The sequence below is a fragment of the Megalops cyprinoides genome, chromosome 2 (assembly GCF_013368585.1).
Source record: "Megalops cyprinoides isolate fMegCyp1 chromosome 2, fMegCyp1.pri, whole genome shotgun sequence".
Lineage (NCBI taxonomy): Eukaryota > Metazoa > Chordata > Actinopteri > Elopiformes > Megalopidae > Megalops > Megalops cyprinoides.
In genome coordinates this window covers 38,733,078-38,804,107 of record NC_050584.1, presented here as the reverse complement: position 1 = coordinate 38,804,107, position 71,030 = coordinate 38,733,078, and the positions used below count along the sequence as shown (strand labels likewise).

The 71,030-nt window shown below is 44.9% G+C and overlaps 4 protein-coding genes and 2 non-coding genes across 10 annotated transcripts in view; 1 reads left to right on the top strand and 5 right to left on the bottom strand.

Moving 5' to 3' along the window:
- The window catches only part of rfx2 (regulatory factor X, 2 (influences HLA class II expression)), a 33,669-nt gene extending 27,238 nt beyond the window's left edge, over positions 1-6,431 (bottom strand). Inside the window, exon 1 of the mRNA XM_036521330.1 lies at positions 6,291-6,431. The gene's annotated coding sequence lies outside the window, so the exon portion shown is untranslated. The remainder of the gene's footprint in view (positions 1-6,290) is intronic.
- Positions 6,432-10,454: 4,023 nt separating this feature from the next.
- acsbg2 (acyl-CoA synthetase bubblegum family member 2) lies at positions 10,455-34,156 on the top strand. 2 transcript variants are annotated; one of them, XM_036521464.1, is made up of 16 exons: positions 10,455-10,748; positions 15,767-15,941; positions 20,000-20,135; positions 20,738-20,835; positions 22,682-22,950; positions 23,968-24,056; positions 24,444-24,564; positions 24,964-25,044; positions 25,381-25,530; positions 25,936-26,112; positions 27,087-27,268; positions 27,414-27,656; positions 28,181-28,398; positions 28,504-28,643; positions 30,393-30,639; positions 31,242-34,156. In XM_036521464.1, the coding sequence occupies exons 2-16, from the start codon at positions 15,935-15,937 to the stop codon at positions 31,358-31,360; spliced, it is 2,277 nt and encodes a 758-aa protein (XP_036377357.1). In that variant the 5' UTR covers positions 10,455-10,748; positions 15,767-15,934; the 3' UTR covers positions 31,361-34,156. The 2 variants fall into 2 exon arrangements, with proteins under 2 accessions (XP_036377357.1, XP_036377355.1); XM_036521462.1 differs by lacking the exon at positions 10,455-10,748 and having other exon boundaries at positions 15,701-15,941.
- Positions 30,207-30,278, bottom strand: trnaq-uug. The gene has a single exon. It is a non-coding gene; the product is annotated as a tRNA-Gln (tRNA).
- Positions 34,157-38,403: 4,247 nt separating the features above from the next.
- mllt1a (MLLT1 super elongation complex subunit a) lies at positions 38,404-52,408 on the bottom strand. Of its 4 annotated transcripts, none has more exons than XM_036522157.1 (12): positions 52,334-52,408; positions 47,833-48,013; positions 47,281-47,363; positions 45,136-45,279; positions 44,573-44,698; positions 42,004-42,639; positions 41,526-41,616; positions 40,972-41,083; positions 40,475-40,574; positions 39,696-39,773; positions 39,307-39,378; positions 38,404-38,899 (listed from the first exon to the last, which is right to left on the bottom strand). In XM_036522157.1, the coding sequence occupies exons 1-12, from the start codon at positions 52,343-52,345 to the stop codon at positions 38,771-38,773; spliced, it is 1,764 nt and encodes a 587-aa protein (XP_036378050.1). In that variant the 5' UTR covers positions 52,346-52,408; the 3' UTR covers positions 38,404-38,770. The 4 variants fall into 4 exon arrangements, with proteins under 4 accessions (XP_036378050.1, XP_036378052.1, XP_036378051.1 ...); XM_036522159.1 differs by having other exon boundaries at positions 39,705-39,773; XM_036522158.1 differs by having other exon boundaries at positions 41,526-41,613.
- Positions 52,409-62,254: 9,846 nt separating this feature from the next.
- Positions 62,255-62,336, bottom strand: trnal-uag. The gene has a single exon. It is a non-coding gene; the product is annotated as a tRNA-Leu (tRNA).
- A 3,630-nt stretch (positions 62,337-65,966) lies between these two features.
- acer1 (alkaline ceramidase 1) lies at positions 65,967-70,820 on the bottom strand. Its single transcript, XM_036522730.1, has 7 exons — positions 70,807-70,820; positions 69,851-69,965; positions 68,352-68,466; positions 67,817-67,955; positions 67,344-67,481; positions 66,853-66,990; positions 65,967-66,736 (listed from the first exon to the last, which is right to left on the bottom strand). The coding sequence occupies exons 2-7, from the start codon at positions 69,941-69,943 to the stop codon at positions 66,559-66,561; spliced, it is 801 nt and encodes a 266-aa protein (XP_036378623.1). The 5' UTR covers positions 69,944-69,965; positions 70,807-70,820; the 3' UTR covers positions 65,967-66,558.
- Positions 70,821-71,030: the final 210 nt, after the last annotated feature.

Sequence of the window (71,030 nt, the reverse complement as noted above, 5' to 3'; positions counted from 1 at the left end):
TTCCCATCAACGCTGTGCACATACATTACGGGAGAACCGTACAGTCTGACCCAAGTAGTATAATATGGCTACAGTGTTCATTTTAACTACCTACATCAATCTGGACACCAAAAGTGGTTATGAACCAGGACTTGGAGCCATGAGACTAAAGGCGCAAATCCCCAATGGGGCAGACATGAACTACTTCAGAAAACAACACGGCAAGACAACGGTCGTTACGTTATCTATTTAAGTCACTCGGGATAAGGGATAAAGGAGTAATACCTAACACTAAAGCCGCTGACTAGATCCACAGACATTAAGTGCTGCCGCCCTGGCTCACTTGGGTTTTTAAAATAAGAATGGCTTCCAGAATAGCTAACCAAAGCTACAAAGAGTGTGCCGAGCCTGGAACAGAAATAGCAGCAGGCCTAAAACCAGCGATGGCCAAATGGGGTCATCCGCTCTACACACGGATTGATTGACTGGTCTGGTGAACGCACTGCCGATTCATATGACATATTGTGCAACGAACTGTGTGGGGAAGCTGTGGTCACAGTACTTGAGCTAACCTGCGCTGATATTCCCCTTCAGGAAAAAAGGGGCTACTGTTCAGTGCAGAGGTCTGGTGTTGGTGTATGGTGGAACTGTATGATCACACATATATCATAAATAAAGACTATTATCAGACAGAGAATATGTTTTGTGATGGTCCAATCGGCAGCACAGCGGGTGCACGTCTACCCAAACAGGCGGCCGTGGCCTGTGACCCCCCCCCAGACACCCTGCAGCTGTACCCGAGACAGGTCGGGGGGAAAACCCGCCACAGACTGCAGGCGCGGTGTAGGATTACCGTGGGCAGCACTAAAAGCAACGCCGGGGGCCGAGCGGGAAGCGAGTGGGCGAGCGCTGACCCCGGGCCGAGGGAGGAGGTGAATCACAGTTCACCGCGGCGTCCGTCGCCACAGAGCGCCGGAGCATGCGCGCGATCGCATGCATCAGGCTGCCTCAGCGCAGACGCCATCGCATGGCCGCCTCCCGCCGCGCCTGCGTAACGCCGAGAGCTAGAACGATGGAGGAGAGGTGGCTGTCTATTATCAGCAACCTCAAATTTCGGAGGATCACGGATTAAAGGCCGTGTCCTGCCAGGGGTATAATCGTCTGTAGTCTCTTGAGTTTGTGATGACACATCCACGTGGAACCTGAAGAACAACCGCCCCGCGCTTCCACGGAAGCCCAGAGAAGTTACTCTGAAGTGCAAGCTGGTGCTGCCGTTTCTTGACCCCTCAAAGCGGCCGCAACCGTCAGGACCCCAGCGCAGCACCAGGAAGGATGGTGCTCCTGTGTTACCCCGACCCCCCCGCCCCCCAGCACCCATGCGTGACCGCCTCGACCGGAGCGCGAAACCCAAAACGCTTCCCAACAGCCCGACGAGCGATGGCGGCGCACGAAACCGGTCCGTGCCGGTCACGTCCTCGCCGCCTCTTACGCTGCACCTTCTCCCTGTGACCTGCCTGTGCAGGCTCGAAGAATGCACACCCGCCGCATTCAGGGAGATGAAAATAACCTGATTAAAAACACTAACTTTTAAAGAATAACACATCACACCCCCCCCAGACCTTTCCATTAACATGGGTGTATTTGTGTATCGAGTTGCCATGCAAACGTAACAGCTGCACGCTCCGATTTTGGAGCTCGGAGTTTCATTGCTTTATTTTCTTTGTAGTGGGTGTGTGACCAAATTAAAAAGTTGCATTCTTGTGGGAATTTACAGCAGGGCCTTGTCAAAACATGTGCGGGAATACGTTTTAAAAAATTGTTTTCGGTCATAATTCACGACGCAGATCTTACTGAGGCCTTTAACTTGGAGGATACCGCAACCATGGTGACCCTCTGTGCCAAACTGTACGTGTCAAACACAACAATATAGAGTTGAGAGCAACTGCTCATCTCCTTTCGAGTGCATACCAGTGGGGTTAGTGAACGCTAAAACCACTGAGATCCCGGACCTGTTGATCTGTGATGCCTCAGCTCTGCAACTATCATGCCAAGCGATGAGTCAGTGGCGCCGTATTCAGCATGCAGGGGTTCAGTTCAAGTAAAGAGCAACCATATCAATAATGATGACACATATGCTCAGACCACTGAGCACCACTGCATATTTCCATAAAGTACTCGAGTACACTAGCTGCAGAAGACCACTCGGGTATGACACCCTTGGTAACTATTCAAAACATCAACAGGACCACAGCATCACAACACAATTGTTTGAGCGGTGGTGGTCATCCGAGCCCCGTTCCAGTGCCGGTGTGAGTGCGCGCTGACCCGAATGCTCGCTCACACGTGCGCGCGCGCACACACACACACACAGGATCCCACAGGCTCTGTGAGCTGCAGTGGCCAGGTGACATGCACCTGGCCTCTCCAAACACACAAAGGAAACAAACAGAGGCACAGTATTCCATGAGACCTGGGAAGAACTGCTATGGGGAATTGCTCAAATATTACAAGCAAAAATCCACCGTTCACACTTGACAAAAATGCTACAAGCATTGTTTGTAAACAACACATTGCATGTGCTCCCTTTAATCAACTGCAAGCAAATGGCACATTCACAGTGCAATATTAGCTATTTGACTCAATCAGTTTCCCTCTACTATGATAACCATTCATTTATCTGCTAAGAGGATGAATCTTGTGTGGATGGGTATCCGGGGTAGCACGCTGCATTACCTGAAGCCACACAGTCAGGCTTGTAACGAAAACGACAGCAGCGTTTTCATGCCACACGGACTTTTAACAACAGCTGACACTCTAGGGAGCAAGTTTCACGTTGGAGCATCTGACAGCCACTTTAGATGTGCATTCATTAGATCAAGTGCAGCATGGGAAGACAGGGGTGGTGAGCAGCGCAAACTCACGAGGAGGGACCTGGCGCACTGACAAAACGCCTGGCGAAACCAGCGCAAGACTACGGATGTAATAACCGTGGCTTATCTGCATCACTTCAACAGGAAGTCCTGTTAATGTCACTTGGATCATAGGGAACTGAGAGACCACCCCCCCACCCCCAGGATCTCCGACGAGGAAAGGCGAAAAGAAGAACCATCACGTGCCCCCCTGCTCCCTGGTGTTGCCCATTATCCTCATTATCACCATGGCTTTCGCTGGTATGGCCACTCAGCTCTAAAGAGAAATCAATAGCACAGCAAACCAAATTAGCACTGACACCTGGACGATGCTCCATTGTCGTGAATGGGACTCGTTAATGGGCTCCGGCTGCAAGCAGCCCTGCTGAACAGGTGTGACCTGTCTGCGGCAGAGAGCCGCTCCTGACACGCACAGGGAGATCTGGCAACCGGAGTCAAGCCCTTAAGACTACCTCCCCTGCAACCCTTTGGGAACAGTGTTCTACACCATTATAGCTCATGCTAATGAATGCATCCATTAATCACAGTTACGCAACCAGAGCCATAAATCTGTATAAACCCAAACAATGACAGTATCTGAGGCCTTGCTCAAAAGTCGTCTCGCATCGGCCTACGCCAAACTCCTCATGAGGCGATCTTATACTCTTGACAGTCATTACATCTGACAAGCCCCAAGTGTTACACATGGACATTTAAAACATAATACACTGGAGAAAAAGAAAAAAACACTGTGCAGAAAAATTTGCATAGCACCACCTAGCTGTAACATTTAAAAAAAGACATTTTTCACTAAGACCTAGAGAAAGTAAGAGAAGAGCTGATGTGAGGGGTAAAAGGTGTCCGCGGAACACTGAATGTTTGAGGTAAACGCAGCTTGTGTGAGCTGAGATACGATAGGAGACGTTCTGCCGCTCTGTCACAAGATCCTCCGCTCTCCAATAAACTGCCTCATCACCAGAGCGTGAGCTTGCTGCCCAAAGCGTAGCCCCAACAGGGGTCGGTGTTGTTTATAAGAGCAACAACAGATCAAATGGCCTCCCTTTCAACTTCATTTCACAACCACTGACGCACTCTTCCCACAAGGGTAATTACTTACCCCTCTCATTACCATGAGGAATATAGTTCAAGTCAGTGATGTAAGGGCTAGGCCTACACAGAGACAAAAGGGTATTCGAAATCATTCTTTTTGGGTGTGAACTGATTTTTTTTTTTGCAAGAAAGGTTATTTATGCATTTCTTTACAATGCATAAAACAGTATACAAAGAAAGTGGATGCAAAATACATTTTACCGGTATGCACTTGAACGCATTAAGTCCAGTATGCCTATATTTAATCTCTGCCCACCTACACCAAAAACGTAGCCACGGTGCTAAATAAAGAAGTCCTCTAGGTAGAGCAAAATACTTTAACAATGCAAAATGGAACAGTGATACACGTGATAGTCTCTGGTGTTAACAATAAAATGACAGACGACAGGTACGCCAACGTAAAGCGGAGTTAAACACAACAGATCATATTTCTGGCATAGAAATCAATACAACTTTTACTCTCGCAACGCAGGTATTTGAAATCATCGCACCTCTATCGCAATTTTCAGTCTAGATCAAATGATAAATCAAACGCAGATAAAAAATGAAAACGTTTCAAATGGGGCAAGCATTACATTATGTTAAGTAAGGGGAGGAGTACACAATAATTTCCTCGAACTAATCCAGCGAAAAAGACAGAGGAGAAAGGAAGGCGCACTCAATAGTATATCTCTGACTCAATCCTACTTTTCAACGGCAAGATGACAAATGGACAGGACAATTCGCAAAGGTAATGCACCAGCATTTTGCTAGTAGTCTAACTAGTAAAATGCACTCAGAAATTATTGTTACTGACAGCAAACAGGACGTTCCAATCTTTGGTCTAAAAGAGTCTGATCAATGTCAAATGACACCAAAATAATCAACCAAAATAACTACGGAAACTGATTTTTTTCCCTTCAAAAACCGCGTGTGCAGGTGTGTATGCTGGATCACGGATGAAACTACCACTCCACACACTTTCACTGCCTAAAGCACAGTAACAAAACACGAAAGGACGTGAGAGTTTTACATAATCAGGGCACGTGAAAGAGTAGAAGTTACTCATTTCCTTTTTGTAATCAATAGAAATGGCATGGCAATTGCTTGGCGATTTAACATTTAAATGCCTTCGCAACCTAGTCGAGTTTGCTATCTTACGTTACCGAGTAATTAAACTTGCTAGAAAGCGACTATTTCGCGAGACGATGAGAGCGCAAAAGCAGGCACATTGGCTACAGCTATCTAGCTAACTAGCACAATAGCCAGCTAGCTGATTAGCTTGAGTTTGCAGTGTCAGTTCAACCCCGACCACAGCGCAGTGCAACATCAGTCGTCCTCGCATTAAGCCGACCGATAAACCTCAAGTTAAAAACTGGACCACGCACAAATCCATTCAGATTTTATTCAAGCTGGATATCTCTCAATTGATATTCGACATTCGTAAAAAATGTAAAATCGTAAAAGTCAATGAACCTACAAAGTGGAACCGTCGATCTCCCCCAGCTTTAACTAACTAGCAAGGAAGCTAAAGTGTTCGAGAGATAGCGTGTTAACGTTACTTAGTTGATACATGTAGCCACTTTATCAAAATCCAAGACACTAACGAATGTCAAGACCGATCGTGTCTGAAAGTTTGACAGTAGTTTTCGAGCACTTGCTTCTTAGTTGGCTAGGTACCTTGCTAGTCCAGTTCTTTTCTTTCTTGTTTGACTGAGTTCAACATAACTTGGCTAACTAGCAAGCTTGACAAAGTGTTGAGCCCACGGTGTATGCGACACTAATACGTCGCAGCTAACGACAGTAACGGTAATTCATACAAACAACACAAGTTTAGTTAACGTTACTTCATTTCGTCTGATTATACACGTTTGCCAATAACACGAAACTCCGATGTTGAACTGAACTGGCTCACAACCTAGAAATTCCGGAAAATGGCTCGTGATGTTCACTAGTTTGCTTGCTTGCGAGCGTTAGCTAATATCCTATTAGTTTACGCACTATGGTTACCCAGCAAGCTATCGGACACAAAAACATACCATTCAAAACTATCTTGCCAGCTAGTTAGCTTGCTAGCTAAGAACCCAAATTTGATCGTCAAACACCTTGATTTTCCCGTAGTTAGCCACTTGGTTGCTGGCTAACCACAGCTAAATATAACTACTGTAGCTAGCTAGCTAAATTTTCCTGGTGAGTATAGCTAACAAGACGTGAAAAGGGGTTGTGAAAGAAAACACATACGTCCATTTTCGTATTATCTTGTCAAGTTAAATTCATTGTAACTATCTAGCTTCTCAGTAAAGATATAGTCACCTTTGCCTTGTGTTAAGTTCTGCCCTGGCTGCTCTCTCTTACTCGCTTTCCGTTGCTGTTGCTGCTGCTGCTGTTGCTGCGTGTTGCTCCCGTTGGTAAGTAACTGTCTCCACGACTACAGTCACTATGGCGCGCGGGGGTCTCGAGGCAACTGTTGCTACCCTCTTGTGCATACGTCATCGTCAGAAAAAACACGAGGGGAGGAAGGCCAAGCCAGGCCCCGCCCCACCCCTTCATCCCTATCTCCAACTCCCGCCGAACAGTAGAACTGGCGCGGTGTCTGTCCGGTTCCCGTGCTCCGCGGCGGGAAGCGTAAATAATGCCTCCAAGCAATAACACAGGACAAGTTTTTAGCTTTTTTTGCAAAAAAAGTAGACCATGATGGAATAAAATAAAATTATAATTGCGTGGGGCATCGTCTACAGGGTCCTACAGGCAGGATGTGAAGGTAATACTGACATGGTCACAATTTTTAACTTAGTACTAAGACGTATTTTGCTTCCAAAATTTAACAGCTGATTTCTTCCTCACCGGAGGAGAAATACTGACGGACCAAGTAGGCCTGCTTAAAAATGTTGTGGTAGTTAGTTGACTGGGATATTTGATTATGGTTCTCCCCTTTGTCCAAAGGACTCCTCTCTGACCCTTTAATAAATTATACTCATCTACACTTTGTGTCACGTGTTTCAAGTACATACATAGCTATATCAGTTCAAGGGGGATTGCTGTGACTGAACAGATCAACCTTACCCCTCTAACAATAATGCAGCAAGGCTAAAGTTATTTGTCTATCCCATTTCCACATATTCAATGACAGTTAAAACAGTTTTAAATTATTTTATGTCATTCAGTCTTAATACAGGAGAGTGTCTTTAATCAAGACTTCCTGAAATCAGTTCTGGTGATTTGTAGGTTTGTCTCATTACATTTCTATCTTTTGAAAACCCTTTTTTATCCATTAGATGGTTGTCAAATTCTGTTTGTTAGTGTCCACATCTTCAGCATTTTGGATTCTAGTGTGGCTTCTGTTGCTACATAAATTAAGCAAATTATGTAATCAATTAATAAATACTTGAAATATTTTTTTCATGGAAGGCATATGTTTCTGTTACAATGTTATATAATAGTTAATATAATAGTTCAGTCAGCCCATTTGGACCAATTCAACACTGCAGAACACTCTGGGAACTGCAGCGTTTTAGATTACCTCTAAATATTAGCCAACAGTGGCTCAACTCAGGCACTTGTTGCACATCATCTACGGCCATTTTAATAGATTTAAAGGACGTGTCTTCACAACTTCATACCCACCAAGCAAAGAGGTATCAGTTGAGCAGTCATGGGTTACTTTATTAATTGAAACTACCGTTGACTGCGCACTCACTTTGGTTCCAAGTGTCAGTCAGCTTCTGGTTATCTCTCCAACAGTCAAGACCATGAATCTCTGGGACCAAAGGCCTTTTATAACTCCCACTGCATATTAACAGAAAGAATGAACATTCCACTTCACAAATCCTCATGAAGTCACAACCATTAAACTTATGGTCACCCAAGAAAAGAAACTGGTACCACAGAGATGGTTGAAGGATTGGAATAAAATATACAGGAGGAAAGTCTGGTCTGACACAAGTCAGGAAAGAAGAGGGGGAGGGGGTAGTTCATTATATCAGTATTGATTTACACTTAGCATTACACACCCCAATCAAGTGTGAACCGTGGTCTACAATGGCTTTTAAATAAAAACAGATCACTGTCTTCAAGAAGGCAACCAACCCCAATGATTAAAGGAACATTTGGTTGTTCTATTTCTAATGTTCATAAGCAACTTTACATTGCTTATGGGTAAGATGTAAATTATGTTTTAACATGAGCACACTCTGGTATGAGAAGTCAAACATTTAAAATGAATTATGGCTGTTGTACACCTAGGCAAGGTGTCCTTGTATGCCTGTATGAGATGGCAGAGGTGATGCGTGAAGTTCGCCACTCTACTGCTAGGTGCTCAGTTTTGGACACTGCACAGGCTCCTGCAAGATTCAGCAAAGGACAATAGTACCTATTTGTATAGATACTGCAAAGCATACATACTTGCAATACATACAATAAATGTTATCCAAAGTAAACTCAAACACAGATAGATTTTAGTCACAATGCAAAGTATCATGGAAATCACATCCAATATAAATGTCCTTTCTTACCATCGACTTTCAAGTTGAACTGACACCAAAAATCGGTCCAAGACAAAACATGCTGGTTTGAATTTGTTTAAAAACACAGTTGCAGTGTAAACATGCATGGCTAGTTTGTCAAAAGAAATAACTTACTGCTGATGGACATCAGCGCTGCACTGTTGCGTTTTACCTGTTGCTAGGATACGCAATGTAACGGGAGTAAAGGCTAAATGTATTTCCAATGATGATCTTATGACATTTCTTACAAAGTCAGTAATCAACACCCAAAATTAATAGTACATTTTCAGTACCTCTACATTGTTGTACAACTCTTGTACAATTTATTTCCCAAATGACATGGGCTTCTACCTTTGATCTGCTATCACAGCGACCTTCTGGTAACTCCAAACCTGTCGGGAGAGCTCACAAAGACTCTTGAATAGTCAAGTCAACAAGTCAAGAGTACTTCTAAGGCTAAAGGCAATTTAGCACTGGATTTTATTCTTACTCTTAAGACAAATTTACCACGTTTCAAAATGTTTTTGAAGTCACTGAAGTCCAATTTTTCACTTTCAGCAGGTGTATGCATTTGCACAGGAGTGGGCGCCAGTACATTCTGAAATCATGGCTGGGTAATTCTAGTCCTGGAAGAGCGCAGGGTATGATTTTTGTTCTGCCTCATGCAGCCTTTTAATAATTGAAGTCATTACTTGCATAGTGGGTCAGCTTACCTGGTGTTCCAAATGCCACTTGAAAAGTCATTTTAAAATATTAAGAATTCACTACTGAGTTGGAACAATGGGTCAATGGATCAATGACTGCTGCTTTAAGATAATTGTAAGATCGGGATGATGCATACGTATCGCACATTCTTGTGCATTCATTTGTTCATTTGCAAGTTAATCCCACTCACCAGGTATAGATTGCACAATGCGAATACAGTGTGACTGAAGAGCATCAAAAGAAAGAAAATGATGATTTTATTAAGGCTAAAGGAAGATGTATGGCAAAACAAACAAGTATGCCGTATGATGTAATTAAACCTAGTCATCGATAATTCATAATTTAATATTAACAAATCAGACCGTCCTCGGAAATACTTACAATACCGAGGAACATTATTAGATACTGAATAAAATAATCGTAAAGGTGTCTGGCATTAGCACGATCATAAGCAATGCGGAAGCCACACAAGTAAAATCTCGACCACTTGATGGCGGTACATCTCCATGATACAAGTCAAGTCAAGTTGCTCCTCGGGTGTGACAGCCAAAACAGTAGCCAAAATACAAACAGTGGGCTATAAAAGTGGAATTTATAATGAGCCACTAAAACAACGAAATACAACTAAATCATAATAATATTTTTTAAAAGAAGGTAAGATTTCGTACATTAGACTACTGAATTGGTTGATAAACGGAATGACATGTAAACAGGTAAAATGAAAACAACGAAGTGCAGTGCTGGGACTGTAGATATAATTATTTGAACACTATAACTAATAAGAGTAGCAAAAATCAATGTATCAATGTATATAATGTAATATATTTGAACTGTTTAGATTGGATCATTTGACAAGCGTGGGCAATCGAACAGGCATCAATGAAATCATAAATCAGGTGATTTAGCGGTCTCACCACCAGTAGGCCTACGCCTATTGGAGGTCAATAAGAACATCCTAACAAACTGAAAAGCCACATTGAGCCAAATGACAACACAAATATGAAACACGACCTTCTAAAGTTGCGTTCATCGCTCAAAAACAGTACAACCTCTCGCTCTCCCCCAGTTTGAACTTGCTGACTACCAGATCCGTCAACGTCGCCCTGCACTTGGGGTCAATGACCGAGAATATCTGTGTGTCTTAGAGACCGCCCTTGAGAATGGTGTGTTTCATGAAAGGCTTTTTCATTGGCTGCAGTCGAGGCTGCACACACGCGTAGTCTGTTTAGCTACAAACTTATATGCATCTTTCCTTTTTCACATATGAAAATGAGTGTCGGGGCTTGTTGCTCTTTATAATACGCCTTTATTTTTAGTTCCTCCTCCCCGGGCAGTAGTTAGCGAAGCCCACTCACAACACCAGAAACTGACAACCAGCACGTGAGATCCAAACCACTTTAAACTCAACAGTCACTACACAGACCCGGCGGAAAGAGAGCTCGCTCGCTAACGTTAGTTAGCTGCCTAATTTAACAAGACAGATCTCCAGGTTCACGAAAAACATCACTAGCCAGCAACATAGCTAGCATTTTTTTTTTCAGATTAAGAAAATTTCTCGCTTCAGGTAAGGACGACGTATGATTTGTTTTCTAAAAACAAATATTCAGCTAACAATCTTACTAGCTGGCTGGTTAGATTGCCGGTCCCTACAAAAAAAATAAATTCAGTTTCTGTATCTTTTTGGGCCAACGTTAACAAAATCAGGTAGTTTGTGGATTCATTGTAATTAACGTTACGATGTGTTCAGATAGCGGGCTAGATGGGTAGATTGTGATTCCTTTCAATGTTTTATACATTTGTGTTTAAATGGTTCAGTTAGATAAATTATCAAAACTTGGATAATTTTCATGAAGTTATCTGACTTTACATTTTCCGTCAATACAAGCTATACTAGCCAGCCATCTTGTTAATTAGCTATATAATTTCAGCAGGTGGCTAACATTTCAGTGGGTCCGCTAGTTTGCAATAGTCCAATCATTTTAGCACCAAGACTAATTAGGTTGCTAACTTTAGTTTTCACATGCCCAGCATTAGCTAGCAAGCTAACTGATAGATGAGGTTAATCGAAGTACATGTGTTGACCAGTTAAATTATTTTTAAGGGTCCTTGTATGTATTTTCATATATCTGTTGTAGGATTTGCTTCATACAAAACGTTATGTAGTAATTCCTCATTAAAGAAAGTTTGTGCTTGTTAAAATAACTTGCTAGCTGTACATTACGAAAATGGTTTGTATTCGCGCTTTCTGGATGCCGCGCTTTTTGCGCCTATTTGGAGCAATTGTTAGGTAGCTAATTTGGTTACCTGTGTGTGTGGGGGGGGGGGGGGGGGGGGGGGTAGATTTGACTAAGAATAACGTACATTTTCCCAGCAACATAAGTATTTTAGTATTGTTTATAGCTATTTTACTTGTCTAGCTACACAGTAAGTTTAACCTTAAAACACGTGTACTGCAGCTGACCCGAAAGCTTAACGCGCGGTACTCTGATTCTTTCAATAGTGCTGGAACTCGTCATGGGTTGTGTGAACACCAAAGTCATGTGGCTGAATTAACACAGTTGTAAATCAAGTTACGTCTTCGTAGGTACGTGCGTTTAGGCTACACGCAGAACTACTTTATAATCGACCAGTTAGCCAACTTATGAACTGATAAGGGTTACTTCGCTTGCTAAGGTAAAGACGAAATGTGATTACCTACTTATGTTCCTATCAGTCATAAGTAGCCAGAGGTAGGACGTACAGTACATTATTTTGTTCGTACATTTTGTACACTCGCGTAAAAATGCACAGGAAAGAGCTGATTCGTTTATTTGTGTCATGCATCATCCAGCTGAGGTGATTCAGGCTCATCTGACTATGAGGACAGAAGCGAAGTCGCAGGAAGTAGCCATCATACCTGGGCTCGTGTGTTCCCCGTAGCCGTAGATTCTGAAAATTGTATTTATATGAAACACTCAACAAGCAAGACCTTTATTGACATGACATAGTGTGTTGTTCGACCATGAAGGCCACTGAAAGTTAACATGTGGATCTAACATCTTGGGAATAAGAATATGTATTTAAGTGATGCTGGTCTCTTTTCCACTGAATGTCCTTGCACGATATTCAGCCTTAAAGTTGCATTTGCATGTAAGAGTATAATGTCCACTGCTTGCAGCAAAAAGCACTACTTAATGTGTGATGAATAGGATTATTGTACTTCTTTGTCTGACATTTTTCATTATTGTATTCGTTTATTACAAGTTCCCTTTCATTCCCTTATGTTTGCACAGCCCGTCGGGAACAAAAACGAGTCTGTGGCGTCATTGTAAATATATCCTGATGTAAAATTCAATTTCGTGTTACGGAGAGCAGTATTATATTAAATGATAACGTAGCACTTGACCATCACATACAGCACAGCTGCCATATACAACAAGGAGTCGAGCCATAATTCGGTACCATTAGCCAGATAAAATATATAGTATACGTTGCTAGAAGGGATTGTCTTTAACATATACGTTTTCATACCTGCAGTGTACATTGAAAGTAAGCATTTGCCATAAAAAAATCCCGTTTCGTTGAAAAGCGAATGAGAAGAGGCAGCATAGACGTCGGGTGATGCCGGTGACCGATAGTTACCCCGAGTAGCAGTGGAGCCACGAGAGTATGGCGCATCAATTGTGATGAGGAGATCGTCCTAGCGGTCATGTGGTGGGGTGGGTGACGTCGTTTCAGCTTTTCATAGGGCGATTGGCTTAAGAAATCGTGGTGTGGGGAATCGGCAAGTGTGATTTCCCTGACCATCTTCAGTAGTATCAGGGTCATGCAGATTTTCGCAATCTTTAATCCTTTTGTACAGCCTTTCACTACCGACGATATTTGTCAATGAACGACTGCACTGTAATTTTCAGTGACTGTGGCTATTCTTGGTTATACCTTGTCCTCCTCCTTTTAGATATAAATGTGTAAATAGCCCAGAGCAGTTGCAGTCACACCTGAAGATTTGCATCTGACCCTGTATTCTAGTGCAGAGGTGGAAGGAGCAAGCCGCCAACTCCCTCTTTCCACCTTCAGTTTTTCCAGCATTGACCATCTATGATGGCTATGAACGTAATTGTTCAGCACCAGCCTGTTGCTTATGCTACCTCCTGATAGTTGAAGTACTGGGGGTATAAAACTCACAGGGCAGGTGGAGCTGTGTATACTATGAATTTTGCAAGAGGATATGATTTGGTGAATAGGTGAGACTCATGTTTGTTGCATTCTTTTTGTATTTCTTCATCTGTCTATTGCACAGTACTTTTCATTCAAGGTTAGGGAAGAGAGAGAGCACCAAAATTATGTTGTAATCTTCTTTCACTGAACTGAACATTGGTAAAACTGTTGCTGTAATTTCAAAAACTACTGTTGCATGTAATATGGGAGTATAAATAGATGTCCAGTATTTCATCCCTGTTGCACAACATGAAACATATTTATGTAAAAAGAAATTATGATCATAGAGTCTTTAAATTCTAGTTTCACAGATGGATCAGAAATCCAACAGCCAACCTTGCATATTTGATGACATCTTGGTGGACTGAAGTCAGAAATGAAGTGCTCTAATCAGAAGAAATTAAATGAAAGACCACGAATGGTCACCGCCTGTAAAACCTAGGAAAAATAAAAGCCAAAAAACGGAACAAATTGCTGTTTCTCCCAATATCTGTGTATTCTTAACGTGCAGTTGAAAGCATGCCCATTTTGTTACTGGTCTTATCTAGCTGGCCAGTAAACTCTGTATATCAGTTTTACAACTGCTCCAGTTATGGCCCACTGGAATATAAACAGTAATTACTGTTATACCAGCTTGCCAAAATAAACAGACATAGGATACCAGGAATATGAAACATAACCTTCAGTACAGAGGTGATCGCAATTAGTTCGGAAGTCTCGGTAGCCATCTGGTAGATGGTTAGGAGGATGTTTTCTGTTTTTATTCTGGAACTGAGGGGGGTTAGAAGTCGTAAAGCATACGACGCCTCATGTAATTTAAAACTAACACGTGGATACGAGATCTTACGTTGCCTTCTTGTCGCTGGAGCTCAGGTTTTGACTGCAGCTGTTCGCCCGGAGAGGAAACGGTGGGGCTTTCCTGTTACTGTTAGCTTTGTCAGAGTTTCCACCAGTTGCAGGGCAGCTCGGTGCAGAGGCCAGGGGAAAGAGGGGGGAATTCCCCGCATCTAATCGAGCTTTCTGTCTCTGGATTTGGGATTTTCTTTGATTCCCACCAGCATGCCACTGTCACCATCCAGCTTGTCATAGCTCTGAAGTACTCTGGCCCTCGTTTGTAAACCACTAGCCTGCCTTATGTGTACTTTGGAGTTGAAGCAGGAGACATTGGCGTGTGTCTCAGCAGTGACTTACAGGTGGAAAAAACATTGCCTCACTTGTTTATTTTTTTAAAGAACTTATGCCCAGAAATCTGTGATTAATAAGCACAGGATTGGAGTTTCCTGACAGCAGCAGGCCCATCTGAACAACAGAACTAATGAATGAGATCATTTCTCCTGTTCTTTCCCTTTCATTCTCAAAATGAGACACACTCTCTTCATCATCGGCATCAGCATAAAGTGTCACTGTATCAAGTTCGCAAACGTGATGTGGGATGTAATATACTTGCCAAGCGAAGATAATTCCCCTCTGAGTCATTTAAATTTGGGTCGAGAAGTAAAAGTGGCTTCAGTATAGACAAGATTTGCGTCAAGAACTTGATGGCAAGTATGCCATCCACACATGGCTTTTAAAAATCCATTGTTTATAGCTAGAATGTGCTTTTGATGATTTGTTTTCGTTCCATTGTTGCAGTGCATTACAGATAGAGGCAGTATTACTAGTGTTTGGTGAGGCAGTATTACTAATGTTTGGTTGAGTCTGTTTTGAGCTAGCACTCAGTGGCTGATTGTTCATCTGCAAAGTCCTTTTTGTGTTATTCCACTGTGAAAACCTGTTTGAAAGTAAGTTTGAAATGTACACAACAACAAAATGTAGATATTATCCCGTGAATCTAGTTCCTTTATGGGTTCCTTGGTGACTGTTAGAAAACAAACATCCAAGTGTCTCTATATGTACAATTCAATAGGATCTGGATGTGCTCACTTCCTTGGTCTAGTTTTTATGGGCTTTTTGAGATGTCATAGACAGTACATGTGTTCTTTCTGTTCATTTCTGGCTTCATGTACAGATGAGCAGCCCAGCTTTGTCCTGTAGTAACCCTTGAATATCTGCATCGGCTGTTGTGCTGACGTGGGAGAGCGTGTGTGATTAAGCAAAAGCTTCGGCATCCTCTTGGGGAGGAGAGCAAAGAGCTGTTCCACCAAATGGAGGCCCCGCCCATCCCGCCCCTTTGCTCATTTTCAATTGGTTTAGGGGTATGACCATATATGGGGGGGCATAGCTTTGTGGTGTGAGGAGTCCTGGCCAATGAGGGCAGCCTTTCAGTGCGCAACATCAGTGGAATCCTGATGGGGGGAAGTGTTGAAGGGGAAGGGGGGAGGGGGGGGTGGGCTGTGGAGGAGGGGGAGAGCTGAGGTTTGAAAATGAATGATGTTATACACACAGTTGTAAAGCGAGCAGGAGAGCTGGACGTATCTGTGTCTGCCACTTGCCTGAAAACACCGCACACGCCAAGGAAAGCGGGTCTCTGAAAACCTTGAAACCCGGCATTTGACACACAGACAGCGGAGCAACAGAGAATTCAGAAAACGTCAGATCGCTTCATCTCAAAGGATGCACTGTAAGTGTACACCTCAGCCTGCCATATGTTCAGAGTTTTAACTAAAATGTACATTGTTTCTACTAATCATCTTATGAGGACGTGTTCTCTTGTGAGAATGTGATGAACATTCTGATCTTTAAGTGATGTACTCACAGCTTGTGCTTGAATATTGCGATACGCAGTGATCCTGAAACGTTTAAAGGTGTGGAGCAGTCTCGTATGGGGCGAGACTGGATGGTGTGTTTCTCAATGCTTTTGAGCTGCTCTTGCTTAAACTGGCCTTAACATCAGGGCTTACATTACGCTTGGATAGTGTAGGATCTAGTATTTTATTGATGAGTGAACCGCTGATTGGGGATTCTCAACCCAGCTCCGCTCCTTTGCAAAACGACCGCGCCTTAGCCTCACTGAGATGGGGAGTCTGAGAGGAGGAGGTAGCTCGGGGCTAACTGCATTATAGTGCCCCTGACAGTGTGAGGGTGCTGCTGGCTAACATTCGTGACAGAGACCAGCTGGTGGAACGCATAACAGAAAAACCGGTCTGGTGGCCCTGGGAAGAGGTCCAGGCAGACGGGCGAGGTGACCACTGATTGGTAAAGAGGGGGAGGGGGTGTGTGTGTGTGCTTGCACACATGCCTGTGTGTGTTTAAATGCTGGGGTGTGGCTCTAAGGAAAGTAGCAGCTGCTGTACTTGCAAATATCCAGTTTGGCACTGCAGTTACTACCAACTTTGTCATATATACATACATAAAATGCACACACACACACATTGGGGAGAAACCATATAATGTGCTTTGAACTGAAAAACCATATATTATAGTTTATAAAAATCATATTTAAATTGATATATCATTTTGTACAACCCCTTACATTGGCTCATAGCGTATGTAAGGCATAAACCCTTGTTTGTGGTGTGATCTTCCATTTACTGTGTAACAAGTGAAATCTCAAGGAACGGTAATCTCACAAAGTAATAGCTGAATCCGTGGTGCATCCTCTGGGTATGTCCCTGGCAGGCCACCAGCAACACACCCGAAATGAGCTGCAGACACATAATGAGGTACTCCATAGGGACCAGTTAAGATGAGGACGATACCATTCTTTCTCTGAAAGGGGGAGGTGGAATCCAGCATCACCCGTATCAACTGCACGAGATTAAAATTAGGAGTTGAGCCAAGGCCATTGAGGGTACCGTGACACAAATGGGAGGGGCTGGGGTGAGAGGCTGCAGGTAAATTTGTGAGGGGTAAGTGAAAGAGGACTGTAAATCTTATGGAAGGTCCGATCACCATCCGCCACAGTGCAAATGAGCTGAGGCAGGACTCACATTTGGAGCTGGGCCACTAATAAAATGCACCAAATGTTCAACCTTAAAGGGTTACAAGGGGGCAGATGTGGTCAGGGGTATAAGACTTTGTCAGTCATTCCAGGCTGTGACAGAAAATGTATCCCCAGCCACGATCAGGTGACAGTGATGCTGTCAGAGAGAGAGAGAGAGAGTGGGGGGAGACAGAAAGAAGAGGAGGTGTCAGAAATGCCAGGCATGCGAGCCGCTCTCTGCGTGGCTCCAAAGCAGATTTCTCTCCCCCCCCATCCCCGGTTGTTTTGCCCCCCGGTTTGTGAGGCGTGTCGTGCTGGAGCTCGTCTCTGAGGCAGCTGCAGCAGTAATCCGCGTGGTTCCTGCCCCGGCGCTGGCAGACGGACAACAATGAGACCGGGGAGGCAGAAAGAAGCCCCATTACACGCTGCAGGCGGAGGCCCCCAGCGCGTTCCAGCGCTAGCAGCCTGACTGCCCGCCTCCCGCCTTCGAGCCACGGCCGCCCACGTCACCGAATTCCATCCCATTCAAAAAAAAAAAAAAAAAAATCAAGGTGGTCCAATCCATGCTGTGTTTGAGTGGCATCGCGGAGTGAGCAGCTGGCTAACCGGGCGGATGGTAACAGTAAAATGTCTCCTTTGTGGGCACCCGCGTTCCATATGATTAATTAGGGAAATTGCCCATAGCGTCTGCTGGGGGGGCTTCATCGAGAGAGAGAGAGAGAGCGCGGTCTCTTACATGAGCCTGGCTGTGTGGGAAATGGCAACGGGGTGGAGGTTGTCAAGGTGAACGCCGTCACCGGAGGAGAGGGAAGGTGAAGTCGCTGGACGCTGCGGGTGCCAGATCCGTGCTGTTGAAGTAAAAATGGCCGCCTTTTCAGGTTTCCACACCGAAGCCTTTGTAGCGGGTTCATCTGACGCCGGGTGGGTTGGCCTGCGCGCCATTTTCCTCGGCTTTTTATCTGCAGTTTGACATGCGTGTCGCGTTTACCCATAAGCTTGAGAGTAATGGCTGCCCGGCCCTGTCTTTCAAGGGTCTGTTTTGTCCCTTTTGAGTCCGCTGTGGACTCATTCTCCCGCCTCAGTTCAATTGTCCCTCTCTAGTGAAGTGTGGCGTTGGCGTCTGCAGCAGGCCAAAGGTCCGCTGACCATTTCACACCAGCGTAACAACCAGGAGAATGAGAGAAATGGGAATCCGGCGACACCATTGTAGCCCTTTTCACACCGCGGTGAAAGTTGCCTTATGACCAACATTGCCCTGCTATAGGCATCACCTTTGTGTGAAGGGGTCCGCCCATAGCCCCGCTGGCCCATAGGGGAAAGCCAGCTTTCAGGCCACCTTCAGGGGTGGTTTCTGGCCAGCTCAGTTACCATATATAACCATATAGCAAGCCCTTGGTTGTGAATCTAACCAGCAGTGTGACGTATTTCATGTGCTCCGGTGCGTAAAAGGACACGAGGCAAATGGCGGGTGGCTCGGCCGTCACGGAGCACGGTAGAGTTTGCCATTCTGAGCTGGAGCTGGAGCTACCTCCTTAACTAGCAGTACATGTTGACTGTTTGGTTTGGCCGAGCGTACCCTTCTTTAAGCGTACCGCACACGGGGTCAGTTGTTGCTGCTGTAGCACACTGAGCGCAAAGACCATCTGCATCACTGCTGGGAGGGTCCCACGTGTTTGATGTACAAAAAATGATTGAAACGATTGTGCCGAGCACAGTGCGAATGGAAGGACGCCGGCGGTTTTGGTGGCATCAGTCCCTGTTGTGAATGGGTTCCAGAGGGTGAAGCCTGTTTACCGTCAGCGTGTTTGACAATGTTACTTCATGTGAAAAGGGCATGGACTGCTGTCCTTGCCAGCAATGACAGGATATTCTGACACATTTCCCGCTCTTTTGTCGCAGGAGGTGATCTCTGGCGCGGTTCTCTGTCCTTGAACAGAGACTGGTCTTTAAAATCTTGAAGCACCATATTGCGCTCATTGTTTGTGGATTTAAATAATTGAATAGGGGCTGAATGAGCCACAACAATCATAGTTGCACAATCCAGGCTCTGACATTGTGTACTGTACATACAATACGGTTTAATATCTCTGAAAGGTGTTTTATAACACGATTAGAGTTAATGTTCACTCAGGTGGCCTGTCCTGCTTTTAAAATGGGCCAATAAATAGAGTTTATGGGGGGGGGAAAGCAATTTGTTTGAAAAGAAACCTCATTTGTTTTGTTTAAGCTAAATAATGTTTAAGCTTAAAACATTTAGATTGACATTGTGATCATCATTCAGTGGTTTAGAGCAGCAGTCTCCCTTAGACTGATCAGATCAGTACAACCAAGTTTGGGCTTCCCAATCTTTAAAAGCCATCCATGACAACATTGGAAAGACGCTGTTTGACAGCGATCTACGTAAGGCGTTCAGCTCTTGATCCGTCCTGCTTCCCATTAAACCGATGGCACAAAAGTGTATTTGTTCTGGACTGTGCACAGGGACACGCCAGAGCGGAGTGTAAGTCCCGGGAATCCCAGGGGACCGGTGTGTGCCAAGGGGGAATTTTGCTGGCCGTTTGTCCTCCGCCTGTTGCTGGCAGCGTCACCGAGCAGGACGTGCGTTCCTCTACGTGACGGCCGAGGCTGTAGCTCAGCTGCCGCCGTCCGCGAGTCCGGCTGTCCCGGCGTCCGGGCCGCCCGGTGTCTCAGCTGACCTCACGTTACCCGACCTGTCACCGACCCGTTCTGTCCCTCTGTCTCCACCGTACCTGCAGTGACCGTGTGTGAACCCGCCGCCATTTCCGCCGCCGTGCCAATGGACGCCCCTGCGGACATCGGTTTCCTCCAGTCCTGTGGCGCTGGGGACAGCAGCGCCTCCCTTGAGGATGTTGCCGTGGAGTCCGCTGCCAAGTACGTCCCCTGCACCTGTGCCGTCACCCCCTGCGCCTCGGTGCAGATGCGCTACTCATTGAACAGGAGAACTGTGCAAAAATTTATTTTAAAACGCATACACTCGTACACATACACTCCACTCAAACACACCTCTAAGGCCTGTAGACACACACAATTAATGTGACACTTAACCAGTTTTGGATGAAGCCGCTAGAATTCAGGTGTGTTGTTTACACAAGGTATCCCATTAACACATTTAAATAAACATTTAACAAAGTTTAAAACACATAATATATTTGTTACAGATGAAGGCTCTCCTTTACACATGTGTCAAAGTTAGCTCACATCTGGAGACAGCAGTACAGTACATTTGAGTAATGTGAGTGCAGACCCTCTCTCCTGACCAGCATTGGAGGAGGATACCGAGATCATGATTGTTTTTCCTTGTGGTTTTGACACATTGTAGTTTAGGCAATTAGATGGGTGTGTCCAGTTTTGTGCAATACAGCTACACGTGTGTGAGTGAAGTAGTTTGTACACAGCGAACGGCTCACCGGCCTAAGCCCTGCCAGACTGCAGCAGGCTGGGATTCTCATCACTCTGCCGCGTGGTTTCCACAGCGAGTCATCGGAGGAGGAGCCGGCCTGCGAGAGGGAAGAGGAGCTGGGGACGTCCGCCGAGACTCCGACCAGCGCCGAGGACACGCAGACGCAGCAAGGTGGGCGTGCGCACGCTATCCCCCCCCCCCCAGATCCACTCAACAAGGAGCGATCCGGTGTACCTCAGCACACACAGCCCTGCCTGACCTCATCGCACGGGAAGCGCGCGGGGCGGGGGCTGGCTCCGGCGGACGTCCCCTTCCTGCCTCCTCTGACTCAAACGGAGAGCCTTTTCAGGCCTCCTTCCTGTGCATGAGAGGGCCGTGTGTGTTCCCCCCCCCCCCGCCCTCCCCTCTTACTCACATCACACACCTCTGTTTTTCCCCCCCTGGCATGCAGGGGCAAGCAGCGACACCAAAGGCACTTTACTCACAAGCAAGATAGCACTTCCTGCGCTACCGCCAAGCCTCTGCCTGATCTGTTTTATAGGTTCACCAATTCACAGGCAAGTCTTTATAAATATGTATTAGCAGTGAAACTGTCACCTGTTTGATCCCACGTATAATTACGCCTGGTATTTGTGGAATCTCAGTCTGCCATCTGCTCATGAATATTCACATCCAATTCACAGCCATAAAAGGAGGGCTTCACTAGAGGGCTTCAGAGGCTAGAACTGTATTAGACAGGAAGGGGAGAAAAGTTATCTTGTCAGTATGTAGAATGTCTTTAGTGACACTTGTGTGCTATCACAAAGTCTTAAATCAGGTAAATCGATACAGAAGGACGCGGTGCCCGGGTGGATTTGAGTGTTCTGTCTCCTGTTTTCTGTGTGTTTACACAGAGGTCAATAAACCAGAGTTATCAGTGAACATGTCATGGATTGCTCTCTTATCTATGGAGAGCAGCAGGACACAGCCTTGTGATTTTACACTACATTACGCTGTTTACCACATCAGCCAGTTCATACACACACCCTGAAATCCTGGAAAGTTCCACCTCATAGCTGCACTCCATGTTTACAGTAAACAGCATTTCATACCATGGGTGGGTCATGTGATATTTTGTGGTCAACAGTTGTCAGCTCTGTGACACAATACTACTGTTAATGTTTACACTGTGAACAGAGTAATGTGAATAATCTATGTTGAGGTATACATTTAGTAGACGTACATAGGACATAGAACTATGTAAGGCACTTTGGATAAGAATGTCTGCTAATCAAATGAAGCGCAATAAAGGCTCAGTTCTAATTTTTTTTAAATTTTATGTCCATTTTTGTACATGCTTTAAGACTGTAAGGAAGGCAGTTGTAAAACGTGCACACTGCCTGTTAAGAGATCACCGCATAACCTCAACCTTCAAGTGTGTTATGTTAGGGACTGCGTGGGCAGGGCTGGTGCTTATTGCAGTCTGGGCTTGGTTATGGGGAGTGGCTAAAATAGTCAGTTGACCCCCTCCCCCCCTCCTATCCCCTGTGTTGTTGGGGCTTGTGCGTGTTATTGTGCCGCTGGGCACTGTGGGGGTAACGGTGTGTGGCGGGGCCTGTGCATGCTGAAAAACAGGGGCTCCCTCTGCCTCCACACACACACACACACACAGGGGCTCCACACAGCAGAGCTGCTCGCCAGGTTGAGGAAGCACACGCAAGCTGATTATAATCCACTGAGCCGGGAGATTTAACACAGCCAGCAGCCTCTACACCCCAAGCCAAGCTCATTTGCCTCGGAGGACACACTTGTCTTGCTGCAGTGGTCACTGTACTCACTCCAGGACTTCCCTCCCATAGTAATACACATAATGACGCACTATAATACAGAGTAACACCACCCACAGTCCAAGCCTCTTGAATGGTATGAAATGAGCTGCCACGATGGGGCGACACTGGTCGCTTTCCCTGTCACTCAAAGGTGTCTCCACCCTATCAGCAGCCCTGCTCATGCCGCCTGCCCCGCCCCTCTCCCTCAGGTAACGCCCAGCGCCCCTCCTCCCTGGCCCTGGCCACGTCGGAGCTGCAGCTGTGGACCTCGCGGGGCGACGGGGAGGTGAAGCTGAGGCTGTCCGAGTCGGGCCCGGCCGCAGAGCCGGCCGTCACAGTGCACCAGATGTTCATGTCAGCGGTGGAGCGCTTCCCGAAGCACACGGCGCTGGGCTGGAAGGAGGGCGAGCAGTGGAAGACCCTCAACTACGAGCAGTACTACCAGCAGTGCAGGACGGCCGCCAAGAGCTTCCTCAAGGTGAGCCCGCAACGCCCTGCTCCCACGCCCCTCACCACGTTGCTTCTCATTCACTCACCATGCAAATGGAAAACGGTGCCTGTCCAGACAGCACTAGCACCTTGCAGTGATACAGTGGGAACTGTAATGGCAGCAGCACAATGGTTGTCTTTTGAGGGCTAATTGTTAAATCATTTGAAGGCCGCTGCTGACGTGCAGATCTTAGTTAACACTAATGGAAATAAGACCTTTGTATTCTGCATTAGTGGTGTTCCATGGAAACATTGAGTAAATGGTGATGTACAAACTGATTGACGATGTACACGAGCCCCCCAATCAATGTAAGGCCGCGAACATTAGCGTTTCCCAGCACAAGCACACATTTCACCTCGCGGCAGGCGAGTAAAGAAAGGGTCATGCAGAAGCGTATGTTGCCCTGAACCCTGCCGTGCCTTCTCGGCAGAGGAAGTGAGCCTAAAGCGCCTGCGGGCTGAGAGGCCGGCGGTTTGAGCACATGCTCCCAGAGAGGGAACGCAGACTGAAAGAGGCTTTTATGCGCGGCTTCCCCTTTCGCAGAAACGGGGCCCGTATTCTAACCTCGCTTCCGCACGTGCTTGACCTCAGGCCCGGCCCACTTTCTCTCTCTCTCTCTCTCTCTCTCTCTCGTGAAGGCGAGGGTTCGGCGGGCCGCGTGGGCTGCGTGCTGTGGAGCTGTGTGACACTGCACCGGGGGGAACAGGGCCTGCTATTGTGAGACCGCGTGGCGGCGCGTGTCGGAGGCACACTGAAGCACTGTGCGCTCTCTGAGGCCCCTGATTTCATCCTAGTTTCACAGCACTTGCCCTGAAGACTGATGATCTAGCTTAGCATCACATGATTTGATAGATATGATTTGACCCATTGAAAGACAGCATTTCAGTACAAGGAGGATCTATGTCAGGAAGCAGTTCAGGACCCACAGTTTAGTGCCCAGAGCGTTGGTAGTGCGGGGGTTCCTCCATGCCTTGCTGTGTCCTGACGGCGGGCGTGTTTCCACAGCTGGGTCTGGAGCGGTACCACGGCGTGGGCATCCTGGGCTTTAACTCTGCAGAGTGGTTCATCGCAGACATCGCCGCCATCCTGGCTGGGTAAGGAGCCACTTCAGCCTCTGTGATAAACGCCAGTCCATTCATGCGAGTCTGTGGCATATAGTAACCGCTTCAGTCTCTACAGCGAAGAGTCTGTGATGTGTAGCAACGATTTCAGACTCGTGATAAAGGCAAAGCCTGCACTGAAACAATGCTTGACCCGGGCTTTGGCAGTGATTGCTCAGTCCCGGCTTTCACCTGCCCTGACACGGACAGAAGGCCCCTGTTGACATAACAAACAAATGAGCGTACAGCTCGACCGTAACGAAACATCGACGCTGCGCCCGCCGCTTCGCTACGCTGCCGTGGCAACAAAAGCAAACAGTAAACAGACCGTGGCCGGAGCCACATTTGCTCACCGCCCTCCTCTTTTGTGACCATTCCTAGAGGGTTCGCCGTGGGCATCTACACCACCAACTCCCCGGAGGCGTGCCAGTACGTGGCAGAGAACTGCCAGGCCAACATCCTGGTGGTGGAGAACCACAAGCAGCTGCAGAAGATCCTGCAGGTACAGCGAGCCCTTCCGCGGCCCGTCCATCCACTCAGTGAAGGGCCCCTTTCAGATTTACCAGCTAGCCTTCAGCAGAGCATAGCATTTGTTTTGAGAGTAGCATTTGTTTTTCCCGGCAGCCTATCATAGCCTTTTTGTTTCGTGTCAGGTTGAGATTTGGCACACACGAAAATGTCAGAGCACTCAATTATTTATAGACATTTGAAAATCTATTAGCATATGATTAACTCCAAGGAGCTCTTCATGTCATGTGACTTAATTAAGTGTGGGCTGTGCTCTGAGTCAGAGCTGCATGGCTCTGTTTAAATGTGTTTATTGAGTCCCACTACAGCTAATGTGTCCTCTGTGTGTGTGTTTGTGTATGTGTGCATTTGTGTGGGGGTGTTCACACTCTAGGTGCAAGACAAGCTGCCTCACTTGAAAGCCATAATCCAGTACAAAGATGCACTGAAAGAAAAGAGACCAAATCTGTTCACGGTAGGTTTGCACCAAGGGAGGGCAATCCGAGCATCTCTACTAAATGGGGATTTGTAGAGAAACCTTCTTCAAATCTTGTGATTCAGTTTAAACAGCCTTCGTGCTGTTACACAATCCACCCAATGTCTTCCAAAAACCAAGGGTAGTCAGATGATTGTGGTGAAGATACTACATTTCTTTAATCTCAAAGCAGCCAAAACGAATGGGTTTCCCAGTTACTTGTCATACTTAATTCTGTATTATCATGTGTGTGTGTTACCTAAATCCATTCATTACTGCCTGTCAAGCCGATGCATTTTTCCCCCACCTTGGCTGATCTGTTGCGTCCGCTCTCAGTGGGCAGAGTTCATGGAGATGGGCCGCGAGGTTCCCGATGCCCAGCTGGATGACATCATCGCCTCCCAGAAGCCCAACCAGTGCTGCACCCTGATCTACACCTCGGGCACCACAGGACAGCCCAAAGGCGTCATGCTGAGCCACGACAACGTGAGTTAGAGACCGCTCAAAGCGCACGGCGGCCAATCCCACGCTCCATGCCGATAAAGAACGCCTCCCTCAGAGCCGCGACATCCGTACGCGATTGGCTGAGAGGTCAAAGTTTCTGTAGAGAGTGAAAGTTATTTGGGTAGTGGTTGTGTCAGATGACGGGGGGGGTTTTAAATGTGAAAGGTTAATTGTTCCCGGTCCAGACCTCCACAGTAGTAAAATGAAGACTAGTTGCAAATGAGGACCTTTGGCGCTCCTGTGAATACATTGTGGGAGTAATGTTTGAGGGCAGCCTTGGTTTCATACACCTGTAGTCCCATAAGAAGCCCCGGTGTGCACTGTTCTCCATCCCTCTCTGTGTGTGGCTGGATTCGAGATGTGATGAGCCCCATGTTTCTCCTGCAGCTGACCTGGACGGCCTTCGCCACGGGCCGCAACGTGCGCCTGTCGGAGGCCAGCGAGGCGCAGGAGGTGGTGGTCAGCTACCTGCCCCTCAGCCACATCGCTGCGCAGATGATCGACATCTGGCTGACCATGAAGGTCGGGGGGGCCGCCTACTTTGCACAGCCGGACGCCCTGAAGGTGAGGGGGGTGAGGGGGGTGGGTCTTATCGCTATCCTGAGTCCTTACCTAACCCACAGCCACCGGTACAGGATCCACGGTCTGCTGCAGCATGCACCTCCACTCCCATCCTCCATCGTTAACCTCGTTAGGTTAAGGCTGCAATCTGGTCAAGGCAGAGATTAATAAAAGCCTGTCAGAGCAACTTGATACGTTACAGCGTGAGAGAGCCTGCCTGCGCTTCCCCAACTGATCCCGGTACACCCAGGGGTGTCTCCTCCCAGCACCCCAACACAGAGGCGCTGCTGCCGCCCCTGATCCCCTGCCAGGCTGCTCTGTCATTCTGTAAACCACAGTAATCAGTGCAGAACACAGCTGCTGAGAGGCAAAGAAAACACATCATCCATTTAGGCAGACAGAAAGGCTAACAGGAACCTTTTGATTTGAGTAGCATGGGTCAGACAGGGCAGTCTCAGGAGGTGATTTGGTCTGTATGTGTTATTGGTATTAACCCGCTGTCCCCCATACTTTGTTCTTCAGTGTCCATTTATCAGCTCTGAACCTTGTTAATCATTACTGTAAAGTGTAGCTGTTTAGATAGAGGTATTAGCTCCAATATATGTGATGATGCTGTCCTATTCATCAGTGTCAGTACAGTACAGTATTAGTGGAGTGATTCCCCTCCACACCCCTAAATTCCCGGGAAAAACAGCACTTGTGTCTGACTTTCCGAGGGGAAGGGCAGCCAGTGGAGTGTGAGATGGTGGCCCGTGTTTGCAGGGTGTGCGTGTGTCTCAGGAGGTCAGCCCTGAGCCGCAAGCTGTTGCCTCCTGTGAGTCAGGCCTGTTTGTCTGATCCGGGCCCTGCTGGCGTCACGTGTACCCCGGCTGTGTGTGTGTAAATGTGAATGTAAGTGAGTGTGTGTGTGTGTGTGTGTGACAGTACACGCACAGAGTGGGGTCTGTGGCTGAACTCCGCATCGCTCCCTCCCTCAGGGCTCTCTGGCGAACACGCTGCGGGAGATACGGCCCACGGCCTTCATGGGCGTGCCGCGCGTGTGGGAGAAGATGCAGGAGAAGATGAAGTCCGTCGGGGCCAAGTCGTCCGCCGTGCGCCGGAAAGTCGCCGCGTGGGCCAAGGACGTGGGGCTGAACACCAACCTCAGCAAGATGCACCGGTACGTCGGGGGACACCGGGTGGGGCAGTATGGGAACTCGCCGTGTCGTGCCTCGGAACACCTGGGGCCGGCTGTGGGGCATTGTGGGAGTTTGCCGTCTCGTGCCGAAGCTCATTAGCGCTGTCCCTGTCCTTTCCGATCTTAGCAACGGCGCGCTGTCGCGGACGCCCCTGAACTACAGGCTGGCCAAGAAACTGGTGTTCCGCAAGGTGCGCAAGGCCCTAGGGCTGGACCGCTGCACCAAGTGCTACACGGGCGCCGCGCCCATCACCAAGGACACGCTGGAGTTCTTCCTCAGCCTGGACATCCCCGTCTACGAGCTGTACGGCATGAGCGAGAGCACCGGGCCCCACACCATCTCCCTGCCCGACGCCTTCCGCCTCACCAGGTACAGAGCCCGCCTCGCACTCACACAAGTTCAACACAGAACTCGTAACCGAAAGGTTGCCGGTTCAGTTCCCCACGGGGACAGTGCTGCTGTACCCTTGGGCAAGGTACTTGGGCAACCCACAGTTGCTTCAGTAAATATCCAGCTGTATAAATGGATAACATTGTAAAAACCTGTAATTGATGTAAGTCGCTCTGGATAAGAGTGTCTGCTAAATGCCAGCAATGTAATGTAATGTGACACATACAGACACGCGCATACACTGTGACGTACACACACATGCGCGTGTGCACGCATACGCTGTGACACACGCATGCATATGCTGTGAGACATACACACACGCATGTACTCTCTGACACACCCACCCATCCTGGGCTCACACTTACGCTCACAATACTCAGATGTACCAGGCACGTTGAAACAAGTTCCCTACATCCTGCAGTTGTGGTGAAATACTAGGCGCAGACAGCATTACAGTCTTCGTTTCATTAACGGAAGTCCCCGCTCTCCCCCCCCGCCGTTAGCTGTGGAAAAGTGATCCCCGGGTGTGAGACCAAGATCTTCAGCCCGGACAGCGAGGGGAATGGGGAGATCTGTTTCTGGGGCCGCCACGTCTTCATGGGCTACCTCAACATGCCCGACAAGACGGAGGAGGCGCTGGACGCCGACGGCTGGCTGCACTCCGGAGACCTGGGCAAGCACGACTCCGACGACTTCCTCTTCATCACCGGACGCATTAAAGGTGAGCGCAGACCTCCACAGCTGAGCAGAAGAGCTCCTGCTGAGAGGGTGTGTGCCCGTGCCCTCCTCCTGACCGACTGTGTGTGTGTGTGTGTGTGCGTTCCAGAGCTGATCATCACAGCTGGAGGAGAGAATATCCCCCCGGTGCCCATCGAGGACGCGGTGAAGGAGGTCGTGCCACTGGTCAGCAACGCAATGCTGATCGGGGACAAGAGGAAGTTCCTTTCCATGCTGCTTACCATCAAGGTACTGACCGTGACCAAACCTGGCCCTCATCTCCCTTCCTCTCCCATGACTGTATCCCCTTCTCCCTACCTGTCTCAAGTCTGTGTCCCCTTCTCCCTCCCTGTCTCAAGTCTGTGTCCCCTTCTCCCTCCCTGTCTCAAGTCTGTGTCCCCTTCTCCCTACCTGTCTCAAGTCTGTGTCCCCTTCTCCCTACCTGTCTCAAGTCTGTGTCCCCTTCTCCCTCCCTGTCTCAAGTCTGTGTCCACTTCTCCCTACCTGTCTCAAGTCTGTGTCCCCTTCTCCCTCCGTCTCAAGTCTGTGTCCCCTTCTCCCTCCGTCTCAAGTCTGTGTCCCCTTCTCCCTCCTCGACCAAGTCTGTGTCCCTGTCTCACTCTTCGTCCCAGCCTGTGTTTGCATCTGCCTCTGTGTCTGTCCCATCTGCGCTCTGTTGAAGTTGCTCTCTAAATCCCTTGCTACAATAAGTGGCTTTTAAACCAGGAAGGGTTTACAAAGGCAAAGGGTCATTCCCCACTTAACCTGCAAGATACTAACAACAACTGGATATATACATGGGTAATGTTAACCGCATTCCTTTATATTTAACTTGTATAGCCATCTAGCCAGATAAGATTGTTGGTTATTGAGTAGATAGCACACTTAGGAACTTCAATAGTAACTCGTCTCTTAAAAACTGAACACTGGGTTTTTAGAGAAGCCAATGCTGCCAAAGAGAGCCAATACCTTTAGGTTGCTAGCTCATTAGCAATGCTATAGATAGTTAAGCTAACCATCTCCTTTATTTCTCAAGAAATGAGCTTCATTTTTATGAGCCATAATCTGACATACCAATGTACAAGAACTTTTGCACTGCGCCCCCTGCAGGCAAAGTGCAAACAAAGTTGAAAGCATGTCAGACACCCGTGGAATGATACAAAACAGATTATGTGCAGTTTGGAATTCACCAAAGATTCTGCAACTAAATAAATTGTGAAATGATATATCATTTTCATTACAGAAACTCATTTTTTGCAGACATGAGTTTTTGTTGTGGAAAGGATACATTTGACATTGACTTGAGAATTTGTGGGGGCAGTGTTTGCCATTTGGGGGGTCTTTTTCATTTTATACTGTTAAATACAGTTTCCATGTATTTTCAGAGGGGTTCATTGCCTTGGTGCAGTATGGTATTAGTGTGATTTTACAGATCGACAAAATGAGTCAAGCACGTACTGCCATCTGGTGGACTGTTGTAGTATTTTCACAACATGTGTTCCCAAATACTTTCAACGTTGGTTACATCATTGTATTTAATTCTTTGGCCAGGATTTGGAAAAAACATGAAGAGTTTGTCACAAATAAATTAATTTATTTTAGAATCATAAAACTCTATCGCGGAAAATTATTTACTTAAACATTATTCATAAACCTGGAAAAGCGTTAGAGCTCTTATAGTACATTACATTATTTAGCAGACGCTCTTACTCAGAGCGATTTCCAAATAAGTGCATCGCTATGCTAAGACTAGTTATCGAGAAGTATTACAAGAGGTCAGTAGGATACTAAGTTAAGTGCTAAAAACTCTTGAGGTCCTACCGAGATTTGAACTCGGATCGCTGGATTCAAAGTCCAGAGTGCTAACCATTACACCATAGAACCGCTGAGTCGTTTTCCGTGGAGCAGGCGTGTTCACGCCGGGCCCCTGCGCCGCGGTCCCGCGGTCCCGCGTCTCCTGCGTGCTGACCGGCACGCCGCCCCTCCTCTCCCCCGCAGTGCCAGGTGAACGCGGACACGGGCATGCCGGAGGACGAGCTGACGGAGGAGGCGCTGGCGCTGTGCAAGAAGCTGGGCAGCAGCGCCGCGCGGGTGTCGGAGATCGCCGGCGGGCGCGACCGCGCCGTCCACGCCGCCATCCAGGAGGGCATCAACTGCGTCAACGAGAAGGCCACCTCCAACGCGCAGCGCGTCCAGAAGTGGGTGGTGCTGGACCGCGACTTCTCCATCCCTGGGGGAGAGCTGGGTAAGATTGGGGGTGGTGGGGTGGGTTTGCAGTCGATAACATACACGTATACTTCACTCATTTGAAAAGCAGTTTTCCCTTTTATACAACGGAAGAGCTTATAGATAAGTGCTCATAATAAGGTTAGATGAATGTTATCCATACCACTGGTGAGCTGACATACTGTCACACACGTGCAAGTGCAATATTGGTTGACATAAAGGAGGCAAAGAATTATAACAGCAGTAACAAGGTGGAGTAATTAAGTGTCTGTGGTTATGGATGTTTGTGCTTAGATCATCTTAAGATGTGCCTTATGTCAAAAGGGTTATGTTTGTTCAGGACTCTCCACTGGTCTGTTAAGTTGGGTTCATGTCTTAGATAAACTTCAAATGGAAATTTGTTCAAATAGTTATATTTTCAGTTTGTAGAAAGCCAACAAATTATTTTAATTATGACTAGGTCATTAGACATATTAGATAACTGTAATATTCTTACAACTTTGAAGCCATTTGAAGTTGATGGTTCATACAGCAGATCCCTGCTGACTCAGGATCAGTGCTCAGCTGAAGTGATGAGAAGCAGTGCCTGTCTTACGCCCCCCCCCCCCCCCTCTGTTTCAGGCCCCACCATGAAGCTGAAGAGGCCAGTGGTCATGAAGATGTACAAAGAGCAGATTGACAACTTCTACAAAGAAGTGGTGACCCCCACCACCCCTGACAACCCTCTGCCCCCCAAATAAGACTCTGACAATAGCCCCTGCCGTGCCATTCAGAGGACAAGGACAAAAGACAAGAGGACACGGTGTGGATAAAGACAGACACACACACACACACACACACGCACACACACACCACCTCACTCAGACAACTCATGCAATCTCTGTGTGGTGTCAGCTTCACATTTCCCTGGAATTCTTCTGCTAAATTGTAAATTTATTTTTGTTTACATTTGTGGATGCCACAGGAAAAAATGGGACCGGGTAGTCCACTAAAAAAAGATGTAAAATGTCTTTGTTTTTAAAGATACTTATTTATAAGCTAATTATTTTTATTGTGATGAAGTACAATAATATCTAATGAGGCATTTTAATTGTACTGTTCTATTTCATACAGAACCACACAAGAATCCAAAAGACAGCTAAAAAGAATTCATGTTCAAATAATGCTCTAGTAGGATCTGATAGCATATGTGGGTTATTTTTTCATATTAATTTGTGTAGATTTATTTATATATCCAATTCACCAAAGTTGAAGAATGACTAAATGCTAATGCAGAACTGGAGTTTAAGTGCAACTTTTCCTCTAAATGAAGAAATGCGAATCTGACATGCAAATAACTGCTCGCCTTGACTGAGTTTTTAAATAATTTTTTGCATGTCTCCGGTGTGCACTTGTCTGAAAACGGAGGAACTGCAGGCTGAAAGTCATTCTACAGGGAAAACGATTTGAAACATATCATTGTCTTATTTATTGTTGGATTATTGTTTTTTTATGGTGGTCTGGTTTCAGTGTTTTTGTATGATCTGGATGAAAGCGTAAATACTATTGCTTTGTGTAGCTCTCTGCGAATCCAAATGTTGCACTGTGCAATGTAGAGTAGAATGTGTCGTCGCAACGTGAAGTTCGAAGGGCCATAAGGAAAAGGTGAAGGTCCGGTCGTATCTAAAGCCATCGTGCAGTCCGAAGGACTGTCTGGCACTTGCACTGTTTTTGAAGGAACATGAACAGGCTGCTTTCAAGTCCACAAGCGCTGAAACCATGCCCCAACATTCAAGCCATAATTATTTCACATTTCATGCTTTTGTAAACAATGTAAACCTATTTAATTTTTTTTCATCTGGTGTGACAGATGGGTCATAAGATTCCATGGCCTCGTGGAATGTTTTAGTTTTGTGTGTGAAGTTGCTGGGAACTTTTTTTGTTATGGTGTTGTAAATATGTTTTTTTTTTTTTTTTTCCTGCAGTCCATCCCTCTGGTCTTAGCCTTATGGTGCAGCGTCAAGTGTGTATGAAAGACAAAGCTGTTAACATACTGTGCATTGTAGAATCACAGTATGCTGTCTTTGGAAATTACATCGACCTTTGCTTCTCCTGCATGAAGCCACCAGCATATGCTTTTTTGATACTGGCCTGTGCTTCTCATAATCTGAAGCTGCCCTTAAGGTGAAGAAGTCAAAAATGTACTTAATGAAGATTAAATTAGCATCTGAGTTTTCAGTGTTACGCTGAAATACATGACTGAAGATGTTAGGTTTAGGAACCTAGCACATCAGGCGCCAGGGAACAAACTTTAATCTAACTTGCACTGACTTTTCTTCACAAAACAAGAAAAACTAGAGGAGATAAGTTGAATGTTTATACTATTGTCTGCTTGCTTTGAAATGTACCTGCAGTTACTACAAGCTTGGAGTTTTCCTTTTATTGTAGTTATTCTTGTGGGTGGAGTGCATTTTGGTAATTGTTATCTTTTCTGTTTACGCATGATTTAATGTGTAACCCGGATTTATGAAGAGGGCTTCAAGCTTCAAGATGAATTTCTAATTGGATCTATGAGTTTGGCTTTATTTTCATATTGAGTTGAAGCTGTTTTCCAGCTCATTTTCAGGGTTCAAGGGTAATTCAGGGGGTCAGGAGAATTTGACCATGCAAATCTGATAAAATACTTGAATTAAAAACACCCTGCCATAAAGTAGCTGTAAAGCACCTGTCACTGTAGGTAAATGTATAAATAATTTTAAGGAAATATTTTCCACACACTTAGATAAGTCAGTGGACACAGAGAATAACCAAATACCAACAAACTACACTGCTTTTAGAGAGAGCTTCCACACATAGGGCAGAGGTGGTGTACAGAGTATCACTGTGGCTTGGGCCAGGTGTTTGGGAAGGAAATGTCCACAGGTGGAAAAACCGCATGCTCCCCCCCCCCCCACATAGGGCCCCTGCGCAAAGACTTAGACTGGCCATTCTGGCCTGTAGCACTCTAGACAAGCCTGGAAATATATGACTGCTTTTTCAGAGAAATGAGGGTGAAACTTGGTACGTTCTCTCTCCACCTCAGAGGTTTTGCTGATATTGGCAGACAGTGGTGAATTTTGGAATGCAAAATTTTTGCAAATTTTTGTCTTGGCTATTAAGACTCTCTAAATGTTGAACTGCAAGTGTGTCTGCAGTTCACAACCTCACTGCACTTCAATGTACGCAACTGGTGCAGAGACACCTGTGGCATTTTGGGAGGCTTGATGTATCCTCTTTGCAGAGAGATCTAGCTTAATGAGTTATCCAGAAATTATTTTTAAAAAAATCGGGTGGAGTGAATTTGCAGCTGACCTGAGAACAGTACTGGTTTTACCTGACTCTGAATCTTTATGTTTAAAAGCATTTGTCATTTATGTTTGGGGCAGGAAGGTTGTGTCACCCTTATTGTCTAGAATTCATGTGCAGGCCCATTTCTAAATGGTTAAAAGGAAGACGGTAAACTTGTCAGCGTCTGGTGTGTGCGTGCTACCATTGAAAAATAAATGTATATAATGGAACTGGTCATTTGTGAAGCGTTTTTTGTTATTCCTACACCGTAAAAACATACAAAATGCAACTCAAATGCTTTGAGTAGTATTGTTTTCCACAACGCGTTGCAACGCATTGCAATGACATTAGACACTGGAAAACAGCATTTCATACCATACCTGCAGTGATAATGGTTAGTAACATAGGAGATCATCATAGCTGTTCTTGTTGAACTCTCTGACCCTTTGCATCCCCCACACTGCAGACAATGACCTGCATCTGACCTCTCCTGACCGTCTTCCTGGCGAGCCAGAGTAACCTAGGAGCAGAAGTACCCAAAAAGGCACAAAGGCAACACTACAGTAATCAATGACTTTATTAATAATACAATTTTAAAATAAAATAAAATAAAAAACATTAAAATAAAATTATCGCCCTTGTTACAACTTGCATTATATGACCACATGGTGGCATTGTATGCCAAGTTAATATACCCAATTGAACTCCATTTTGCTGTTCTGCCCACGGTGGCATTACCAACATTAATGTCACACATTTCAGCCCACAGACCCTGGTAAATAAAGCCAACCCTCCCCATCACAGACACGTACAACAACCATTGACACAGGAAACACTTCCCTGCACATATGATCTCACACTCCTAACAGTATCTGGAGAAGGACAAAAAGTACTTTTAAGTAACCATTTGTTTGATTTTTTTTGTCTTTTTTGTTTCTTTTAATTACACACAGTAGATAGTCTACTTTTGTTTATTTTACATGTATATATAATATATTTTAAACTGAAACGACTCCTCCCGCTCCGATCGTTTCCTGTGGTGTTTCTGATTTCTCCGTAGTGGTCAGGGATCAGACGCGACTTACAATAATCCCAAGAAACACTGAACAAAAGAGAATGAGACTTTGTGCCTGGGCTTCGTAACCATACCTCACAGAGTACGGACTATTACAACGCTCCCACGTACTTTGAGTAAAAACACTCAAATATCATAGGACACACACACACAAAATACTTATTTTAAGTGAAAATCCAACCCTCTTCTCCTCAATATACTTTTCAAGATGATAACAACACCAGTTCCTTAAGACAAATGTACATTTGGCCCCCAACACCAGATCCACAGTGTTCAAACTGCAATCATGATCTTACACAATACAATGGGGCTACGTCTGGGAGTATCTCCATGATGCAATACTAGGCCTAAACAAAACGGATTTGAAGGTCATGATCTTATGTTTGTATAGTGACAAAACATGCCAGTAAAAAAAAAAAAAAAATTAAATAATTTTAAAAAGGTTGGCAAAAATCAATACTATTTTGCATGTAAATATTGTATAAAATTCTTAAAAATACAGTTTAGATAATTCCGTAAGTACTGAAGTCACCACAGCCAAAAGTGCAGAGGTATATAAATAAAACATTGACTGTTAGAAAGACAGAGGAGCTTTTTTTCTCTTTTAGTCGAGCCACACAGAGCTGCCACTCACAACCCCACACCCCCGCTTCATTACACAAGAGACCCACGGAGTGTCGGGTCAAAGCTCAAAGTTCATGAACTAGGACTTGGGAGTTAAAAGTTCACACACAGGAAGGGAGCAGAAAGCGCTCACATTCCCCACGTCTTCACTCACACGCGCGGTTTGCAGGATAAAGGTTTTTCATCCAGAAAAATCGACTGCCAAAGGAGTACCTTCCTTAACCTGACGAACGGGGACGGACAGCAGGGGGTTGTGAGGACCGTAAGGCTCTGTGCTTTTGTTTTCATTGAAAATAAAACAGCGAATCCTCCACACACGCATATACGCACACCCACACCAGACAAAGGGGGGAAGGGGGTTCACGTCCCAAGCCAGAGAACAGAATGGATGCAGTCAGTGAAGATATTAACATCATAATAAATAAGCATATCACAAGAAACAAACAGAGGGCAGACAGGGCTAGGAGAGGGGAGGGGATCACTTCAAGTGTAAAAGGATTCAAACAGTGGATTACGAGGCTGCTGCATTATGGGGCTGAAGGATGAACATGCACTTCAGCTGCAGGTCAAAAAGCCTGGCTCTGTCCTGATATTCTGACCTGACACTTACCCCAGCACACAACTACACAGACAAGGCTGAAGAAACAAGGCCAGCTCTGAGGCACAGACCACAGGACTACAAACTCCAAAGCGGAAATGCCCAAACCCAATCTCCCAGTCTGATCAACACCATATCATTTCATTACTTGACCATTTAAAAAAAAAAAACAGCCCGGTGCAGTTCCTATTTCGAGGTTGTGGAGGGCTAGTCCTTAGGTCTCTTATACCCTGCTCACACTACAGGGACTTTAAACGTTGCAACTGATCCAAAGCAGTGAAACCCCAAACTACACTTTCAGTATAAAAGTCAACCCAACTGTCATACTTCTGAGGCAATTTCAAGTCCCGAACAGGTCTGGAGGTGGTTGGAGACAAATTTGTCAAAAAGCATAATGGATTTCAAATTCATTAATTCATTCATTAAGGTTCTCCCAACAAATGTCCAAACACAGATTTTAGAGGACTTGGCAGCAGAGCCAATGTAATTAATGAAACGGATAAGCATTGTCTGCCGAAAACTGCCAAGCTTCAGTAACAAGAATCAGACTCAGCCAAGTAACAGTAACAAGCAGCCAATTCAGCCAAGTTCAGTCAATAATGAGGATGCTGCAGCTAGTTGTCAAAATAAATGTGCTGTTTAGTCTGTTACTGTTGTTGCAAGCAGTAGCTAGCATAAGCCACATGGCCAACTATAGACAGAAGCTAGCTTCTCCGTACACATCCAACTAAATCTGGTTCTAAACATTTCTCTTATGTGGTAGGTACTCTGAGTTGTGTGCAAGTGTCCACTCAATAGCTAGCTTGTTAGCTAACAACACGTGACTGCACTCAGTACAGATTTTGTAGCTGACACCACCTAACTAGCTAAAATTAGCTATATAAATTGTTTATTTTAGGTTGCAGTATTAAGCTAACAAGTGGCACCGTCTTTTTCTCGTCACGTAGACAAAACGACGGGGGAGTTCTCTGCAAAAGGGAAGCTTATTAACAGCCTCTAGCTGTACTCACTTCACCTTGCTTTCCTTCCCTAATTCACTTGGTTCACTTTCACTTTGATCTACACTTCTTCAATACAGGGTTCGAAAATGATGCGCCTACCTGGACTTCACCGCCTCCTTGGGCTGCAGAGCCAATTGCTAATATGTGCACAATCACTTTTATGAGTGGCTATGGTGGGTCTCAGGTGTCTGTGCTGAGAGGAGAGCACAGAGAGACACTCAGGTAGAGGCAGACCTCCCATTTTAGCCTTCGTCTGTCACTCGGTGTCCCTTCAGAGAAACAGTCGAATCTCCACAGCAAACCAAATTATACGTTTAGACAAACTTCACAGAAAACATCTTTTTGTGTTACCTTTAGAGAGCCCCCCCCCCTTAACTGCCGAGGGTAAATGGATTATTTGTAAAGGCACTGAGAGGACAGTGTGTTTGTTGCTAGCCCTGTAAAACTAATGTAGAAAACCTATAATAGTACATTCATGTTTCAAGAACTTCTTAAACAACATCGATCTCGGCTATCAAAAAATACTTGTAAAATATCAGTACAAAAATAAAATACAAAAAAAGATTGCCCCTTCTATGATCCAGGTATGACTATGGCTACTTTTCACTGCTTTTCCCCACTCAAAGGCAATTGGGGAGTGATCCTCCGGCTCCCCCCCCCCCCCCCCCCCCCCCCACCTGACAGCCCTTTCACCCACAAAAAGACGGGAATTGGGGGTGGGGGTGTGAGAGGGCCGAGAAAAGCAGAGATAAGGTTCAGCATTTTGTAGGAAGGGAGGGAGGGGCTCCTCAATAGTGCTGGAATGGAATTTAACTGGCCTGACCACCGACCAGCCACCAGCACACCAGGTGGACTCTTGAGGGTCAATCCCAGAAACACACAGCCCAGGCGGACAGGCACCCCTAAGCCTCTTCGATAGCCGGGAGGTCCAGCCTTGCGGGCGCTCAAGCTTTGGTGCGAAGTATCAGAAATTCAACTGGCCTTGCTGATACCGTCCCCCTGCCTTCCCTCTGTCCACGCAAATGCACACACGCACGCACGCACACGCACTCTCACAGGGTTTAAGGGATATTCCTTACAGAATGTTGAACTCCAGCTGAGAGGAGGGGGGGGGGCTGCTGTTAGGGTGGGTGGGGGGAACAATGTGAGCAGTACTGGGGTTCCCAGGGCAGGGTGTGTGGAAGAGGGGGGGGGGGGGTTGGGGTGGTGTGGGTTATGGGAGCTGCATTCCACAGCACAGCACGCGGGCCCTCCAATGGAAATGCAAGCGACACACCTCCTGCCAGGCAGCCCGGCTCCCTGCGTTGTCCTGCAGTACAGGTGAGAAGGCGCAGAAGTGCCTCTTCTTCAACAGAGTGACTTTGCTTTTAACCTCCCAGTCGCCCCAGCCCTCCTCCTCTCCTCCACATTCTTACAGTATGTGTTTGCCAATGCTCTGTTTGCTCTCGGCTCCCCTTCCCCTCCTCTCCCACACCCCTTCATCCAGTTCCGCAGAAAGACGAGGGAGGAGGAGGAGAAAAGCGCACCCCTCCTGAGGAACTTCCTGTCACGTGGCTGTGGCCTCCAGGTAGCTCTGTAGTTTACGGACCGTCGACTCGTCCAACGAGAAGAGGTCAAAGTCAAAGGTGGTGTTGGTGACATTGAAATGGCCTGTCTCCTCGATGAGATTCACAATCTATGGGGGGAGAGAGATGACAGGACAGCTGGTTAAGATAGGTGGAAAGTGGTCTCTAATGGTAACAATGTGTAAAAACGCTGCAAGACACATACTCAACATAATGACACAGAAAAGATAAGGCTGACAATGATGACAATAATAACAATATGTTATTTGTTGGGAAAAAAATCATACACCAAGCACCTCATGTGTCACCAACAATGTGTCACCTCATGTGTTACCGCGACTCTTTATGGCAAGCACACACGCGCGCGCACACACACGCGCGCACACACATGCGCGCACACACACACGCGCGCATACACACACACGCGCGCATACACACACACGCGCGCATACACACACAGGCAAGCACTGGTGCACACACACACACAAACGTGCAGGCGCAGGCAGGTGGCTCTGACCTGCTGCAGAACGTTGCGCTCCCTCAGGGACATCAGCCTGCGATGCAGTTCCACCAGCTCTTCAGTGTAGGCCTGGGGAAGAAGGAGAGGTCATCGACGTGTGCAACACAATCACCTGGGTGTGGAGCTCGCAGGGAAATGCAGCCATTTCCCCCTTCTCAACTTCTCCTTGCCCCTCAGGGTCTCTAAGCCCTGTAACTCGACAAGACCGAATCACCCCGGCGCTAGGCAGGGTATTGAGGCTGTGTGCAGACCAAGTCCTGTTACAACTCAAACATTGTAAACCAATATACTTATACTGAATACACCGGATGCAGGACTCATTCAGGCAGAACATTGACGGAGATATTAAAACATGAGTAAAATGTAGAAATAAAAGGTTGATTTACCCTTCCTACCTTGTCGTATCCCTTCTTCAGCATCTTCTCAGATCGGGTACAGGGGTCTGGGCTCTTTCTCCCAGAGACCTGCAGTGAAGAAAGGCGAGCAAGAGGAAGGCAGAGGGAGAGAAGAGAGAGGAGAGAGGAGAGGAGATACCACTAAAATAAATATCAACCTGTGCAAGCTTCAGAGCTCAGTGGTGGGTGAGCTCCCACTCATCAAACACACAGAGGTTTCCTTAATTTAATCACTTGAACCTTAAAGTGGCATGAGGTCCTCTCAGTGCATTGTGGAAAGACAAATTGTGCTTCTCAGACTTCCGATAAAATATATTTTTTTATTTTTTCATGGTTAACATGTTGTTTTAAGGCTGCAGTAGAGGGAACACAAATGTTTTTAGGTAAACCTAATCAAAGCAAACCAGGCTGAGGAAAATGACATGGCTGAGATCAAGAAATCCAAAGGTTATGGAAGAGTGACATAAACAGCGGCCTATGTATACACATGAATATGAGGGTTTATCACATTATGTTCCTTCCGAAGCTTGAAAATCCTCCGCACTTTCCGTCCCCTCACGCAACTCCCAGTCACACAGCATCATGTGACACCTAATGGGTTAAGCTCCACAATCAAAGATAGAGAGGGAAACTGGGAGCAACATAGTGTCATAAATGCCACAGACAGAGGAAAGCTGCACTGAGACACTGACTGCGGTACTTGAGCTCTACTCGCGTGTGCTATCGGACGCCTTACCCCGCCACCCATTCGGGGGGCACTGAGCTCTCACCTTGTTGTTGGAGGAGCTGTGTTTCTGTGGCGGCGGAGGGGGGTCCCGAATGGGCCGATGAGAGCCTTCACTGCTGTCACTTTCGCTGTCCAGGCTCAGACTGGGGGAAGGTCAGAGGTCAGAGGTCAGAGGTCCGTCAGCGTATCTCAAACGGAAATGTGTGCCTGTGCTTGTAGCTCATAAAATATTCTTGCCTGTGTACAAAAATTGCCTAACATGCAGCTGCCCAAATTGCAGTTGCCTCAAGGAACGCTAGCTGAACAACACCTCCACAAACCACAAACACTCACGGTCACTGTAATATTGCACTTCAAGCTGTTGGGCCAAAATTAGGCCAAAATAGCTTTTATTCTTCCGTAAAGTTGCCACTGCTAAGTACGTTTCTGGTAACGCCACTTGGCACGTGACTGTTTAAATCAGCGATCATGTCTTCTGGGTGCTTTAGACAATGCATCTGTGAACACGAAGACAGGAACAGGTGCATGAGAGGGACCAACCGTGAGTCGCGATTGGGCGGGTTGGTCTTCATGGGCGTCTCCTCCTCCGAGCTGCTGTCATCATCGTCCGACTCCTCCGACTGCAGGTCCTCCACCATAGAGCGCAGGGGGCCTGAGACCGGCAAAGGGACAGAGTCACTCACACTCACCGTTGCCCTCCTCACCATCTCAGGGCTTCCACTGAATACAACTGCCCTGCTATTAGGAGACACCCTTCAGCGCTGATGTGTCTCTCAGTAGGGCTGTAGTGCTGCAACACTGAATTTGAATAGGGAGGTGGTGTCACTGGGCTGCTAACACTGCTATGTTGGTGTTACTCTGCAAGACCCACCACAGACAGAGTCTCTACCACAAAGACATCTGATTCATTGAGGTGTCTGCATGGGTTCAGTCGCACCTCTTATATTTTACTCTTAAACATTTACCATACAATGTACAAACTCACACCTTACTTACACACACCACATTTATACACACAGCTGATGTTACATATCACGTGTACCCGTGGCACTTCAAGCACGGAGAAACAGCCGCCTGCCACTCAGTGGCCGTACCTTGGCCTTGCTTCTGCGAGGGCTCGAAGTCGGAGTCCGAGCTGGAGTCCGAGCTGCTGCTGGAGTTGGAGGGGCTGGAGGGTGCCGACTGCTTTAGGGGAGGGGAGGGGAGGGGAGGGGTCAGCAGCGCACCTCCTCACAAGCATGCAGCTACACTGGAGATCACACTGTTAGTCCCGCTCACCACGCAGCTCCAGCACCAACTGCCACTACAACTGCATATCAGGGGTGCTCTCTAACAATAAAAAATGCAGTTAACTACGACTAAAGAATGGGTCATCTAAGTCATTTAACTTTGGTATACAATGAAATTAAAACAATATAACAATCTTTTCAAGACAGGTCATTTGTAAACAGTGTGTTTTTGTTGCAAGTCTATACTTGCATTAGCTGGACCACACCATACTAAACAGATGCAGATTTAAAGCTCAGACAGGAGCAAGCTTATCTCCAGTCCCTGCACAGTCTATCCCCTCACCTCTGATTTGGACGAAGCCTCGTCCTCGGAGTTGGAGTCCTCAGATTCGGCTGGTTTCTTAGGCTCCTTCACCTCAGGCGTCTCAGACTTGACTTTTACCCAGCGGCCCTTCTCCTTGGGGGGCTTCTTGTCGGGGTAGGCAGGAGGGACCGAGGAGGACGAGGAGACGCGCGGGGAGGTGCCACTGAGGCCCCCGCCGGCGGCCCCCTTGGAGCTGTCGGAGCCCCCCTTCTTCTGCTTCTTAACGCTGGGCTTGGGCGACTCCACCGCGGAGGGCCGCTTGCTGGGGGCTTTGGACTCCGGAGGGCCCCCTCCTCCCCCGCCTCCCCCTCCACCCGCCCCCCCTCCTTTCGGGGACATGCCCTCCATCTTGGCCTCCTTCAGCGTGAGTTTGGGCTCCTTGAAGGCAGCCTTGGGAGGAGCCTTGCTCTCCTCTTTTACCTTGACCTCCGTGGGCTTCTTGGAGGAGGAGTCGCGGGTGGGCTTGCTGCTGTTGCCCCCTCCGTCCCGGTCACTCTCGCCCTTGGATGAGGCCTTGCTCTCCGAGTCTTTACGTGGCCGTTCCCGGTGCTCCTTGGTCATCTTGTGGGGCTTGGGCCCCTTGCTGCTCCCACCGCTGCTGTCTTTACTGGGCTCCTGGAACAGGGATCAGTATTTCAATACTAAACACTGTGCCCACCACCAAGTGCCATACAGATGCTATCCCATACCTCATACATCCTCAGTCCAAACATTTGCTTTAGAGCTGTCATTCACATGCCCACAACGTCAAATATGAGTGGCAGTTGGAATCAGTTTTCTTGCACAGGCCTTTACATGAAATTAGATTATTGGCATTTAACAGACACTCTTATCCAGAGAAACTTACATAGGTTACTTTTTTTTTTTTTTTAACACACGTTACCCATTTATACAGTTGGATATTTACCAAGGCAATTTTGAGTTAACTACTTTGCCCCAGGGTACACCAGCAGTGCCCCAGCAGGGAACTGAACCGGCAGCCTTTCGGTTACGAGTCCTTCTCCTTTCCGCTACGCTACGCAGCCACCCTGCTTTAATTATTTAGGCACAGAGCTCTAACTTCTGTTCCTTAGCAGCAAGCACATCGCTTACTGGAAACAAACACATTAAGCAACACCTGTGATTATTCTGTGATATTAAGAGGAACAGTCTTCGACAAACTTTTTCCTTGCCAACAGAAAACAGCAAACGTTCCAGAACTACCTCCATGCTTGTTTACACTAAACTCTCATTAGTACAAGTCAAGTGATGCTCTGTGAGAGATGGCATAAAATAAATTCGGGCAGCTATTTTATACACTATTTACTTTACATAAATGGAAATATACCCAACAACTCATTTCTTTCACAGACGATTTATAACAGACCAAATGTAGAGACATGAAACGAGATCAGTGTTCAGTTAACATCTCAATCAGATCTAATTAACTGGGAGCTCAGCTAGAACCCAAACCAGCACACTTGTGTCTCCCCGGACCACGGCTGGGAAACACTGTTCTATATAAAGGCTCATGTCTTAAAGCTGCAGGGTTCCCTTTAAAGTCAGCAATGTCATTAAAAGGGATTATGAAATCAAATACAAACACTGTTCATTTATTAAATGAACACTGTTTTCATTTGCTAATAAAAAAGCACATTAAAATGGCAAATAATGAACTCAAGGAAACTAGTAAGTTGTTAAGTGAAGCACATGTACAGTCACAAATCATTTAGGAAGCAATACTTCAAAAGACAAAGGCACATAACTATGACACAAATACAGCATTGCATCAAGCCATTTTTAATTTTTAATCTGTGGGACAGATTTCCCTGCAAACAGGGCTTGAATCAATGGGACCATATTTTCTCCCTGGGAAATACTCAGATAATGTCTGAGAAAGGTAGGGTATGTTTTTTATGTTTTTATGTTTTGTAAACAGCGCTATACAAATAAAATTGAATTGAACTGAATTTTATTTCCAGAGTAATACTCAGACTGACTTAATTTCAAGACCTATGCAGAAAAACTCAAGCTTATCTATCTGTCCTCCATTAAGGAAGCAACCCAATATAAAATATTTATCCTGAAACCTTAATGCAAAGGACTGATTAATGTTCATGATAACTTCCCCTATAGCCTAGCAGGCCCATTTAAGGAGATTTTGCAAGGTAGTTGACAAAATGTAGCTTATTGTTATTTTTCACACCAGCATGGCAAATACTATTACACTAATCAAACCCATTCTAAAAAAGAACAGCTGGTATGCATCCACAGTGGTCACTCAGCCTCAGGTCTCATTCTATCTCAGTTCCAAATCACTTAATTGAGGTCAGGAATTGGAAACCTGAATTTCCTGTTACTCAAGGTATTGATCAGTGGCTGATCAGCTTCAGAGGCATCTCAAAGATATGTTTCATCACTGGACCCTAAGGACAGGGTTATACATTAGCACAAGTATATTGTCTTATTGCTGATTCAAGACCGCATTCCTAACACAGAGTTTTTGCTAAAGGAGCAATCTGCACAAGCTCTCTCACACACCCTTTTAGGTACGCCCCTGGCCACTGACCTTTGACCCGTGGGAGGGCTTGGTCTTCTTCGGGTCGGAGAAGGCAGAAAGTGGGATTGTGGGAAGCATGGGGTAGTCAGGGCTGGGCCTGGACATTGCCTCTGCCCCCTCTGGGACCACCATCACCTGAGGAAGAGGAGAGAAGGGAGGGAGAGGAGGGGACTCAGAGGCTGCATGGGAACTCTATGTTTGATGAGAACAAAGCAAGTCCAAACCAACATGGGAAAAAAATAGAAAGCTGCCTGGTTCCATTGTGTTTGGCTGAATGTTGTTACAGTTTAATGTGGAGTTCAACAGTGTGTGCAATGTTTCTTTTTCATCCCAGCCATTTCCTCTGTGCTGCATCGGGAAATGAGTGGCTGTGTGTGCTGTTTCAATTGAACATTAAAGCCAAAGACCCCCAAATGAAACCTCTCAAGTACAAGACACAAGGCATACCCAACATACTAAATACACACACACACACACACACACACACACACACACACACACACACACACAGACTATTGCCATGTATAATGCCCCACAGTCCCGTTCTCCCTGTACCCCATTCCTCAGCTCACCCCACCAGCCTTGACCAGCTTGCGGCGGAATTCGCGGGTGGGGTTGTTGAAGGTGAGCTTCTCACAGCGCAGGTGGTTGACAGGGGGGTTTCCCTCCAGGTTGAGGAACAGGTCGTAGTTGAAGCACACCTTCTTTGGCTCTTCCTGCATTGAATGAGAAGGTATAAAATATCACTTTAGAGAGCTCTGAGAAATTCAAACATTACAGGTCTAAAATTCAAAATTCAGCACCCTTTTTATCACTGAACATATCTGGAGTCTGTATGAACACAGCATGTTACATGACTGGTGATCATGCACAGACCATCATCCATATTTTTGGGAGGGGTATGTGACAGAAAAGGCGCTTAACCTGAGCTACAGAGTCAAACAGCAGGACTTCTGAAAGACAAATGAGGGTTAAAAAAAAGACAAACAGCGTTAAATCAGCCTGCTGAAGGAGAAGGACATCGGACTCCCAGCCAGTCCCGTAGAACTCACCATCCCTCTATCTCTTCTCTCTCAAAAGTGACTCTTTCTCTGTCTCCTGCTGACCATGTGTCAGCTCCCAGCCTGTCCCTCCGGTCTGTCTCTCGGTTAAGGGGAGCAAGAACTCAACGAGTTACGACAGCAGGTTTCACAACTGCTAATCAGGCTTGGCTACTGATAATCACTTTCCGTTCCTTTCCCTTCGTTGCATGTGAACTGCACTGCATCACTCTGCTTTGCCAGTCCATTTGTAAGGTTCTCTACCCAAAACCCTTCGGTTGTGACTGCGATGCTTGTTCCTGGATTCCTTCCAAAGTGTAAAAATGGGTGGTGACATGGGGGGGAGGCGGGGGGCACTTACATAGTTCACCCTCTATAGCCTCCGACCTCAGCCAGTCACAGGTGCAATACAGACCGTGCGTACCCCACCCACCAGTCCCACAAACTAACAAGACCGCAGAGCTGCCGCTCAACCAGGCAAACGAGCCCAGCTCCACAGAGCCAGGAACAGGCCAAAGTCACTGTGTCACATACAACACCAACCCTATGTCACACAGAAAACCAACACTCTGTCACATACAAGGCCAAGCCTGTGTCATGTACAGTCCCACCCTGTGTTAATTACAGTACTGCCCTCTGTTACTTACAGCACTGACCTACAGTTATCCTGGCAGAGTATATTTACTTTTGACAGCAAAGTCTAAAAAAAGATTACAGAAATGTGTAAAGATATGCGAGACCTTGGAGGAAGTTGTGGCCAGAAAGGCACTCGCCTGCACTTGACGACAGCAGCAAAGAGTCAATGCACATTAACTCAACTGGATTTTTATTGCATGAGAGTTGCACCTCTGCACCTATTAGGTGCTGTCTACCAGGCAGTGCTATTAAAGTAAAAATGAATCTGAACCTGAATGAGATCAAAACAGACAGACAGTGGGACAGGAACAGCAACTTCCATAAAAGCATGTAAGCACACAGCATTTGACACTCCCAAGATCCACTACACAGCTGTGAAATGTGCTTTTTCCTGCTATGTGCCACTTGACCTCAGTTTGCACAATCCATACTGAAATATATAAGATGAACAGGAGTAGAATCTGACCTGGCTGGATGAACACTGAGCAGATGTCACTCAGACCCCGACAACCCAAACCAACCCTTCCGCTTTTCTCTGCCACTGACTGCAGAAATCAGACTCACCTTTGGAGACAAGACCAGGGTTTGCCTTTAAAAATCATCCCCTAAAACCACTCGATTCACTGCACATAGCTGCTCCTCTTGTGCAGGCAAATACCCCTATCCACAGCCTCAGTCCAGCATGACCTCATGTTCTGTCACCCCACAAGTCCAAAGATCCACTGAGGAGTGATATGCAAATCCCCCTCGCCAGCACACCTGTCTGAGCCACTGGTTGCCGCGGTGTTACGAAAAGACTTCATCCAGCGTTCATCCAGCCTGTTCTGGCAGACAGCAGTGTGGCGCAACGATCAGGGGGACTGAACTGGTGACCAGAAGGTTGGTACCTTGCTCTTGTACTTTTGAGCACAGCGCATATTTTTATTTTCCCCAGAAGATATTCAGCTGTGCCCATGCAGAGTGTGTGTGAGATATAAGCCAGTGAAAAAGAAGGTAAACCTCTCATTCCACAGCCAACTGGTCAGCAGTGGCTGCTCTCACCTTGTTCTTGAAGTAGACCTCAATGGGCATCAGGAAGCCAGCATATCCAGATTCCTCCACTTTGTACGGGGGCTCCTTGCACACTGTGGGCACAGTCAAAGTAAACCACACACAAAAATAAAGCATAAACATGAATTGGGTCTCTCACACTAATTACCATTATAACTACTGTATTTACAAAACATGCAAACAACACATTTATGATAAATTATAACTACTCTTAGATGAACCTTAACATAGTGATAGTAATACAAATGTGCAGTGACGATGACAATACTTCCAATCGCCTTCAGCAAAACATCCAAATTAATTTCTAATCTCCGTAGTACTGAGCGTAATGACCGTAACGACAATAACTAATGCAGCTTAAATGCATTTATCCAAGGTGATATGATAACGGTAGGAAAGGCAGAAGAACTAGCTTCTTCTACACAATGCTACTGCAGAGAGAGAAAGCACACACTACAGAGATGTGCTCAGCAAAACACAGTACAGTGCAGGAGTCCCTTTCATCCGTGTAAACACTGTTTCCACTAGCTTTGCGAGACGCACCTCTCTTGGGTTTGGGGAAGCTCTCGTGTAGCCGGAAGACAACCTTCTCCACGAAGTGCTGGATGTCACCCATCTCTGGTCCGCGCACAAACACCATCCAGTCATGGGTGAAGCCCTCAGACGTGACCTTCTTCCGTAGCTGGGCTCGGTGACCCAGCTCCAACTTCACCTGCACTGTGCACTGCGAGAGAGAGAGAGAGAGAGAGGGAGAGGGAGAGAGAGAGAGAGAGAGAGAGAGAGAGAGAGAGAGAGAGAGAGAGAGAGAGAGAGAGAGAGAGAGAGAGAGGGAGAGGGAGAGGGAGAGGGAGAGGGAGAGGGAGAGGGAGAGGGAGAGGGAGAGAGAGAGAGAGAGAGACTGTTCAGACTCTACAAATCATTAGCTGTGATCTCAGTGAAAGCGCTGCACTGAGAACTCATTTAGACAATTGCTCTGGAAAAGTACGTATCTGCAATTTAAATAATTTGTGCAAAAATGAGTATAGGACAGCATTTTAATGACTGGGCCTGAGGCTGTGCTCAGCTGACTGGACTTCACGGCACACAAGCATACCACAATAAACTCACACTGTTTGTATTTATGAAAAAAGAAAGCATCTGTAGCATGGCATTTCCACAAAGAATTCATGAGGGAAAAGGAGTCAGTGTGTCAAAAGCACTGTCCCTCTCGGATTACCCAACCTATCACAGAGTAATCAACCCCTCAGTCACAATTCACTGCAGACTGTGACAGCCACACTTCATTAAAAAGACACAATGGCACCAGGCTATTCGCTTTGTATAATGCTGCAATCAGGACATCAGCTAAAGTGGAATGGGGGGGGGGGGGGGGGGGGCAGACGCTTGTAGGGACAGAAAAAACACTTTATCTCTATCCAGGACTCAAAGTGAGAAGGGGAGGATTTGGCTCATGTCCGCTGCGCTCGTGAGGAGGGAGTGAGAGGAGGGATTAGGAGCCGGGATTGGGATGATCTGGTCTGGCACTTCCAGTCACAATCCCTCTGGCGCCTGGCCAGTCCGTGCGGTTGCACTAATGACCTTTAACGCGGCACATCACCACACCCTCCCCCTGGCCCCCGGATCCCAGGGCCGCTACAACTCCACCAAGCGCACAAGGACAGAAAGGAGCGCTTGGTGGAGCGCATAGGGATTTCAGGCCAACACAGCTAAAGCTGTGGATGATTTCTGGCAATGGGAAGCTGCCAGCGAAACAAATCGGCCAATTACGTCACTGCTAGTGTTCTGATAAACACTCTCGCCTGACCTTATGACAACGGCCTTTATTCTTGTCTATTTTTTTTCATATTCACAGCCACGATGGATACGTCTCCTTGTGCTGGGCGCGGACTGGGATGGAGGGGTGGGCAGCTGACTGCAGTGCATGAACACTCCTGTCCTGAGAGCAGGCCGCCCCGGCCGGCCGCTGACTGCGCTCTTTCCATCCGCTCCCTGCTCCCCGGCACAGAATGTCTTGGATCAGCACAATAAACACAGCCCCCGTCACAAGAGCAGACCCTTCGCGCTATGTCGCATCCACCAAGAGAAAGAACTGCCCTCTGCAAGCTGCAGCTATCCCATCAGGCTGCGCGCACGTGTGCAGCCTGCCCCGGTGCACGGTGGGAGCACTACTTCTAACGACAGAGCTCACCCGCGCAAAAAGGAAAACGGCCTCGGATTCTCCTCCGAGAAAGTCCTCCAACAACAAAACCAACCAAGAGCTTGCAAACACCTCCCTCCCCGAACAGGCACCAGCACAAACTCGGCTCGCCTGGTTGCCGCCGCATGAAGACGGCGCTAAGTTCCAACCGAAAAACCACAACAGAGACACATCTGCAGCTCTCTGTGGCCTCCTTGTGAAGACAGGTTCTGAGACAGAGGCTCAGAGCCCCACCAGAGAGAAGCCGGCGGCCTCTCGGAGTGATCGCGATAGCAATCACCGAGAGCGAGAACGAAACTCGGTCACTGAGCGTGCCACAGCCAGGTCGCTGCCAGATTACAGCCTCGCCCAGGCGCACAGCAAACAGCCATTATGTTCAGAGTCAGAAAAAAAAAATCTGATCCTGATCCCACCCCTGACAAATGCGCAAATCCAAGGCAAATGTACAGACGACCCAGACGAACATGGGCTCTTTGTGATACCATGCACAGACAACACACTGTTCAGCAGTGCATTACTCAAAAAGAGTGGTACAAGGATTACCCTTTCCAAATCAACAAACTGACAGCTGCTGTCATTATGGAACAGAGCTTCAACTGGAGTCCACAAACCTCCTTTCCACAAGCTTCAACCAAGAATCTGACTCCCCAGGGCCCAAAGAAAGTCCATGAAGATATTTCTTCTTACACATAGCTGTATTAAGTGTAAAATCAGCCTTTTTTCCACATAGCATGCTGATTTGAGAATGCAATTTCAAAAACAAAATGAACACAACCGAAATTTACATACAGTTGAGTTCACTAGTGTATGGTTTTAAATTGACATTAAACATAACATAACGTATGACATAGCTTAAATAATTCCATTACTATCAAAGGAATAAAAACAATATGTTCCCAAAACACAAGAAACTCTGGTATACTCTCTGCATTTCAACACTATTGTGTAGAGCCAAGTATGTTAACACAATTCTAAATAAATGTAACCTAAGCAGCTGGCTGAAATCTGCTAGAAATACTCTAAAGAGAAAGCAAAAATGTGCAACTCTCAAGAAATTTATTTATTTGAAAGATCAGTATTTTCAACGTTGCATTCTATCATGGTCATAAAAGTTGCTTTCAACCTTGCTTTCAAATGCAATACTCCATTTGCATACACTCTATCCGGATGTTCAAGAAAAATTAAAGTTACCCAAAAGAAGCTTGTGAACTACCTAAGGACCTATAACAGGTCAACAGGACAAAAAAAAAGTGTGGCTAAACTGACTTGGTGACTTAACACCACTTTATCCAACTGGAGGCACTTAAGTCTTGGGACTGTGAATGAACTGCCAAGTGAAAATGCCTACTAAACAAAAACAATATTCTTCCTGTCATAGTCAGTCTTATCTCCTAGTTTGGGTAGGGTTTAGTGTTCTGTAACACGTGAATGTGCATGCTAAATAAGTTTTCATTGTCTTTAGCGGTGATTATATTTCATACAAGTACTTACTTTGTTCATTTGAGAACCTGCACATCATAAATGCATATAAATAGACTAACCTTTAATTGTGCTAAGTCACGACAGACACTTCTTGGACAAGAGTCCACAGACCAAATCCCTCAGGGCCTCTCTCCCTCTTTTGAACAGAGAATGTGGCCTCCCTTTCTGACACGAAATCCTCCCGCCCCCAAGTCGGGGGAACCAGGCAGTGACAGATACTCACCACCAGAGTCGTACTGAAACAACCTCTTTAATTTTCGGGGAGCAAGAGCAATACGAGGAGACGTTGCGTATTTAAAATGGCATGCGTGCTTTGAAGTGCCGGCTACAGTAGATTTGTGCAGTATTAGCAAGCTAAGTTAGCAGTCAGGCGTTAGCTAGCCTTGACATTACAGTAGTAAGCGATGCCATTATTTTGCAAGGTAGCCATCTAGCTGCCTTTGCTTAAAAAGCTCGTCCTATGTCAAAGTTTTCATAACAAGGTTGGCTATGTGGCCACAATATTCAGACACGTACTCATTATGCTGCGCATATGCCGTTAACTTGAATTTATTTAGCTACTTGGCTAGCTAGCTATGTTAAATACGATTTAAATTTACAATGTTCGCTATTAAACTAAGTTAACTGGTATAGAAATAACCAAAACAACACGTGGAAAACAAATTAAAGGAAAATGTGACAGCAGGGAATATAACAGAAGCACTGTGCATCTCATAAAACCTTTATTTTCATCCGGATAATTAGCTAATGCTAGCTAGCGACTCAGCAAGCTTACTGGCAACAACCCCTGGAGTAATTTAACACCACCCAAGTCTGTATACTGCTCATTTTCCAAATAACATAACTTAGCCCTCTAGCTAGCTGGATAACTAGCTAACTCGCTATCTGGCGGGAGTGCAAACATAAACAACATCCATGAAGGGTGAGAACATATTCCCGCTTCCCATTCTGAATCTTTGTCGCCGTACCAGCACCCCCACCCCCAAATCTCTTCGCCCGCCTCCCCTCCCAAGACCTGGTGTAGAATGCAATACTGCCACCGGCGCCTTTACCCGCTTATCGCAGCTAAAATCAATGGGCCAGGAGCTCTATTGGCTAGTTACCTGTTTGGAATTCCCGAGGCCTGGCCGTCATATAAACAGACTCCCTTTGTGTGCCGATGTGCATGCATGTGGCTATGTGTAAGAGTCAGAAGATAGCTATGTTCAGTGCCAGTATGTATGTACGGCTATGTGTTCCGATTTCATTTTTTTTCTATCACCAATAGTATTAGCCAGTAGCTGGCAATTTCTGTTCCGATTGTGGTTTTCTCACCAGCTGTCGGCTGTAGGCTGAGCATACACTGGACGACAAGGGTCGCGTTACCTGATTCTCCATGATCCCCTAGCTTCGGTGATTATTCTATTTTATTTACAGCGGCGTTTGGTGAGGTTGTTCCCGACTCCTCATTGTGTGTCAATTTCACCCAGAAACCGGAAGCTAGACAGAACCCCTCCCCTCCCCTCCCCTCCCAGACTCCGGACATCCATCCAACGCTAGAAAGCCTTCACATCCAATCGGGTAAATTTTGGCCGAGAGACATGGCCACTGGCGTAAGACTAAGCCCAATTGTAATATTGTACAGGCGGGACTTCCCTTCAATGACAGAGAGCTGTGGGAACCAATCTTTGCGTACTAAAACCTTTATCATCCTCACAGAATAAAAAGTAGTATATAGCAAGATCTTGGTGTATGCCTTGTAGCTGCGTAAGAAACCGTATTTTATTGGTCGTTTGACAGCCAATTCTTCGCGTTTATTGGCGTTTGCTGTGATGAGGCGGGACTTGGGACATTTCCAGACATACAATGAAAAACATAAAAACGTGGAAATAGTGAGCGATCGTGTGGAACCTGCACGCTTTTGCTTGCATAGATTGTTTTATGTGTGACTGAAAAGGTCTGCTGTGTATATATAACGTTATAATGACCTTCTCCTGTTCAGCATTTGACTGGCCTGTGTCGCAGGCTGCTCAAATTCGTTACTGGGTCTTTGATTGTGTATGGCTACATATTAATCATTTTCCTCAAACGCTTTTTGTTTTTCATGCTTGGAACATTTGCCTTTTTTATTTAACGTTTAAAGCCTGTTTTACCAAGTTCATGTCCAGTTTTGTCTTTATTAGCGATATTAGGGGTACTATTATTAACCAGGTAGCTGGTCCAATATTGCATATTGTCACGTTGTATGCGACAAAATGAAAGATCAAACTGGTAATGTTTATTGAATGTAGCATAAACCTGTGTTGGCTGTTCATATATTTATTAATATCTCTTCGCTTGTATTTGCCCATTATCAATTTTTAGGTCTTCATTTAATGAAATGCTTTTCATTATTTTTCTTCCCCACGTTCCCTTGTGGTTTCAGTAAAGCTGGACTCGCTACATAGAAGCTGAGTGCTTATTTTTGTACTAAGATTGAATAGGCCTTTTAATGATCAGAGCACTGCATGACTCCACTGCAAGGTCCTGCTTTGCAGGAGTTAGAAGAAGACCAAGAATAAAAGTCCTCGTTAAGCCTGCACACTCCTTTAGGAAGAGTGTTAAAATGACAAAAGTAAAGAGAAGCATATTCACAAGATTGTGGATGATGATGATGATAATGATGATGGATAGAACAGGATTGGATGGATCAGGGTGTGGCATATAGCTCTTTTTCTTTGCTGGTTTATACACTATGTGCAATTACTGTGATGTTCCTTAACAAACTATTTCCCATTAGTTGATGATTGTAAGTCTACAACAATATTACACCATGTAACTGAAGTGTGAACACAATTTTCACTAAGAACTTTTGACGTGAACATATAATGAAGAAATTAAAAGTTTGCTGATTTCTTATCAAGGCTAAGGTAGATATTAGCATATTTATGTTATTAGCAAGTGCAGTAATCACATAATCAAACAAAGCTCATGTTTTCCAGATCAGGAACAACAGAACCAGGATGCTGCAACCATATGCTCCAAAGAGATTTCTTCTGCATGTCCTTCTCCACACTATCCATGTAAATCATACAAACACGGAGCATTTTTAAAAATCATGATAATGAAAAGGATAATGTATGATACCAGGTAATAAAAGCTCACCAATTAGTGTTCAACAGACTCTGCCAAGACAGAGATTGAAAGACACTCTTGCCATTAGACAACAAAATGGCTTACTGTAGATGCTTTTCTTTGTGCAGTACTTGTGTTGCTTTCAAGTTGTTTCACTGTCATTCACACTTTTTAGTCATTCCTTGCTCGCAGACACACCTCTGAATGTTACAATCAAGCAGATTTTCCAGGTATTTCAGAATTTTGAAACACAGATGGCCTCGAACATGGTCACCAGTGTTCATTTAATTTAATCATTGATACAAAGAGGTTATTATAGGTTCAAATAATCTGGCTGAATCTGGCAGCAATTCTGGCTGTCCAGAGCCAGTGTTGCCTCTGACCGCCCAAATTCCTCAGAGCCAAACACGTACTTTGCTTTGTAAGTAACCTAAGATGATGTTATTTACCAAATTAATGTGAAGTAATATAATTTATTTTGCATTAGGCTGCCATTCACCAAAAGCGCAGTTACACTGAGTATCAAGACAAAAAGCACAAACATATAACAGAATGGGCAGCAAAGCAAAGACAGAGCATAAATTGAGAATCATAAATGTTTCATGAACATTGAAAATTTAGCACAGTGGAAAAGGCTGTAATTAAGCTTTAAGCCATCTCCTGCTACACATATAAATGTCATAGGCCCAAAATGCGTGTCCTGAAGAGTAGATGTACACTTCAATGCACCGATTTACCATCTCTTTCCAGTTCAGCGCATTCTAGTAAAATGTTTCCCTGATTGAAATAAATCTGTTTTCACCACCAGTAGTGGAACTATCAGCTTTTTAACTACTTTTTCCAGTCGACATATCTTAGAACCCAACAGCTCAACAGTAAATACACTCACCTTTGTGACAGCCACCCGTGAATTGCCCCATAATAAATTCCACAGTGGCAATATAACAGGAAAAGCTGCTTTAAAGAAGTTATTTTAAAGAAAGGAATCAGGAGATCTGACCCTCTAGATAAAACAAATAGAAGGAATTTTAGAAAATCTGGGCCAAAAGTCGACATTATATACATGTGTTCAGATAAACATTCATGAGGCATTAAACAACCAACACATCCATGTTTTTCTGATGACAGGATTTAGCTAAACATTTTCTTCATGAGTATTTCCAAGACTATGTGAAGTTAAACTGTACCCCCTGGGCAGACATTTGTACACCAGAAGAGCAAGATGGAGTAAATCTCAGGGCTACAATACACTCAGTCCCTGTTGCAGTCATACATTATTCTCTGGGGTTCTAAGACTGCCCTTGATATGATACTCTCTTTTGAATAAGGACTTCCCAGGAAATGACACCATCTTTCCATAAAGATGGAAAAAACAGAAGAGTTTAACCTTAAAATTAAGTAGCTAAGGAAACAGACTCGCAAACTAAATGCGCAAACATGCTGAATAACTTCCATGTGTTCCAGAGGTAAACTAGATGTTGAAGACTCACTGTGTGCCTATGGATACCCACTATTCCCTCCTTATCATTGCAAAGACCAATTAAGATACAAACATTTACATGCAAGGACCAAATAAAAAGCTGGTCTTTCATGGTTCTTTCATGGGTCTAATTTACCAGCCTGAACCATGGCTCAGATTAAGAAGACAAGGGTTGGAAGAGCATAGCTTGGTGAGGCACTTAAATGAATATCAATCAAGGTGCTGTTCATTGTTTACCACTAAAAAGTAGATCCAATAAGCTTTCTTGTTAATTTCAGTATAATCAATACATTTACCACATATACAGCACAAGCAGTTTGTTTTTATTTTTAATATAAATAATGAAGAAAAGTGAATGAGGTCACATTCAGATGCTTTCATTCCCTCTCCTTTTGGGTCAGATTTCCTGTAAAACCACTAAAGCACACAATTACCCTTTGATAAAGAGCTAAAACTGTAAGTCAAAAAGCAAAAAGATTGATTATCCTCAGTGTAACAAGTACAAATGAGTGGTTTGTCAGGAGTCTGTATAAGAAAAGAATATGTTTCAAGGAAAATGTGCCTGAAAATGTAAGGATTCAATGTTCACTGGGGGAAAAACAAGTCAGATGGCTGTAAGGACAAAGAACACCAGCATAACTGCAGACACAGCAGCTAAAACCAGATCATCCTAATAACAGATGGAGAAATCCAAAAAAACTCACACCTGGCTCTGAGGTCCTTCCACAAGAGCACAATACACAGATTGTTAGAGACACAATCCGATTACTTTCTCGCCTCCAGTGTCACATTGCTGGTATTATTACTGGGAACGTCATCTCGCAGAGAGTGGTGGGATTTTCGGGAGCTGGGCCCAGAGCTCTCTGGGACATGAGACATGAGCCCAGTGCACTGGGGCCAGGGCAGTGGGGCAGGGGCACACATGGGGCTTTGATGTGTGATTAACACAGAGCTGCTGTTTGACGGAGAGCCAAAGCTCCTGCTCTCATCCCCCAACCTCTCCGCTCCACATGCTGGCCCAGCTTTTGTGTCCTCCCTCAGTCCCCATCACACTCCCAAATCCCTATCACATGGAAAAACCTTCTAGCGTCTTCAGATATGTGTTAGGCAAAGCTGGCTACATTTCTGAATCCAGCAGAGATTCAGACATAATAGCCATTTAATCTCAGTGTAGCTATGCTACGAAATACGTATAGGAACGGTGCCATAAACTGTCCACTAGATGTCGCTGTAGCCACAGGAAAATGACTTCCTTTTTCTGGAATTTTTTTCTGGCTCCAAAGGAATGTCCATTTTTTTTTAAATATATGCCCTATAGTTATGCCCTCCAAACCTCTTTCCTCTCTAATAGTTTGGGCCAGAGGTTCAATAAAGAGATTAAAGATGGTTGAGCTAATGGGGCAGCCCTGTCTGCATTGTCATTGTAAAACTATGGAATTAGGGAGACTGCCATTAATTTTTATCCTAGCCGTTGGGGATGAATGTAGTGTCTTTATGCATTGTATAAATCCTTTACTGAACCCAAATCTATCCATTACTTGATATAAGAATTCCCAGCCAACAGAATCAAAAGCCTTTTCAACATCTAAGCTGAGAAGGATTGCACTGTGTTTTCCTTTATTAATATAATCAATAATGTGGAGGGCTGTCCATATATTATCATGAGTTTGCCTGTTTCTTATAAATCCTCGTCTATCAAAAGTGGCATCTCCTTTTCCATTCTCTTAGTCAGAATTGATACATACAATTTATAATCTGTATTCAAGACACTTATGGTCTATATGATTTACAGTCCAGCTTATCTTTGCCCTCTTTTGGTATTACATAAATAAAAGCCTCCCTCCAGGAAGGGAGGAGGGACCCTCCCATCATGGTGTGATTGAAACAGGTTTTAAGTAGTGGGAGCACTGATTTCCTCATCGACTTGTACCATTCTGGTAGATATCCATCAGTACCTGGCAATTTACCTGCATTAAGGGCTGAAATTGCTTTATCTATTTCCTCACTTGAGATTTCAGAGGTGAGTCTGTTATTGTGCTCTTTGCCAAGAGAGGGGAGGTCTAATGAATTTAAGAACCGTTCAATTTTTTGTTCACTAGCTTTCTCTGGCTGAGTGTATAGTGATTTGTATTATGTTTCAGATGATTTCTGGATTCCTTCTAGTTTGGTTGTTATTTTATTTGTTATAGGTTCTCTAACTTTATAGATTGAGCTTTCTGCTTGTTGCTTGCAAAGCTTCCAGGCTAGTAGTTTTGCTGGTTTTGGACCTGCCCCATAGTACCTTTGTTTCATAAATCTTATTTTCTTCTCAGCCTCCTCACTGTGGATTTTATCTATTTCCTGTTCAATAGGTCTCATTTGCAAAAGGACAGATGGATCTTTAGTAGAACTATGAAGCCGTTCCAAGTCCCTAAGTTTAACTTCCAGATCCAGCAGTTTTTTAGCTTTTAACTTTTTTAAGAAAGCTGTTTGAGCTATAATTCTTCCTCTGGTAAAAGCTTTGGCTGTATCCCATAATATAGCTGGACAGACTTCTCCATTATCATTGTGCTTTAGAAAGGCCTTCAGATCTTCTGCCATTGTAGCCCTAAATGATGCGTTATTCAGCATACCTGTGTTTAGCCTCCACACAGTTTCCTTTGGGACACAATCAAGGTGCAGTTTTACATATAGCCCAGAGTGGTCTAAGAGGTGCCTCCGACCTATTGTACAGTCCCTAATTCTGTGCCAGTCATTACTGATCATGAGGAAGTAGTCAATTCTTGAATGGATGTTATGATGGGCAGAGTAAAATGTGAAATCTTGGTCAAATCTATTCAAGTCTCACCATACATCAATTAGGCCCAAGTCTTGCAGCATATTATTCATCTGAATCTCTAAAGAGCTCTTTTTCTTTACTTTGCTGGTCGTGTCTAACCTAGGGTTCAATAATATATTTAGATCACCTGCACATATAAGAGTGTTGTATATTTCAGATGCTATTAAATCAAATATCTTCTTAAAAAAGGCTTTATTACTTCCTGTGGGGGCATATATCTTTACTAAGGTGACTTCCTTATGTATAAGTTTGCCCTTGACTAGAGCATATCTGCTATCTTTGTCTTTTGTTTCAGAGATTAATTCGAAACTGATTTAATTTGGTATTAGTATTGCGACTCCCCTTTTCTTACCTGATTTATGTGAGGAAAAGAAAGTGTTACAGAACCCCTGCTTTTTAAGTTTCCTATATTCAGTGCAAGATAGATGAGTTTCTTGCCAGAATGCTATCTTAATTTTCTCCTTTTTAAATTTAGCTACCGTTTTGCTCCTTTTGATGGGATTGTTTAGCCCGTTTACATTTAGGGATAAGATATTATAATACTGAAAAGGTATTCCTCTCTCCCAGACAACCTTCCTGTACCTGTGACATCCAAGACTGCTCAGGAATGTCCATTTTTGTTTATGCAATTAATCCTCTTGAATCACTTCTCAAATTTAATTTTTAAATATTAAAATCCCTTTGTGATGTAAAAATTTATTTAACAAAATTTGCAGAGAACTGCCTTCATGGGGGTTAGCCTGTAATGGCACTATTTGGGTTTGGGTAAATGTAGTCACTATTAATGTGACAAATGAGGGGGGCAAAAAGGATGAAATGCTGTGTAATGCTGTTTAAGACATTATAGTGGAGTAGCTCATGACCATCACATATGGATGATGAATGAATTCAATAGCTGTATTAATGCAGATCTCGGTGGTTTTGGATGCAGTGCTGTGTGTGTGTCATGGCTAGCATTTTACCTGCGCAGTTCAATTCCCAGGGAGTAGAGGATGTGAATGGCGAAGCAGTTGAGAGCATAGGCATTGGCAGTGGGCTTGACAAAGGAGGAGAGGGTGGTGCCAACAGTAATGACCAGTTCAAGAGGTCAGTTGGGATACCTAGGGTCCAGTTTCAACCACCATACTTCTACAATTCTGCTTACAGTTTCTGTCCCTGAACAATGGGTTCAGCAGCACACACTCTGACTGGTAGGCCACAGGCCTTAGTGTGTCGCTGTATTGTGGCTGCTTTGTGCATGTGTGTGTGTGCAGCCTGAATGGCTGTGGCGAAGGCCTGTTTCAATAACACGACAGCCTACTCACACTGTGGGGTCCCAATCTAGCATGCGAGGGCCATGAGATACTTTAAGTAGTGCAGTTATGGGTTTTACTACCAGAAAGTAATCAGGGACAAAGTTTCTACAAAAATGAAACATGTCTAACACTTTTAGAACTACCCTAATCAACCAAGGCCTGGTTTCTGAAGCTCCTTTGCTGTGTTTTGTATTGCAGCCATGGCCTCTGACATAATTAGATACTGTTTCACAGGCAAGGGAAGGTATCTCGTGACCTGCATTGATGCCTTGTATTTCGCAAAGCCACAGTCTACCCACAACTCCTCCACGCTAAGGCCCACTTTTTGTGCTACAGAGAGGGCCTGGCCTGGCTCAGTCAGGGGGGCAGTTGCACGTCCACAGGATATAATTCAGGCCACAGTGTAGCATAGTGGTAAAGCGCAGGGCTTGTGACCAAAATGTTGCTGGTTTGATTCCCTGCTGGGGCACTGTTACTGTACTGTTGAGCAAGGTACTTAACCCAGAGCTGCCTCAGTAAATGTCCAGCTGTACAGATAGATAACATGTAAAAACTGTCACCTATGTAAGCTGGGCTGGAAAAGAGCATCTGCCAAATGCTGACAATTTAATGCAAAACAATTTGTTGTTCTCATCTAATTTTGCCCAATTTCAAGTGCATAATTCCTCAATTATAGTCCCTTTCCTCCACCATTCTGTTGCAGTCAGCACCACCGCTGCTTCCTTATTCGCCGCCTTTCAAATGTTCTTTCTACCAGAGCAGTCCTTCACCTGGTATCAGAAACACCATTGTCAACCTTACCGATCCAATTCACTGTTTTTACTGGACTATTCTGAATGGATCCAAAACATGTCAGAAATATAAATATCCCTAAATATCAAATATAAAATATAAGTTTCCCAATACTACCTGTACATTTCAGACTTTTAAGGCCATAATCAGGTCTTTGACTGGATTACACCACAAAGCAGTATAATAATAATAATGATAATGATAATAATAATAATAATAATAATAATAATAAATAGTAATAATAATAATGAGAAAATGTGTGTGTTTGAGTGAACTGCTACTCTAGCAGCAATGTCCTGCCATACTTGCACTGGTTCCTGTGAGTCCACATACTATAAAACCTTTTTTGGATAACTAACGTCCCTGAATCAATCCACCAGGTAGTGTGTATTGCACTTCTGTCCCAAGCCATGCACCCCAACCACGAATCCTTCCAAAATGTCTTACCATGTGTGCACACAGACACCAGTCAAGTGAAGATGGTTATCTGTACATGGAGGGACATGATTCAATGTAAGAAAGTACAGTATTGCTCTTCTGAACATAAATGATCAATTATAAACTACTGGGCAACGATTTAGGAATTTCAGTTGAACATTGATCATCTTACTGAGCAATCAGACAACACAACTCATAAATACAAACAAAATTAATTTACTTATATATAATTACACAATTATGTAAAATATTCACAATATATAATAAATGTGGTAAATAGTTATTTGTATATAGTAGCATTAACAGATTGATTAATGCACTGATTCTCAATCCTGCTCCTGGGGCCCCCCCTGCTCTGCACGTTTTCCATCTTTCCCTGCTCTACCTACCTGACTGAACTCATCAGTGGCACTTTTGACTAGCTGAGCACACCTGATTTAATCACTAATTTCAATCAGGTGTGTTTGGAGTAAGGATAGATAGAAGATATGTAGGACAGGGGGGCTCCAGGAGTAGGATTGAGAAACACTGGATTAACGGATAGTAGCACTAATACAACTACTACAGTTGGGTATTTAGTATTATTAAGAGAGAGCTGAATTAAAGAAGACTGAATGCCTGATGCCTGAATAAATTCTCAGCTGTATAAATAGATGCTACATAATTCACTCTGGATAAGGGTGTCCTCTGAACAAATACTGCAATGCAATATTCACTTTAAAGGGAGCATAGCTTGCTCTGACAATGAACAGGGAAAGTGTTTTGTTAAATATAATAATAGTTTATTAACAGTAATAGTTTGTTTAACTGGACCTAGAACAATTAACTGAACTAATTCATCTTATTTATGCTTGTATACTTAGGATTTTCACCAGAGAATACAGTGTTCATCAGAAAATAAAGGCGCGTAATCATGGCACATATACAGTACTGCATTAGACCATTTTTAATCTTTCCTGGGATACTAGAGAGGCTCAAGCCTCTCTGTTTGTCCTACACTCTGTAAGCGAACTTCAGACCACCCCCCAAAGCTATTTTAACTGAAACCTGATGGCTAAGGACTGGTTCATCTTAATATTAGCTTTCACATATAGCCTACATTACATTACAGGCATTCAGCAGGTGCTCTTATCCATAGCAACTTACATCTGTTACAGTTTATTTAAACTGTCATCCATTTCTACAGCTGGATGTTTAGCAATTGAGGCAATTGTGGGTTAAGTACCTTGCCCAAGGGTACAGGGGCAGTGCCCCAGCAAGGAATCAAACTTGCAAACTTTTGGATACAAGTCCTGCTCCTTAGCTACTATGCTACACTACTGCCCCATAAGGAAAGGGCACTTCACACAGCACAACTAAAACCTTCTCTTTGGCAGCGGTGGGATTCGAACCCACGCCTCTAGAGAGACTGGAGCCTAAATCCAGCGCCTTAGACCGCTCGGCCACGCTACCACATTTGCTAGTGTTCACATTTAAGGATGTTGCACAGAAGTAAACAACATATAACATACATTCTGGGACCCCTTGTCATGGTATTACTCCAATCAAATCTGTCAGCTGGTACCAATCAGGAGTCTCAGGTCTTGACCATTGCCTCTGCCCCCTCTGGGACCACCATCACCTGAGGAAAAGGAGAGAAGGGAGGGAGAGGAGGGGACTCAGAGGCTGCATGGGAACTCTATGTCTGATGAGAACAAAGCAAGTCCAAACCAACATGGGAAAAAAAATAGAAAGCTGCCTGGTTCCATTGTGTTTGGCTGAATGTTGTTACAGTTTATTGTGGAGTTCAGCAGTGTGTGCAATGTTTCTTTTTCATCCCAGCCATTTCCTCTGTGCTTGAAATGGGAAATGATTGGATGTGTGTGCTGCTTCAACTGAACATTAAAGCCAAAGACCCCCCAAATGAAACCTCTCAAAAATAAGACATACCCAACCCACTACATGAAAAGGCATACACACACAAACAATCACACATGCACGCCATTCCTCAGCTCACTCCAACAGCCTGCGGCGGAATTCGCGGGTGGGGTTGTTGAAAGTGAGTTTCTCACAGTGCAGGTGGTTGACAGAGGGGCTTCCCTCAGTGTTGAGAAACAGGTCATATTTGAAGCACGCCTTGTTTGGCTTCTCCTGCATTGAATGAGAAGGTGAGGAATATCACTTTAGAGAGCCCTGACAAATTCTGCTCTACAAAATTGTAGAGTATAATTTCGTTAAGGCTGGAGAAACACAAATAGCACAGGTCTAAATTACAAAATTTATCTGAGAACCCCCTTAATCACCCCCTGACCTATCACAGAGTAATCAACCCTTCAGTCACAATTCACTGCAGACTGTGACAGCCACACTTCATTAAAAAGACACAGTGGCACCAGGCCATTCGACTTGTGTAGTGCTGCAATCAGGACATCAGCTAAAGTGGATTTTGGGGGGGACTGCAGGGACAGAAAAAACCGCTATCTGTCCAGGACTCAAAGTGAGAAGGGGAGGATTTGGCTCATCTTTGCAACACTCTTGAGGAAGCAGTGAGAGGAGGGATTAGGACCAGGGATTGGGATATTCTGGCCTTGCCTTTGCAGCCACAATCCCCCTGGCGCCTGGCCAATCAGTGCTGTTGCACTACTGACCTTTAACTGACAATGCAATGCTGCCTTTATCTGACCAGGCTATTTTGAGTGTGCTGGGTTTTCTTCCTGTTGCTTTCACCTGTGCCAGAAAATCATAGCTGGTTACAGACAGAATAGTTACATCATATGTAAATTACAACATTGCAAAAAAAAACATTAAAAATGACACAAAGCCTACACATTGCCATTCTTCAAAAGTAAGAGGAAAAGCAACGGCCAAAACATGTTGCACACCTCAGCCTTACTGTGCAGTGCCAACTGTGTTAAGAAAAAATAAGTGTTATCAAGAAATTCACTGACTGGAAAAAGATTTATTTTGTAAACAACATTTCTGTAATCATTGCAGTATCGTGGTCATAAACCTTTTGACTTGCTTTTGAATGCAGTACACTAGTTGGGGATTAATTTAGGATAATGGTGTGATGGTTTATCTCAGCTATTCAAGAAAATACAGTTCATACAGTAAAGTAGCCAACAACCTCTAACTGTAAATTGCACTTGATGTGAAGGAAATATCTTGTCGTTTAATTTTACCTTCATTTTACTTACCATATTATAGCCCCTCTCTGTCATTCTACCGTTTCTCTGTGCCTGCTTGTGCCCTTGGTGCACATCAGACTTTCTTTGTTGTGAGGAGTCAACGTTATCTTGCTGCCCAGAAACATGAGGGACAGGTACCGTGTGTGTTCTCATCCTGTTTCAGCTGGGCAGAACCAATACGTCAGCCCTAGCTAGCTCGCTAGCTGACAGGAGTATGACTGCAAACCTACACTTAAAACAACCTACACTTAAAACAACCTACACTTAAACAACATCCCACGAAGACAGAGGAGATATTCCCGCTTCCCATTGCCGAGTCCTTGTTGCCGTACCATCACACCCACTCCCCAAATCTCTTTGTCCGGTTCCCCTCCCAAGACCTGGTGTAGAACGCAATTCATGTCATCTCCCTTGTGTGTGTCCACCAGTCATAGTTTACCACCTCACTATTGCAAAGACCAATTAAAGTGCGGAGATTTGCGTATAAGTACCAGATGAAAAGGCAAATCTTCCACGTTCTTTGTTCCCATTTGACCTGGACTGTGGCTTAAACTGAGGAGCCAAGGGATAGAACAATGGTTTTTGGTGAGGAACGTAAATCAAAATTAATTTTAGGTAATGTGAAATTTTACCAGTGTAGATGAAAAGGTGGGTCAAGCGATATCTTCACTCTGGCATTTGCCTAGCTCCAAATCAATGTCAGTTTTATTTGTGCTATTAATTCTCTTGATTCCTATCTCAAGGACTTTAAATTTAATCTGTACAGCAAAGGTAGGCATTTTCCAGCTATATTTCACATTAATTAATTTTGCAGAGGACCTTGATCAATAATCTAGTCTACAGGTTTAAAAAACTGCCTGTCTTATATCCAGTTTCCCAGTTCACCCAGTGGCTGTTTCCGAAAGAAAGCAGAGAAGGCAGTTTTTTACAAAAAGTTTTTTTTACTGATCAATATTGCATATCATATTACAAAAATGCAAATTTTGCATTACTGATGAAAAATCAGTGACATTCATCTGTTGTTCATGCAGCCACTGTAAGCATTCTTGGTAACACACACGCATGCATGCACGCACGCACGCATGCACGCGCACACACACACGCATGCACGCACACATGCACGCGCACACACACACGCCCAGGACACTTATAACTGTCAGCAAAGATTCCTCTTTGAACTGAAAAACCTCCAGATTTATTTTCTGAAATACCTGAGAGGACTGAATAATTCACACTTGAGGTGTGCCAATATACAGGTAACAAGGTTGTATACAAGGTTAACATCCTAGTACAAAACACAGCACCTGTTCACATAACATGTATCTGTTTCTGCAGTTTATTTTCTGTCTCTGGTGTAAGCACTGTCCCTTCAAAATGACCACAACTCAGAATTTCCACAGCCCAGTCCCCTGAGTAGGCTGGAGAGAATGGTCCCTATAACTAAAATAAAACTGTATCTGTTACTCTGCCAGGAAATTCACTCCTATTTGGCTTCATTAGTTTACAAACACATTTTCATCAAGTTATACAGGTATACAAGTCTTTGTGTTCATTTGTAAACAGTCCCTACAGTTAAAACAGTCACTACAATAAAACCTCTTCACTCCAGACTTACAGCTTTCATTCAAAATCCTGAGCTCACTGAGGTACTAATAAATTGAATTCTTTTCAGAGTACAACTTAATTTTCAGTTTTTCTATAACCATCTTTTAACATAGCATGTTAATTTTTAACAGACAGTATAAAATGTAGTATAAACACAATACATCACTAATCTCAAGTGCACATACATTATATGAATTCACAGATACTCAAAAACTTTGCAAAGTCTCCCTTTTCTTAAAACCAGATATATACATGCACAAACACAAACACACTATATCGATGAAATACAATGGAATGTAAATTTATGCAATTTATGAAATTCTAGTTTGCAAATGACCCAAATGTCCAACTTGTAAACAAGACCAAAACACAGTATAAATGTGGTATATATTGGGGCTCCTGAGTGTCTCAGTTGGCAAGGTGATCATCTGCAGTTTTAAAGTATGGGATTGAAACCGGCCTTTTTATTCGGCAGTACTGACCAGGATCCCAAAGTGGCAGAACACATGGCCATCATTCCTTCGTAGTAGGAGTGCTTCAGTCCCTTTGTCACACCTCTCTTTCAGCACCTTGCAACTCATTGGGCAGGTGATGTCAATGGAGTACTGACTGTCCTCCAGTGAGTGCCCATTTCACTGTAGTGCACTGTGGGATTTAAGGTGTGAAAAATATCCACACTGGCATGCAGATATATCAGAGGATTGCATTTAGCTCACCCTGTGCTTCTGCTTGGTGGTGTTGTGGTGGGACAACCCTAACTAGTAGAGTTAGTGATTACCACAAGGGAAAAGAGGAAAGAAAATGGTATAAAATGAAAACCATTCAAGTGTAAGTGTATCAGAACATAAAATGTGCCCAAATAAAATCCTTTTTCACCGTCCCATCTATACAGCAGATGTTCTTTAACATCTTTTCTGTGTCTTCGTGGTGCCCTTGAGGACAATGTATGGCAGACCCAGCGCCCAATTGTCACGAGGCCAGTACTGCAGGTCTGGAAGAGAGTAGGGGATCTCGGAGTTGGCGTCCAGGTAGGCAATCAGGGTGCTGCCATAGGCTGTGGCCACTACTATCAGGATGTGCCTGCAGGGAGAGGGACACACACACACAGTAATGTAAAGACATTTATGCAGTGGGACATCAGACAAACTGTACCTTTCCTCAATTCCCCTTACTTCCGCCCTTCCACCTAATCTCACCAGATGCCATGCAGGTAGCAGAAGTTGAGCTTTTGCCACAAGCTGCAGCCAAAGCGGTCACTGATCCAGCAGGAGATGGCCAGCACCCACAGTCCGATGGACATCCGAGCCAGACGCAGCACCCTCTGATCTGTACAGCTGTGAGAAGAGAGAAAAATACAACAATGGGACATTTGTTCAGGTGAAGGTGTTTTTTTACATTGTACTAACAGTAGAACAACTGCATTTGCAATAGTGGTTGTGAAACAACTGCCTCCATGGGGATTAGCCTGTAATGGCACTATTTGGGTTTGGGTACATGTAGTTGCTATTAATGTGATAAATGAGGGGGGCAAAAAGGATGAAATGCTGTGTAATGCTGTTTAAGACATTATAGTGGAGTAGCTCATGACCATCACATATGGATGATGAATGAATTCAATAGCTGTATTAATGCAGATCTCGGTGGTTTTGGATGCAGTGCTGTGTGTGTGTTATGGCTAGCATTTTACCTGCGCAGTTCAATTCCCAGGGAGTAGAGGATGTGAATGGCGAAGCAGTTGAGAGCATAGGCATTGGCAGTGGGCTTGACAAAGGAGGAGAGGGTGGTGCCAACAGTAATGACCAGGACCATCCAGGAGAAAGACGACCTGCTCAGAGGGAAAAAGAAAGAGACCAAATTAATGATAGCCCAGAGGGTAGTTTGCGATTGTCAAAGTGCATTTCATTTCTTAAACAGTAATACAGCTTGCATGTACTTCATCAATCGCTCAATCAATAACTTCATGTGTAGAGGAGATGTGTTGAGAAGGCCTGAGAGCATTCTCTTCCATTGCATACTTTTCCCATGGGCACCCAGGTGGGCAGGGCTGCCGTTGCAGTAAAACGATCCTTTCATTGTGGTTGCTTCAGCGTTGCAGTTTGGACTGTAAGCAGACCAGGAGAGATCCTATAGCTGCAAAGCCACATGTATGAATGTTATTACCTGTCCTTGATGAAGGAGGGGAAGTGCCTGCGTGGGAACCAGAGGGCATAGCCAATGGCCAGAACCCACAGGATGGAGATTTCATCCAGCATCTGCCCCATGTAGCTCAGTGTCATGTGGAAGTACATGGAGAAGAGGCCTAAAGAGTAGAGGGATGCAGGAGTCAGAGGAGAAATTAGGCAAGATGAGTGTAAGGAAGAGGGCTCGATGGAGACAGGACCACTGTTATTTGAGCTTTTTAAACCCCCGGTACAATACATCCCTCATTACAAATGGGGAAGAGTGACCAACACACTCCACTCATGAAACTTTTATCATTCCTCCGAGTTAACACCTGTTATCTTATTAATGAGAAACCACCGCGGAGCTTTTGTTAAGTGTCACATAACACCTTTAGGAGGCCATCTTAAGAGTAATGTCTCCTTTTCTTGCCGTCACATTAGAAGATGGTCTCATCTTTAAACACACAGCTGGTTAGCTTGGCACAGTGTGAATGTTTTATGAATATGGCCCCGGGCAACCACGTAAGACTCACCTACAAAGATCATCATGAACCAGACCAGGTGCACAGCCAGGTTCCTCTCCTTGGCATAGGGGTGAAACAGGTACAGCATGATAGGAGAGACCACGAAGAAGATGAAGCTGCTCATCTGGAAAAAGCAAAACAAAACTCCTTTACTTGCGTTTGCCAAACAAATTCAAAAACCAGGTGAATATAATCCTTAATTGAGACTGAATTCTGCAAGGTGCCAAATGGATTATTAATGCATGAAGTGTTTCTTCATGTACATGTGTGAGGGCTGATCTGTAGAGTCAGTGCCTGTACTACGTATGCTAATTATGCATGGTCTCGCTCCCTTTTCACTGACACTGGTGTGTCACCATGATTAAACAGGCTATCACATATCTACATTTGAAGTGCCACTACTGTGATTTGGAGTAATCTTCTTTTAATTTTTTTATGCCTGGAAAAGTCTCAATGCAAAGAAGTTAAATTTTACCATTCAATCATCATTTCACACTTCTCACACCACACATCAGACAAAAAATGAATTAAACACAGACAGCTTTTTCTGTGGATGTTCATAGGTGTGAAGTGGGAGGAGAGACTGACTATGCCAGGTGGTCTCAGATCAACTGCAAATGAGATGGGTTGCCATTGCAGTTCGCTATCCTGATTGGTATAGCACTACTTTCAGAAAAGAAGCCTATAGATTGGTGGTTATGCAACATCACAAAACTAACACATGTCTGTGACAATGATACACTGTGAAAATATCATGGAAAATTTACAGGAAACAGCAAATAAACCACAAAAAGATAAACATGACATGCAAATGATGCTAGAGTTTTATAGATATAGCTCCTATCCATTCTCACTAGGGGGAGCTATTCCTTGTTCAAAAGCAATGAAACTTGTTATCATCCCAATGCGAAAACCAAAGATGAGTCAATCCAGACTGTCAACAAACTGGATTTCTGACCACAAATTAAGTTCCATCTCACTGAGCCCTCTCAGCACAGATCTGACATTATACAACATTTTTAAAATAGGAAATCATGCTATTGTCTGGCCAACAGATTGGATCGGATTAAAACAAATGGCCAAGCCTATACTATCATTTTTAGTAGAAATTAAAAAAACCCATTGTCAACCATTGTCATTGTCTAAAATAGATACAGAAACAGAGATTAAAAGATACTTAAAGATACAATAAATAAAATGTAAACACTGATACAGATACATATACAGACAGTGATGTAAAAATAGACATGTAGGCATACATTTAAGCACAGATGTAGACATGGACATATGCCAATTTTAAGATCAACTCATAGACAGAAAATTCCAATGGATCTTCTTGTTCCTACTGATTCTTGAATTCTTCATCCAGGCAATGATAAGAGAATGTCTGATTTTCTATTTCTATGCCAGCTTGGCACCAGTCTGAGAGAACTGCAAATAAACCTGAAAGATTCTACAGCCTCATTAATTCTAGTGTCTCTTATGTGTGACGTGGATTGTGTTTTTACCGTGTTAAAGTACTCCACCACAGTTTCTGAGTGACGGTAGTTGTCCTCACACCAGTCCACCTCTGAGCTCTCATAAGCAAAGACTCCTGCCATGCCTGCACTTCTGTGTGAATCCCTGATGGAGAAAGGGGCAGGGCAGAGACCACACAGCTTTAATACACATCCTCCTGAAACTTCACCTCAAAGTTCATATCCTCACTTACTTACTACCAGTCACATATCTCAGGTATCTTTGGTTCGATGCTCAAAACGGCAGTCTTTTTTTTTAATCTCAGTCCTCTGGTAGGCAATAATCTTGGTTTGGTTTATGTGAAGAAAAAAAAAAACATGGTTGGTTTATCACCACCAGCATGGCCTGGTTGATCGGACAGTATTCCTTAGTCTGAGGTGGAACCAATTCCGTTGTCTACGTTGTTGCAGTACACGAGACTGGAATCAGCATATGTGTAAAACGTCCCCTGTCATAATAATACTCTGCCAGAGAACACAGTACTGGTTTACACGGCGGTCTTGCAATCTACAATGTGCTTGACTTCTTACAACTGTACATTAACAGTTTGTAAGGTTCAGTGACAGTACATTATTACATTTTCACATTTGCTTAGATGTAAAGAGCAAACTGTTTTGACAAACAAATAACATATCAATTGTAAGATTGATATTTTATTTGCACATTAAATACGTTTGCACGTATTAATTTGCACATTACATACGTCCCCACTGTATTTTCATTTAAACTGCAGCAAACGACACGAAGCAAAAATGACCTCAGTTTGAGCAATTTGCACGTTGTATACGGCTTTGTAATTCTTAGCTACCATTACCAAAAAATGGAGCGCCGAAGAGCATCACCTACAGGTGTGGCCACATAAACTCGCAGCCATCAAAATAGCACGAAACGAACACAAAAGCGACTAATATGATTTAGGAAATATTTCCGGCAAAGATGGGCTTACCTTCCTGTCAGAAATCCAAGGACATATAGCTCCAAGTGCAAGTGGCAGGTAGCTTTAAGTAGGGGTTAAATGTCCCCGGTCCAGTTACACGGGTCTTATCTAATGACATCATGGCCCGTTGCGGTTGCTCTTAACAAGAAAGACAAGTGAAACCCAGTGAACGATCACATTCTTTTCTCTGTTGGTATTCTAACTTGCCAAGTGAGAATTCTACCTAACACAAT

Coding starts and splice junctions, on each gene's coding strand:
- acsbg2 (XM_036521464.1), top strand. Junction 20,136..20,737: donor GCCGTGGAGTCCGCTGCCAA/GTACGTCCCCTG, acceptor TGGTTTCCACAG/CGAGTCATCGGAGGAGGAGC. Junction 30,640..31,241: donor CATCCCTGGGGGAGAGCTGG/GTAAGATTGGGG, acceptor CCTCTGTTTCAG/GCCCCACCATGAAGCTGAAG.
- mllt1a (XM_036522157.1), bottom strand. Junction 39,774..40,474: donor ACAGCTCCTCCAACAACAAG/GTGAGAGCTCAG, acceptor TCTTCACTGCAG/GTCTCTGGGAGAAAGAGCCC. Junction 39,379..39,695: donor GATACGACAAGGTAGGAAGG/GTAAATCAACCT, acceptor CTTCTTCCCCAG/GCCTACACTGAAGAGCTGGT.
- acer1 (XM_036522730.1), bottom strand. CDS start 69,943: ATGGCAGGAGTCTTTGCTTATGAGAGCTCAGAGGTGGACTGGTGTGAG. Junction 67,482..67,816: donor CCCTCCTTCATCAAGGACAG/GTAATAACATTC, acceptor CCCTCTGAGCAG/GTCGTCTTTCTCCTGGATGG. Junction 66,991..67,343: donor CTGGGAATTGAACTGCGCAG/GTAAAATGCTAG, acceptor CTCTTCTCACAG/CTGTACAGATCAGAGGGTGC.